We start from the raw sequence: 55806 nt of genomic DNA, 5'->3' as shown, positions 1-55806 counted from the left end.
AGGCTCTACCCTAGCCGACTGTGAGTCTATCACAAATTGGTACTTTTGATTGATAGGCACGCTCACATTGTAGAATTAGTTGCTTCTTCTTCTTTGTCTCTTAACAAGTGTTGCTTAGCATGCCTGAAGTTTCAGTGCATCCATTTGCATAATACAATGGGGCAGAGCGAGAGGACAATGAAAAGCACCAAGTAGCCTGGAGTGATTCTAATGGGATAGTTCCTTGGCTCTCCCACTGTGCAACAAATTAATTATCCCCTCTCCAGGAAATCAACACACACACACACACACAAAATCAACAAGGAAGATTTTCCCAGTCTGGGTAGCACCTTGAATGAAAAATGTCCCACAACAATAACCCACAGCAATATTGTGTTAGCCACAGTGTGAAATTGATGAGCATGTTTCCTTTCATTGAGTGCTACATTACAGTGTCTGGCTGCAGCGAATCATCCATTAGTGATTGTCACCGTTCAATTTGATTGTGCACTGCCGAACATCCCAGGGCAGTTAGAGAAAGGCCTTGGTGTTAATTCAGACTGAGAGCAGGAGCGAGAATAAGACTCTCGGGGCGTTGATGGCTGTTGGAGTGATGAAGATTGGTGTGCGATATGAAGCCGTTGAAGTGGCAAACAAAATGCAAAACACAGAAACAAGGTCCTGGTTGCTGCAGCTTTGTGTGTGAAGACATATTTCAGCCAATCAACCACAGTGTTTTATGCTCCAATCTCACTGTCTTTCACATTTCTTTTGTAAATCAGAGAAGAAATCATACTAATACCCCCGTACTAACATCTGCTTTTCATCACTTGACCACAGCCGTAGTAATTGTTCCCATTAAAAAGAAACCAGCTATAACTGGCAACTTGAATGATAGAGTGTTAGAGGTAAAATGAAGCTCAGTCTAAATGTCAGATGGGAATCTTCACATGGGTGTTATCACACTTCTGCCCATTAAATCTGACTTCAGAGCCTCTGTGGGATCATTAAAAGTGCTGTGGTGAGCCTGATACACTGGCTGCTACATGGCACCTGTGTTTCAGATAAGGCTGTGGTAGTGCTGTTAAAGAGAAGCTTCTCGAACCCTTTGGTTTTTAGGTTTGTGTCATGACAACCCCAACATTTTTTGTAAGCACTGCGAGCCATTTCTTAATCTTACATGTTCCACTGTTAGGCTTACTGTGGGTGTATGCATAATACAAAACATAATTCCATATAAAAATACATTTATTTTGAACAATTTCAAAATGGCAATTTGTTCACAGTAAGAAATGTGATTCCAAACAAGACGATTATATATAATCGACAAAAAGGAACAATATCATAGAAGTTTCATGTTTCATGCACAACTCTGGGCAAATGCACAACTAGACTATAAGACAAGGTGTTTAATAGTTTGTTTAATGTGTCAAGTAAAGTTTAAAATCACAATGATATATATTTATATATATATATTTATATATACAGTACTGGCTCACCCCAATAAAAGTCTTTTATAGTCTTTTATCACAGATAATTAGGGCATGCTACTGTAAAAAAAAAAAAAAAACGAACAAAAAAAACAAAACAATGAAATTAAAAAAGTGGACATACATCTTGCTGTGAGACTTAAAATCAAGGAAAGACACAACTGCCTGCTCAGTGGGCTGCCTTAACGACAATGTATGAAGATGCTAGTGTACAGATTTAAATTCCATCTTATTCTATGTACATGTTGTCGATATTCCCCCTTGTAAGGCCAGACTTTCATGATGTTGTATACCATATTCTGAGAAACAGTCATTGAAAGCACCATGTTATCTAACAGAGCAGAAACATACATCCCTGTCTTATACTCTTTACCAACAGTCACATATGTATGCATAAGCATTATATCTACAACTCAAAGACCTCTAGTTTTAGGATGGTAACGTTTAGCTTGAGCATAAAGTTTAAGAGGTTAATAGAATAAATTATATGATTTAAAAAAAAATCAAACAATCTATTATATTTTTGTCTTATATTATAGTCACACTCAGGAAACAGTGACGTGAGCCAAAATTACTGAGACTGTGTACAATGATGATCTTGTCACCTGAAATGATTGTTTCAAAGACAGGGACCAGGTTTGCAACCACTCGCAGTCAGTTGCCTTTGGTGGATGAAGACAGCAATAAAACGGTCAGTCTGCTTTCAGTTTGAATGTAGCTGGCTCTACATACACAGAAATTCACATTAAACGGAAATTCACACAAACTATTTACAGAGTTCAGCCAGAACCTCATAGATCTGAAACAGAATTTCCTCCACAAATAATGACATCATTGCTGCAAAATGACAGAGATGGTCAGCAACCTTGCTTTCATATAGAGATATAACCAGAATACAACTTGTTGGCAACCAGTTGAGTCATGTCTCCTATTTCAAAGAGATGCGCCGCAGATGAGTTGTGCTCATTGGTGCAGACTGACTCAGATTGATTGCATTGTGTTGCAATCTGTGTTTATAAATTAGACTGCAGTTTTATGCAAACCTTTGCTAACCTGTCTGAAGGTGACTGCACTCAGTCTGAGTCAGGCCATGATTGTTTAGAGACAAAGGTTGAAGGTGTTGCATGCTCAACTTCTGCTTCTTATTTGCAATTGGTCGCCAAATGCAAAAAAAATCTGATGCAATCACAAGGCCACCACCCATTTTTCATAGTCATAATGGGGTTGCAGTGCTAGTTTTATACTAGTGCAACTGAGCTATTATGAAGGAAGAGCAGAATGTAATCTGCCCCATCATGCAAGTCTTTGTTGGATGGGTTGACTATCCATTAAAGCTGTGTCCACACAACAAGTGATTCTCAGCAGTGCTGTGACCAGAGACCACAAAGTCAACCTCAAGTGACTATAGATCAAAAAAACTGCTAACAAAGCAAAGTGGACAAGTCCAAGATAAACTTTTCTCAAAATTGAGGCAATCGATTGAAGTGACTACCAGAGAGATGCTGGTGATTGACTTACAACCTGGTAATCAATACAGAGCATAACCGAGGCAACCAGAGCCTGGAATGATCGCTAGCAACCAACTGTTGGTTTCAGATGCATGAATTGCTCCCTGTGTGGACACGGCTCTTCAGGATGTAACAAAGAGGAAAAAGTAAACAAAAAGTATGAATAAAATAAAATATTGTAATTGACAGAGTTCATCAATTTTAGTCAAATTAGTATGATAGAGATAAATATGAATGCAGCAGAACCTTTTTATTAGATGGAATCAGTATTTTCCAGCCTTGTTTAGTAGTATTCTAATATTCCCACAGGGCTGTCCTTATGACAACTACTGAGAAATCAATGTCGAGTTTACAAACTATAGTAAAGCCTATCCATCCTCTCTCTAGTACTAACCTCTCCATTAATAATATCCTCCTTCTTATTAACATTATACCCATATATTCCTAACACTGTTTTCTCTAGAAGGGCACCTACCAAAGCATCCGGGGTATTTGTTTTCTAGTGCCCGGCCATGTATTTCCCAAATACTATACAAAAGGAGTAAAACAATATTTAAAGCAGCACAACATCATCTGAGTATTCATAATATTAATAATGTTCATATTAGCAATGTAGGATCCATGGCATGTGGTAAAGAGCGAGGGAGTCTTGACGCCACTTACTTTTTGCTCGTTGCTGCACTTATTAACACATTTCAGCATTAACTGTCCCCAAACTAGAGGCCCTGTTGTCTGGCTCAGTGGATTCATCTTTATCATCTGGTATTGTAAACTAGATGCTTATTCTATCCACACGAATAAAAAAAAAAACATGTCTCGGAACGATAGCAGCTATTGGCATGAAAACAAAGAAGAAGAAAAAAGACCAGTAAATAAAACTATTTCAGCACAATTGAAACACAACAATCAGTACTTACTCTGTAACAGAGCTCATGTCTTAGACATTAGTACAGTTTGGAAATTCCCTTGTAACAATTCTCTCCATATTTCTGCCAATTCCACCTGAAAAAAAGAAGAAGAGGTGAACAAATTATTAAACTGAGTAAATAAAATAGCAGGGGACCGCTGTGGCATGATTTGGGTTTTTTGTGTTTTTTAATTAAATGGCTTGTAGAGGCTTTTATATTTAATTGCATCATTCATGCATTTTGCCTGAAACACACTAAAAGAACATGGCTTATCCGAGCAGGGCTGAGCTGGTGATGACGGTGGGCTGATAAGATACAATCGCCGTGACAAGTGGGGTCATTCAGATCGTGCAGACACTGGCTTATTCGAAAGTTGAACTTCAGCGTCTCAAACATCTCAGTTCAATAAATTCAGCCATTTGTATAGAGCAGGCTGAACCTAATTTCATGTTCATTCTCATAAGTAATAACCTGCAATAAATTCATTAAGGTGGAGACCTGGCTGTCAGTTCAGATTTAAAAAAGACATACTGATTTTTTTAGCTTTAAATTAATCTTATAAGAGGGATGTTTTAAGAGTAAAACTTGTGTAGCCTGCAGCAAATTGAGTATTTAATATAAAAGATAAAATGAGCTTTAAAATTGAGATCGGAATTCTAGTGCTTTTTAAAATGAACCAGAAACAGTAACTGTATATTAACTAAAGTGAGCTCTTTCACCTCTATAAAGCTAAAAGCACAGCTCAAAGAAATGAGCAGAACACTTGATTGTCACACAGTCGGTTAAACATCAAGTTTATCAGTCTGTTCAGTTAGGAAGCATAAACTATTGTAAATCCATTTCACCTGCTTTGGTAACAGTGAAAGTGACAACAGGTTCACTGGAGAGGCAACAACAAGACAGCTGCTAAAAAAGGAATGTTTCTGCAGGAGGTGGTCACAGACAGTTGCTCTCTCCTTATCCCTCCCAACTGAGTTTTCTCTTATTTTGCTTTTTATTAGTGTCCTTGTCACTACTGGTAGCATGAAACAATACCTGCAGCCCATTCAGGCTGCACAGGTAGCTGCCGCCCAGGATGGCGCATCCATACATGCCATCACAAAAACTTTGGTGTATGTCTAAGGACAGTCTCAAGATTGTGGACATGATACCAAAAGACTGGCTAATAAATGCAGAGAGGTGGACAAGACCGAAGAAGGGCATCAACCAAGAAGCAGGATCAGCCTCTGCTCCTGTGTGTGCGGAGAAACAGGGGGAGCACTGCCAGAGCCTTACAGAATGACCTCTAGTGGGCTCATTGTGCATATTTCTGACCAAACTGTCAGGAACAGACTACGGGAGACTGGGATGAAGGACTGAAGTCCTTTAGTGGGAAGTGTGCTCACAGCCCACCACCGTGCAGCTTGGCTGGCATACGCCAAAGAATGCAAAAATTGGCAGTATCCACCTCTGATCCCCTGTTGGCTTCACAGATGAAAGCAGGTTCGCTCTGACAATGAGTCAAAGAGTCTGGAGACACCATGGGAAACTTTATGATGTCTGAAACATCATCTGGCATTACAAGTTTTGGTGTGGGTCAGTGATGATCTTATCCTTATCCTTGCAAGGTCATACAGACCTGCATACACAGACTGCTGTTTGGTACCAGGAGGGAATCCTCAGAACTTTTGTCAGACCTTATGCAGGTCTGCATTGCTCTCATGTGTCCAGAGGGCATTTAAGGCAGTGATACACTGACTGGCTCTCATATTCACCAGGCCAGGGCTGATGATCTTGGTTACAATTGATGTCGTTACATCATTTTGTTTGCAACAAATTATACATTATACATCAGTAAATAGTTACAACTTAGATATGTCATATGTCTGGATGGCTGCTGTAAAGAGACAGAAATTAGTTAAATATGTTTTCAGACATGTTAACTTCCATTTCTATATCAAATGATTCTTATTCTAGTTAGGTTTTGTTTCAAATTTAGATGGTTCTGTTTTATTTCAGACCAATACATAACAAACATTACCAATGAAGCTGCAATAAACCATTTTTGTGGCTGCTTTGGAATGCAAAAACAATTAATAAACAGATCTGTTCAGATTTATGTGGCCAATTGTTTTGCAGCAAACATGTTACTTTGCACAACCAGTTGTTACAGAATAACATGATCCCCTCTTTCAGCTCTGTGTTTGGTCTCCTATAAAGTTTTTATAGCTGAAAAATGTCTCAGTATTTTTGCCATCTAACTTTTAATCTTGACTACTTGCTGTTTGGTGCTGAGCTGCTGGTGTTTTTAGAGCTTTTTCACAATAAGAATGGACTCAACATGCTAGTTGCAGATTGCATAGCTAAGGTTAAGTCCACTGTAAAGCCCTGCAAAGCTGAGGGGAGCTGCAGAGTCAGAGGTTAATTCTCTGTAGGTTCATCAATAAGAACACCTTTCAAACTGTCCTGTCACATTGCCTTTTGACACACTATTATTAGAAAACAACTCAGAATCAATTTAAGGATGTCACTTAAGAGTAACCATCAATGGAGCACATGCAGGATACACCCGAGACTGATAGCTGTGACCAATTATGTAGCCGAATGAGAGGTGCTCTTCAAAAGTTACTGCTTCAGTGTTTTGTCTCTTTGACCAAGAGATGACATTTGATACTCCTACACTGAGTCTAGTGAATTCAGGTGTAATTTTTGGAGGTTACATGCAGTACAAGCCTCATCCTCCTTTCAAAAACAGTTTCCTTTTTCCTCATACAGCATCAATTTTGTACGTACAAATGCTAATCAGAGAATTCTAACTTGTCTTCCTTAGTTGATTGCTAGGTAGACTGGTCCTGACAACTTCCTGTCTTGTATAATGTATCATACATGAATCCCCTTTCCAGCATAATTAATCCCCATTTCAACTCAACTGTAATTTTCTACAGAGCCCATATGAGCTGTCATTTTAATCATTTAGTATTAACATATATCAAATGAAAGTCCTTAACTAAGCTGCCAAAAAAATGTTCATTTAAGTCTGTCAGATACTGCTTGAAACATTCAAATCTTCCTTTTAACCTTCATGAATTCTGACTGTAATTTTACTTAATAGCTTCAGCGGCATTGTGACAGCTACCAGTGATAAGAGATTCTTCTTCTTTTTAAAGCATGTAAGGATATTTGGACTAAAGTGAGGACACATAAAATCACTGAACCCACACATTAATTAAATTAAACTCTCTAGGGAAATATTTCCCACTGGCTGGTGGAACACCTGCCTTACAAGACATGGAAGGTTCAGTACCGTATAACAAATGTGCTCTATTTATTCCACATTTTTAAAAAGAGTTCACAAAATTGTGTAGGTAAATCATCGATGGCAATACTCAAAACAGATGAACAATCATATTAATCCTGCAGTAAGCTGAACAGCGACTTGGACTAACAGATGGTAGACTTTATAACGTTCCTGTAAAATAGTGAAAACCGAATACAGCAGACTCAGCTTTCTGGGAACATTTATATCTCAGCCAGAATTGGAATACATGAAAATCAAACCAAGCTGATGAGTACTAATGAAATCTTTAAGCAGCAGGTTGTAAATTCATTTAGCATAGCGAGCCACAGATTAAAAGCCCCATGCTGCTCTGCCCTTTTCTAAATAAACACTCTCGAAAGCAACTAAAAAGGAGTCAATTTGTTTCAGATCAGCAAGGACTTGGTTGAAACAGCTGAGAAATGAAGAACAGCCAAAGTGCTGAGTGACCAGAAAAAAGGCCTGCAGCCCACATGTCTGTGTCAGGAGCACTGCAATGCTAGTTTTGTCAAACAGTCCACACCGTCTGCAGGGACTGAATAGTTCTCATCTAAAAGACATCACAGCGGATGTCAAGCATAGCAATCAAAAAGTTAACTTGTCATGGCGATATCTGGTTTCTGTGCAGATGCTGCGGTTGTGCTCAGGCTGTGCAAATTGCAAAAATATGACACACAGCATTGATAAAGACGTCGCAGCACCTCAGACACGCACTGAATTCTAATGTATTTTTGAGTAGTTTCACTAAAAAAATAAAAGACATGCCATTTTAAATAAGAGCAAAAGGAACATCATCGTATTTTCAGTCTACGCTAAATTAAATTTCAGATTTATTCAAATGCTCAGTGATGTTTTTTAGGGCAATAAAAAGTTAATCAGCATCTGTCTTTTACAATAACATTCAGCCTTTAAACCCCGTATTAATAAAATACATATTAATACATTAAAAAATAATCACAGTAGGTTCTCATATACTCTTAATGTGGGCCTGAAATAAAAGCTTGCATCATGATACACTGTCTCTTCATTGATTGAAAGCAACAAAGTACATTCGTGGGGAACTTATACTGTACTTGACTATTTGACATTTATACTATATGTTTACACACTATGTTTTAACATAAAGTAGGTCCAGCATTTTATTGAAATATATGATCTAACATGTTAATACAGTATGTAAGGCAGAAACAGAGCTTGCACAATTGGAACAAGCTTGAAAGTGAATATTTGATCTGATCATCTTTAACTCTCTTAGCAGCATTCTTGTAATTTCTTTAAGTAGTCTTCAGGAATAGTTCTCCAGGGTTCTTGAAGGACTTTCAAAGCTCTTATTTGGATGTTGGCTGCCTTTTGTTCCTGTTCTCTATCAAGATGATCCCAAAATGCTTCAATAATGTTGAGATCTGGACTCTGAGGAGGCCAATCTGTGACTGATACTATTTCAATTTGTGCTTTTTCTATCCTGTAGACACTCACTGTTGTACCTCACTTCTGACCTCCTCCATTCATATTGATTATGATTTGAACAAAAAACTTCAAATGTGGACTGATTACTCCATGAGACCTGTTGCCACTAATTTTCAGTCCCGTCCTTCTGTAATTCTGCAGACATGAGCTTTTGCTTCATGTTTCCCTACCTTAATAATGGTTTCTCGACAGCCATCATTCCACTGAGACCACAAAGGGCCAGATGTGTCTCTCAGGCTCTGTGTCAAGTTGTTTTTCATTTGTAAAAGACATGACTTTTAGATATGGCTCATACTTCATCATCATGCGGATACTTTTTAGGCCTGCCACTTCTTCTTTTGTCCTCCATTTGTCCAGTTTCCTCAACTTTTTTTAAGGATACACTGCACAGCTCACTGCGATCTGCCAGGTTTTTAGCTAATAGCACCGTAAGAATCACCTTGTTGTTGCAAAAAGTAATATTTTGTGTATTTCAATCTTTATTGTTAACATTTTTCATACAAATTACATTTTTTGACAGGCTAACAAAGTGCCAAACAATACAATTTAAAATTGGTTCTTTGTTAGGTTTTCTGTGATGTGTAGATACAACACTGTTAATCCTGTAAGCCAAGAGCCTGTTTAAGCTTAAATGATTTATACCTCAGTGTTAAGTGGTTCATAAAAATACTCTGAAAATGGTCAGGTACAAGAGCTGCACTGAAAATAAGTAAAAAAGCAACCAATGTCAAAAGAAAAACTTTGAAAGACCTTTAGAAAGCCTGGAGAATTATTGCTCCTGACCATTAAAAAAAATTAGACATAGCCTGGGTACTTGGAAGCAACATATATAGAAAAGAGGGATGCCTCACAACCTTTGCACAGTAGTGCAGCCTCACTACTCCATTAGTAATAATTACGGCACATTTTTCAACAACACAGTCACAGTTTGCCTGCAGTAAAGGCATTTTGAAAGGATTACCTATGTTCCTCGCCTCCAGCTCTTTTTCCATGAGTTCTTTCTGGGAGGGAAACTCACTGAGCTTGACCTTGGACATGGTGTCATTCTGACCAACTGTGCTTATCACTTCTGGCTCCTTCTCATGGCTGTCCTCAGTCTGGACGTGGACCCAAGGGATTTTCCTAAGAGACAGCAGAGCAATAAAGATGATTAGCTTTTGATTATCAAGTGAGTTCAACAGTATTTACTTCGTTATCTCAATAAACATACCTTTTGAACTTGTAGATGAAGAATGCAGCTAAACCAACAAACACCACAATGAGCAGCATCAGCATGGCTGACCCACTGGGAAGTGAGTTTGAGTCCACAAGTGGTGCTGAAAGCCAAACACCATAAATGAGCACCAAACCTTTTACATAATACGTGTTAAACCCATTCCTTTTTCCTAAACCATGTCCTATTCCAAGGATATTACTTCATTACCCAATGTCATGAAGAGCATATCCCTACATGTTATCCCCTCAGGGCATAAAAAGCACCTTTAGGAGGTCCACTGCTTCTCTCCAGGGTTCATACTGCATGCAGCAGTAGCTTATGCATAATCATGGCTTTATAAATGCTGAGATGCAATATTCAAAGTATTTCCTCTCACTGCCCATCTTTCTCGCCGTCACAGAGAAGCCTATGAAGTCTTTGACCTTTCCGGATCATTTTAAAGGCAACCCAGACCTTTGTATGCAGACACAAATGAAGACAGATCCATTGGTGGATGAAAAGGGTAAAGACACGCGAGGTGATCGACACGTTTTTACGATATGCTAATGACCCGGTGACCCTGTGAATTTCCCGTGCATATCAAACACCTGCTTTGTCAATCATGTGATTGATTGGCTGACTTCAAAGAGAGCTACTGTCTCATAGCCTCAGGTGCAAAACTGGCACTCTGTGAAGGATATTTAAATCCTGTGATATACAGCATCGTCCGTCTCTCAGGAAACACTTTGTCTTTGCCTTGCTTTATTTTTTCAGAGCGTCGTTAAAATTCAATGTCAAACCAGTCTAACGAAGACACATCTTATCTAATGCTCTGTGGATCTGTAGACATGCTGTATTAATCTGCCGTAAAATAAGCCTAGGGCCTGTTTGAGTGTTTTGTTTTCACATATCTCTAAAAGGGTTTCAATGTAACGACTGCTGAAAACTTACCCAGAGTTTGCTGAGTCATGTACACAATAATGCGAATGTCAGCTTTCAGTTCAAACTGGATCAGGCCTTGGTTCAGTGCAGTGACAAAAATATTTGATATCTGTCACAGGATTTTAACAAAAACACACAGAAAACACAAAGGTGTACATTAAAATTTCACGAACAAGCAAGACATTTTTGGAAAAGAAAAGATTGATACAATAATTAGCTCAGCTTAGCATAATGACCGGTGGCGCCATTGACTGGCTCTCTCCATCTCTCCATCTCTTCAAAGATTTGCCCGATAATTAACACATTACAGTGCATTTCTCTCGCGTTTTGCACTTACTTTGTTTGAGTCCTAGCAAAATAAGCAGTCTGCAGATCTTTTGTGAGCTCAAAAGCTTTTGCTCAAGATCATTTAACAAAAATAAATAAAAATCAACTATTCTGACAACAAGACAGGAGCCTGAGATGGAAGTGCCAGAACTGAAGATGTTAAGAGTTTTACTGAGGATGTAGTGAAGGAGGACGTGCAAGTGCTTTTGTGACAGAGGAGGATGCTAGGGATACGCTAAAAGAAGAAGAAGGAAAAAAGAAGAAATAAATACCAACTATGGAAACATGCATACCAACCATATGAACAAACAGTCTTATTATCCTATTAACAGCCTTTAGGTCCTCTTAAATATCTAGCATAAATATAAATACAATGTATCTTTAATGTCCAGGAAACAGCAGCTCTACATAAAAGCTGACATGATCTACATTATTGTGGCTCTTACCATCTCAAGAGCCGCTTCGCTCCCACTCTTGTGCTCAGTAGATGTCTGCTCATCAGGCAGAATAAAGAGCTCTGCTGTAGTTGGAAGCCCTGGATACAGAGATACCAGCAGCTGATCTTCATGAATCCCAGACACCTGCAGTGACGCGAAAACACGACAGCCAGGTATGGCTTTACTCTGAAGGCTAAATTCACACTAAATAATGTGTCTCCTAAACAAAATAAAAGAAGAACACATGGGTTACAAAACATCATGACTGCTGTGTCATTTTAGCGCACCCGTATAAAATAGTAATGACCCTGAAAGCCATTGGTGTTCGCTGTCAACTGCAGGAAAGATCTCTTAGGAACTGATGTACCTGTGATAGAGCTGTCCGCACCACACGGCCTATGTCCTCCCTCCATTCGGGGATGTCAGGATTGTGCTCATCAAGCGCTGGCGAAAACGACAACAGCAGTGACCTGAAGAACTCTGGAAAAAAGGTGAAGTGATGTCTGTTAGAATATTAACGCTACTTCTAGTTTAGGTTTTGATTAATCTGATGTGCAGTTTTGTCCTTTTTCATTTGGCAACATCTGCCTTGAAGTTAATTGCTCCTCGAGATTTCGTGTTCGCATACCGTGACATTTTATTCATTAGATAAGTCCACGTTGACATCAACGTGGCGAAGCTTGCAGCGCTGACCGAGAGGCATCACACTTTCCCTGAGATAGCATATTGCATATTCATGTAACAGGCATCTCTCCAATTAAAGTGCTTTGAAGACTGTCTCCCCCACTCACCTTTAACAGTTATAACTTTTGAATCCTGCATTACAGTGCTCCCAGAAGCAACCTGGACCGTGACCTTGCTTTTTCCTTCGCTCTGAAATGTGTGTGAGATGCTTCCCTCCAAGGTTATAATGGGCTGGATTTCAAAAGGAAAAACACAGAGAAATGCACAGAAAAAGCTGCATCCTCATGGCTGAATATAGAACACTACGTATATCTACTGTATAATGAGGGGATGCTGCGCTGAACACAATCAATCTCAGGCAAATATAATCAACCATCCAAGCTGGATCCTCCAGAATGGCACAGGGCAGTCACATACTGTCACTTTTTCCATGATTTGTGGGGAGATCTGTGTAGATTTACACTTTCAGATTACAAACAAGAGCACAAAGACATCAAGGGAGGAGTGGGAAGATGGGGGAAAAAAAGCAGCAGTAAAAAGGATAAATGCCTTGTGTGTATAGAAGAATGGTGGGAGGAGGTGGAGGAGGAGAAGCGTCTCACCTCAGAGCTGTTGTCAAACCACCAGAAGAAGGTCAATGTTCTGGTGTGGCTCGGCCAAACCACTGCAGTCAGATTAGCCTCCTTCCCTCTGACGGCTACAATGGGAGCGGAGAGATACACCCGCTCTAGTGGACCTGCGGCGATGACAAATACGCCATCATATATCCATACATGCATCGAATGAATGCAGCCAGCAAGAAAAGTATTATTGTGATCGCAGTTGATGTACATTTAGCTTCAGGTGTGTGCTTTTGCATTTTCCAAGGTTAAAATGCATAAAAGTAGTAAAACCATGACTGAAATGTAATTCAGCGGGAACGTGACTATCCATGAAAGAAAAGAGGTTTATGCTATCTGCACAGCCTCAGGAATCAGTAATGATGTTTCTTATTCACATACTGGTGATGTGTAAAAACAGTGTGCTGCTGTCAGATCCTTGGCTGTTTTCTGCAGTAGCTGTCACGCGGTAAATCCCAGTCGTTCTGTAGATGTGCTTGATGCCATCATCCGCCCTGCTCAGGTTAGAGTACGTGATCTTGATGCCATCTCCAAAGTCTAGCTGGATGCTGGTCCTCAGCGAGTCTCCCTGTGGACAGATGGTATTACATAGCATCTGTCATCATGGCTTAGGTCAGGATACTTTCACTTGGACCACATGCAAGGGAAGAACGATCAGTCTGCCGCTGAAGTGCTGGAGCTGAGATGTCATATAGGCTGTGTCATAAACACTTTGAAGGTGAATATGAATGGAAAAAGACAGAAATTCAGCAGAGAAAAAAAGTGGAAATGTGACAAGAGAGATGCAGAGGCAAAAAAGGTCATGAAAGAGTCCCAAAGTAAGATGGAGGAGTTTATAATCTGGTGTCATTTTTCCAGCTGATCACTCAAAAACAGACACATTGCCATCACCAAAGTGTTTTTCATACAAATTACAGAAACTTTAACAACAAACTTTTGGTTTTATTACTCAGGCTTTGAGCTATCTGTAGTGAGATGCCACGCTGAAACAAAAGATCAAATAAACTTCATTTGTGGTGATCAAAGCTATGAAAAATTGCACTTTAAAAACATTCAGCAACACCCTGTCAGGCATTTCAGAAGAATCTAGTTCCAATTAAATTAGTTAACAATAAGATCTCAGGACTAACTTCTTCCTTAACTAACCTCAAGTTGTTTCATTTTCTTACATTTAATGAACTTACAAAAAGGTGCAAATCTATGTTATGTTAAAAGAGGTAAATTTGAGTGGAACAGGGAACAAGGAAAAACAATGTTTGAGGTGATATTTCATAAATACATCCATTTTTCAGGCTAAAGGTTTGTTTTTTTTTGATAACCTTCGAGTTAAAGCCGTTCAAGTTTTTGGGCAATCTATGTAAATCCTACAAGGTACACACATTGCATTCAGATCTGGTTTTTGGTGCAGTAATGTGCTGCTGTGAATATATTAGTCATAAATAGATCAACATTGTATATATTAGTATTTTGAATATCACACTTTTCTCTTTTCTGCATTTGTCTTTTGAAAAAATCAATACATATTTCCCAGAAGAGAAGTCTTACAAAATATTCCTGAGAATAATTTGAGATTTCAGATTACTTTTAAATGAGGTTGGTAACTGGCATCATCATTTCCAGTTCCATCCATTTTTGTAACTGCTTATCCAATTCTGGGTAGTGGAGGAGGGGGCTTAAATCGACGTTCTTTTCTTTGGGTTAGGGTTAGGAAAATGAAACAATGAACACCTCGGAAGAAATTAAGAAACCGTCTTCCTTTCTTTTATGTGGTCTTTTCTATCACTGGCTATTATATTCTTTTTTTCTCTCTCCTCCAAAATGAATCTCAGTCGTGCCTCATGGAGAACTGGATGATGATTCCTCGTAGGCTCCCAGTTCCCGCCGAGCGAGCCAGACCGATGGACGACATCTGGAATCCGATGCTGTTTTCTGGCAGACGATGACGACATCAGCTCAAATAGCTTCTTCAATCTCTTAAACTCATCTGAACTGATGCAGATCCTATTGCCTTTCACATCATGATATTGTAACATGCAGCTTTTCCAGCCCCTCCGTTTTTTGCTTTGTTTATCTTTTTAAACAAGCTTATATACGTTTCCTTTCTGGAATCAACTGTACATCAGTCGTTCTATTTGCTGTCCTCTCTGTTGCATACTTTACTATTAATTATGTTTTGTAAGGTGACCTTGATTGTCAGCGCCATTTAGTAAAGTTTTTTATTATTACAATCAACTCTGAAACCAGTTTTCACATTTTTCTTTTACATCTTTTACGTCCCTAATTATTTCAGATCATTTATGCTAGCCTGTAGGCCATCATTAATTGAGAATAACATCCTTTGTAAATGTGTCCATCTCCAGCAAGGCACATTGTTTCTTACAGGTTTTAATAGGAGGTTCAGTTTGTCACCATAAATTATATTTAAACAACAAAATATAGTAGCTGAAAAAGAGGACATAGCATGTCTGATTTAATGGGCACTTGAGCAGATCTTTTCTTTAAAATTTGCTCCTACCACCTCCTACCACACACAAATGGAAAAGTATTCAACATAACATCCTCACTTCTATATAACAGCAAGACAAAAGTAAATGAGTCATTCATTTAGCTTGGGAATTAGGAAAAAAAGCAGGAGAGCACTAGCCTGGGTTTGGTTCATTATGCAAAATCTGCTTCTTCTTACACTGCAGTGACTTTTAGGTGTAATAACTCACCTCATTGAGGGAGACCATAAAAGTAACGTTGCTTCCAACAGGGGAACTGAGCTCTCCCTGACTGGTAGACAGCTGGAGGCCCCGGGGTGCTCTGGGACGACACGGCTGCCTCCTGGGCGAGTACACATTCCTCCCTGCCTCCTTACAATTATTGGACAAAACCTTCCGATACCTTTTGAGCATAGAGTAAGTAAAGAGCATTGTCACATCGCATAACAGAACCCAGCATTAGATACATGTTTTACCAGTTTTCAAAAAACATAAAGACTTAACTGTTAAGTGCCAGTAAATTTTCATACAGCTCACAGCTATTTACCAAAAGAGGGAAAAAAAATGTTTTTCCCAAAAGATTTTTTTTCTTTGTTCACCACTATCACATTTATTTTTTATTTATTTCCGCTTGGAAGATGCTCCTCAGTTTTATTTCTGCAATTTAGTGCAGGAAAATAGCACCCAGCAACAGCACATACTGTGCATTTGGCAGGCTGAAATACAGACCTCTATGAGCACACTTAATTTTGTCAGTTTCCTGAATGTAAAAAAGCTTCATAACCAAAAACCTGTTTTGAATTATTATACATTATGAATTATTATATATTTTAGAATTGGGAAATAATGCAGATTGGGCCCTCCGAGCCCTATTTCTCAACCAATAGGAAGTAAACTATTATTTTCTGTTTATGTACTACACAACATGACAAAAAAGGTGTAATGGGATATTGTTTTGTGATGGACTGAACATTGGGGGCCACTTACCCTGTGCTGTTTAGGAAGCTTTGGCTGGTGCTGCAGCTTTTAGCCGCACCGTTTGGATTAAACCAAAAAGCAGGGGAGCAATTCCCATCTGCCTGGCGCTCCCATCCATAATCACTGCCAAAGCAAAGCAAAACAAAACAAAAAAAAAAAAAACTTCATGAAATGATAAACACTGCTACTCAGAGTAATCTAGCTATGCACGCTTTTGTAGTGGGGCAAATGCTTTGCATTTGGAGCTTCATGGCATATTTTAAGACCATAACTAGAGACATGATTGTCAGACATGTGGGATCAAACAGAATTTCAGACAGATGGATAAAAGATATTTAAAATTCATTTAACGATCCATTATTAATTGAATTCTAATAAGTCACTTGCCATTATGCAAATCACAGCAGCGCGATGAAAAGTTCTTAACTCCGATCCATATTTTTCAAACTATAATTATATCCGATGAACAGAGTCATATTGGTTATTCTGTAAATATGCCGTGTAAGAGGGATATTAAGCCTTATGAAGTTCTGCAAACTGATACTTTTGTTCTTTTATTACAGCCCTAATTACGCACAACTGAATTAGATGTTCAAAGTAGAGAGGCTGTTTGGTAAACATGTGATGAAAGAAATTAAGAGTCACTGGGGATAAAAAAAAGTGAGTTACAATATATTCCCTGCTAGGAACACTGAATATAAGCCATTACCATTCAAAATCATAAGCTGTGCAGGGGCATGGCTCTGAGGAATAGATCCTGGAATAGTCTTGGGCCAGCATGCAACGGTTGCCTGGCCTGCGCTTCATATAGATCTGCTTCTCACCCATCACACAGAGCTCTCCCTATATCACAAAGAAGGAAAGAAAAAAAGCTTGTCTTCTTTTTCACAAGTCTGAAAGAAACAAATGTGCAAACACGCGCTCGAATCGTTAATAAATCAGAAGTGATTAATAATCCTGTTACCTTGTTGTGCAGGTACCATGTCTGATAATCTCCATCCATGCATCTCCTGCTAAAGAGGCCTTTGTAGTCAATCTTAATCAGTTGCCACTCTGACCGATGGCTGAAGTGCCCAAAGAAACTGAAAGATGATGCATAAGAAAAGCAAGATTATCTTGAGACATAGACACGCAGTTTTCTGATATCATATTCAGCACCTGCAATCTGAAGTCTGTCATTAATGTTAACAGGGAACATAAAATTCCTCTTGATTAGTAGAAGTCTAAGTTAATCGGTTGAACCTTTCCTTGTTTATATCAACACAAGAGTTAATTCTTCAGATTTGATATTGTTCTATTCCTCTTGGACGCTACCCATGTGTCTCCTTACGTGATAATATGATTGTCAGACTCTGGCTCCATTAAAACTCCATCCACATACAGAGGAGCCAAGGAGAAGCTGTGGCGGTCCCATTTCTTTCCTTCATCTAGACTGATCCTGCGTAAAGGAAGACAACAACTGTCAGTGGACGAATATCTACCTACCGTTGTTTATCTAGCTGTAGTAGATAAAATTATTGTTTTCTCTGTGCGTGTAACATTAAACATCACGAGCACACAGGTTACAGAAAGAAAAAGCAAGAACAAAGAAATATGATAAAAGATTTGAGTTCATTTAGCTTTTGCCGCGGGTGAAAAATGAAGCACCTTGAATTCTCTTCAATGTGAAAAATTATCTTGACAACAGACTGAACAATAGAACAAATGTTCCTTGGCCCAGGTAGATTTTTGAAGGTGACAACAGAAAAGAGAGATATGACTCAGGTTGTAACATTAGAAATAGATTTGGGGGGTTTCAAATCACCTCTCTCGGAGCTTAATCACATTTGACAGGGCTGTAGTGTGCAGGGACATCAAAGTAGATAGTGTTACAGAGCTCCCACAATATGAGGGACTTATGAGGGCATTCTGAGTCTCATATTTCCACCCTGCTCTACTCCTCATTTACATAAAAGCACTCAAACCATCATATCCAACCACGAGTACAAAGCTGTAACAGACTCTCTTCCGCTGGAAATGACTCTGACGGTTCTGAAGCTGCAGCACCGATACAATAATCATGCAAACTTGGCCCATCAGCATTTTAAAACATTAAATATAATCATATGCTGCAACCCCCCCCCCCAAACAAAATTGCACTCGTGTAATTTCCCACTACAACCCCAACACCTACAGTTTCTATCTACAGTATTTATGGGATTAGAGATTACTGAAGGAGCTTATACCTACCATAAGTGTCGAATTGGCGCCGCTGCTTGCAATACCGCCAACAAAGCTCCTCCATTGTCAAGAAACCAAACGTTGTACTCTTCATCAAAAATCTGAATCGGTAAATTTGAAAAAGAGACACATTTGCTCATTTTATTAGGCAGCACCATTCTTTAAGGTAACCATGCAAAGCGTGTCATGGATGTCACCTGTCTCCAGCTATTTCCTGCGTCAGATGTTATAAACATCCCAAGGTTGGCAGAGGACAGCTGTGTTCCAATATTCCCTGAGTCCAAAAACATGCATAATTTCAGTCAGCATTTACATAGCAAAGACTCACTATAGCTCATAACTCACCTATGTGCACAATCAGCTGATAGAAATCACTCAGAAGCTATGTATGTTCTCATTTTCCACTGCAGGAAAATGACAGTTTAGGACTTAGCCTGATCTAATCATCTCACCTGAAATATCAGATTTAGTCTGAGAAGTTTTCATATTTGACTTCAATGACATAAAGAGGGCACTGTGTGATTAATTGTGTGTTAGCTGAACTGCTACAATGTATTTACCTGAAAAACAATGAATAGCTACAATACTGTGCAAAAGTCTTGAGCCATGGCTCATTGCTTTATATTTGGCTGCAGAGGATACGGGACTGTCTTGCAATTTTTATAGGGGTCTTCAGAGATAGTTCTCCAGGCTGTCTGAAGGTATTTCATAGATTTCCTTTGGACATTGGCTGCAATCGTTCTCCTTTTCAGTCCAGTTTTTGTGCCTGACCATTTTCAGCAATAAAACAAGTACCTTACCCAAAACATGAACCACTGTTGTGTCTCCACATCAGTGGAAGCAAGGAACCAATTTTAAACTATTATCGTTAGCAATTTTGTCACAATATCATGCAATTTATTCTGAGTTCTTTAGTTGAATCTACAAAAAATGTCAAAGATAACACATTTTGACAGGTATAAAGTAGTAAATGAAAAAGGGAGAAAAGCCTGAGGTTTGTCAAATTACACGACACCTGAATGGGTCTGGATAGCAATGACACTTACCAGTGAAATTGAGTGATATGAAGTTTTTGTTTCAAATTCCTCTCATCTCCTCAAATTCTCAATATTATCAACATGTATGGAGGAGGTCAGGAGAGAGGTACTACACTGAGTGTCTTATACTTATGTAAAACATGGTGGAGACTCTGTAATGGTTTACCACAGCATTGAGGATCTTCTCAAAACTGATGAAATTATGAACACAGAAAAGTACACATTTCAATTCACCATGCAACACCGTCTGCAAAGTGTCTGGAAAACAACGGCTTCATTTTTCAGCATGACAGTGATCCCAAACACACTGTCAATATTAAAAAAAACATGGAATACCATCAGCCATGGATTGGCCTCCCTAAATCCCAGACCTCAACATTAGTGAAGCCATGTGGGATCATCTTCACAAAGAATGGAACAAAAGGCAGCCAACATCCAAAGAAGAAACCTGGAGAAGTATTCCTCTGTACTACTTAAGGAAATGATAAGGAAGCTTGCCTAACAGAGCTCAGACTTTGTTGAAGTTCAAATCAACTACTGACTTTCAAGCTCAAACGAACTGTACGAACTCTGTGCTTCTATATTTAATTTCCATATAAATGTGCACATGTTTCAGTTCTCCAGTGCATCTATCTCCTATTTTTCTATCAAATTATTTTAAAAAATGAGAGGAGACTCAAGACTTTTGCACAGCACCTTAAATTCATGTCCTAATGTAACTCTACCTGTAGCCACAATGATTCCTGGAACAGACTTTTTGCTGGTGATTGGTCCGGATGTGTAAGGATTCTCTGACATCTCCAGTTGAAGATGCAGTGAGCAAAATGGCTGTCAACAAAACGGATTCAAATACAGCACAAGTTGAAACAATATATATCTCAGATCTTAACAGCAGCAATTATAATTAGCTCGGCTTTCAAACTATTCTTCCCGTTGAGCGAAAAGTGCTAACATTTTCAGACACCATTTATAAAACAAAGATACTTTGTTCCTCTCATCTCCTCTGCTAGGAGAAAAAAAAAAGAAATGGCTGAGGGGACACAGAGGGCATTTGAATTGTTTCATTCTAAAGCAAACAAGGCATGTAATTAAAATTCCCCAAGATGCACTGATAAAAATGGCAAAATTGATTCAAATCATTTCACTCATCTCCCCGAATAAAGCGTACCGAAAAACATCAATAAGGCTTTTCATACGGCTGAAGTTGGAGGAGGGGGTCAGGAAACAGAAGAGAGCATAGTGGTCATTTGTAAGACACACAGAAAGACTATAGCCTGCTATTAATTGAGGAATGTACATGATTTTAAATGGTCTCTGAAGAACATATTGACTGGATTAGGTGAACATCATACCTGCTAAAAAACAACACAGCCACATAATGTAATTCAGTGCAATCTAACTTTCATTAGTCCTGTTTGACTACAGTTTCAGAGGTTAATGGAAAGTCTAGACCCCTAAAATGTAATGCAATGACACTCTATGACTTAAACTGATAATAAGAATATTCCAACAAAGCATCTTTTCAGTCATTTAGGGGACTAAAAAGACAAGTCGATGCTGAGGCTGGCACCTGGCCTGGTGCAAAAATGGCTTCGTCTCCAAGAACATCCAAAACACAGCTGATGAGGCTGAAACATTTGAGGAATGTTTCATGTCATAGGCTTAATTTTGCATGAATAAGAGCATTCATTCACTCCTGCCCAAAGGCTCAAGCTCACCAGAATGCAGTGAAGGTTATTTCCAGCCACATCAGTGGCAGGAGCTGGCAGCAGGGACCATGTTTGCCCCTTGTTGTATGTGATGAAAGTCTTTATGTAATTATCCACCAGTTTGTTGGCAAGATACATGCCATTTATCCCCTCAACCTGAGAAGGAAAACAACAAAAATGCATTCATTACTGTCTAAGCCCTTTTCACTTCTAGTTTAGAAAATCAATCTATAATTATTGACTCGTCTTTTGAGCCTCAGTGGAAGCAGGCTGAAAATACATGGCACTGTAAAAAAAAAAACTCTATGAAAGGATATTTCATGTTTTGAAAAATATTCTTTAAAAGTACAGCATTATGAGCAAAATATGTAAAGTTTTATTGTTAATAAATCAAAACAGCTTTAAATAGTTTACTGTGTAACGATGCACCATATTTTAGTAGCTGTTCAGACAAAATATACTGCCAACAAAATTCTGATTTTTAATTATAAAAATGTATTATTAGGATGTTAATGGATTAAAACCTACTATATAATGACAGCTTCATAAATTAACAGTTCTCCAGCACAGTAACAGGAAAGGGAGTAAGTGGTGGAGTGCCAACATCAGTCCATAAACAAGGCTAACTACACACCTTATAAAAGTCCACTAGTAGATTACCCGCAGGTCCTCTGCTGGTTCTCAGGTTCTCTAATGAAAGGATAAAGTAGACCCCGGGAGAGTCTGAGATATACAGGCTGTAAGTGTTGTTCTGATTCCACTCTTGGACAGCAGCAAATACCTGCTTCTCATCTGTGCTGATAATATGCATGTCCTGTAGTAGGATGTGTGCGAGAGAAAAATGGACAGATGGAAAGACAGAATGGGTGAGAATGAGAGATGCAGGCAAACAAACACAAAATAGTCTCAGAAGAGATGGCATTAAAAGGCTTAAATGTGACATTTCTTCATAAAAGTCATGTGACCTAACTCTTAAAACAAAAAGCAACAAAGGTGATTTGAAACAATAACAATATCTTTTCTTTTTCTTAAATATCAAACACTTTTAGGATGTAGTTGTTATTTCTGTTGCTCACCTTTGGCAGACAATATTTAGGTAATTTCATCCGCTTGAATGATTCTCTCATGTAGGAGACAAAGTAGCTGGCTCGTCCTGACTTGGTTACCTTTGCAATGAAGGCAGAAAAGCTTTGTCACTCTGTAATCAGATCACATGCACTGTATATACCCCTGTGTCAAGAAGATACATCATATTTGAAAGTTATTTTTTTCACAGTAATACAAAAAGAAAAGAAATTTAGTTCAGTGGAATTTATTTGGACATTCCCATTATAGCCGTTGCTGTTGGTATGATTTTCTCCTACATAGAAAAGCCTATGTAGACCATCAGACAAATGAAAACCAAACTGAGATGGGAGGTGTTTACAAGACATACAGTACAGTGAAAAAGGTGCAGAAAGTAAAGTGAAAGTTGTTTTCATCAGTAGCTAAAATGCCGTAAAAAAAAGGGAAAAAATCCCTTTACTGTGGCCATCGTTTTCTTTTAAAACAGCACTCTCCTAGGCTTGCAAACACTTTTTCAAGGTACTAGGTTATTCAAAGCATGTTGCCGAACATGCCAAACATTGCTCCTATGGATTCTCTTTCATTGGGGATTATATCTCTTTGTATAATCCTGGACCAAACCATCTCCTAGTGGAAATTGTGAAAAAATGCAATGGTACACTTACTTGTTTGTTTTTTTGCTGTTTTTTCAGTAGGCAGCATATGTACTATGTACTCAGCAGGGTTGTCAAAAAAAATGGCACGTGCATGCTAATTGATACTAATAATTACTATCAGGTTACATACTCCTTTAATGCAGTATTGATATCAATAGTGTCACCTATGCCTCCTTCAGGTGACATAGAGCTTCACACTGCACTGTTGCAGAGAGGCACACAGCCCCTCCCCTCACTAGCAGCTAAACACATGAATAGCATAACAAACTTGGCAAAGCATCTGAAAGACTGATGTCCCACTCTTCAGGAGGTCAGTAAAGCTCCTGTTCCAACAGCACTTTATTATTGAACAGTTATCATAAATTTGAACTTGTTAACAGATCTTAACATACTGTATGCTGTTTAGCTAACACTAGTTACCCACATCAATAAGCTAGCAGCTAGCAGCTATGGTCAACAGTAAAACAATGCTTAAAACCTTATCTTTAGCAAACCTCATCAGTTCTGCCTATCTGTAACAGGATAGCAATTATTTGTGTCTGAAAAACTTGTGTTTCTGTAAAAGTCCCAGACTGAAGCTGGGAAACAGACAGAAAGAGTAGCAGTCTAGCTCTGACTGACAATAAAAACATGATTCTAAATCACCTGAAAGACGTAAAATAAACAGGTTTGAAGCTGAATACATCTGCATGAACCACTATTTTTAAAAATAAAAATAGTAACATCTGCATATGTAAAAAATATAAATATATAATAAAAATATTTTTCTGGGTATCGAATTTTAAATTCAACCTCTCTCTGATTATATGTTTAAGTTTGCCATAATGCTACAAATTGAATCTGGAGCCAATTACAAGCCTCCTTGACTGTACTATACGACACACAGATATCAAACAAATTATAGTACCTAATATTTTGTACAGCAATGCATGAGAGTTGGACAGCACCCCACTCTGTTGTGAAAAGAGGGCATGCATAGACTTCTATCGAAGGTGGTATATGAACACTGCTTTCCAGAGTGTTGAAAGCAGACAAAAATTAAGCACAACAGAAATTACTGTCATTATCTCAATTAGTCTAAAGCTAAGAGGCACTGAAAATTTTGCTGGCTTTATCTACAGTGTTTCTTGGAGATCTTAATGCACTACCACTTTCCCTTCCACTTACAGGCAGGGCAACACTACTTGATTGCTTATTTTCTAATCAACTAGAAGGATGGTGTTTGTCCCCCAACACACTACATTAGGACCCTAATGGAATAATCTATCGAAAATCAATGAGCTGCATTTTCCCAGGCCACATTTTTGAGGATGTTGCACTTGGCTGTTCCTTCCCTCCCAAGAGACTTTGGAGGTGTTGAAGACTGCTTATTTCGTTGTAGCCCAATCGATAACCTCATTACTCTTTGTCAAGTTAAATCCAACTGCCCCAAGCAATGAAAGTCACAAGAAAGTCATCTGTGCCACCAGATCTCCGTGTAGACACTCCCTGTATGTCCAGTTATTTTCACCAGCATCTTCCTCGTGTCTGCCTCAGCCTTGACGGTCAATCTCATCTCAGCTAAATGCAATTTGGGCTTTTTATTGAATCACCATTTCTGAATCACACTGTGATTTTTTTTTTTCATACAGTTTCATTCTTACACTGTAGCCATTCCAATCAAGTCAGTGGATTAAATGTGTTGAAAGTGAAACTAGGTCACTGCTAGCATTGCTGCTGCAACGTCATATCATATCAAAAGATTAAATCTGTAAATAAATAAATTAAAATGAACAGAAAATATTTAGGGGTGTTTATTTAAAATGAAAGCAGCCACAGAAAAGTAGTATAATTTGATTTTTTTATTTTCCCCAAATTTAGTTAGTACAGTCAAGGATGACCAAAATGCATCAAGCCTGACCAGCAAGAGAAAATTGCATAGCTGTGGATGGAAATCAATGACAGTGGAGGGCATTTGAAAATTAAATTTTCTAATAATGACCCTGACTGTGGCTGTCTAATTGGAGTCAAAGTCAGAGTGAATGATAATAAGGACACCAACCTGTCTATTCACAGTTCCTTTTTCAGGCATGGAGTATGTCTGTGTGGAAACTCAAAGACTGAGCGTGCCTTGACATGAACGAGACAAAACATAATCAAAACACACATCGGGCCAGTGGGGAACAGGTGTGTTGGAGAAAGCTATTACATGGGTTTTGATGGAAAAGGATGAATTGGGTGCACATGAGAGCAAAATAAAAACAAACGACAATGAAAAAAAGAAAAAGAAAATCAAAAAATCCCACAGACAGCAACCTTTGCATGAAAAGATGCCGACGACTGGCTTAGTTTAATCGATGAAAGTAATCTATTACTATGCAAACCTGTGTGAAAACGTATTCATCCTGTACGACGAGTGAGTTGGTGTCTACGTGTCCAGGGAAGAGGTACTGTCTGTTGCCTTCTGTGCATCGCTGGGCTCTGCACTTCACATACTGAGCACCTGGAAAGAGACAAAAGGAAATCAATCAGAAGTTGATTACAACCATTTATCTTCAAACAGTACTTTGTATGCAGTGGAGCTGCTATACTGTATGTAAATCCAAAATCCACTCCAAGTTCATCGCTCTGGAGCAATTTTCAGCTTGTGTAACAGTCAAACACTGACACTAGTCACCAAATACTTTTTAAATCCAAATTAGATTCAAGACTATTAGAGTCAAAGCTCTGGCAGCGTTACACGACAAAGTAAATTTCAAGATGTTATTGTGCCAGACAAGGAGAGGTTGTATGGTAATTCTTATACACATTTTCTCACCACAGGAGGAATATGAGCATCATTTCTAATGCAGGAGATTCCTTTAATTGGTTTGACAGAATAGACCACGCTGTTTAGAAAGGGGAAGCTGAGGTTTGTCTATGAAACTCAGGGGGGAGATTAACGAGAAGAAACATCCATCAGCCCACTAAAATTCTCCGTTTTTGTCAGGAGACACCTATTCTGCTTTACTAGACTTCAGGGACCAATCTGAACAGAAGAACAGGTCTCATCTTGCCCGTGACCTCGCTCTAAATGAGAGGCAAGGGGTCCTGTGGGTCTTGCTACTGCAGCAAACTGGAGTGCAGTACTCACGGCCTTTTCCGATGCGCGTCTCAATGTGGACCACATCTGATTCTCTGTCTAGCCCCATTACCGCCCTTGAAAGAAGAAGAGGAGGAGAAAATAAAGAGGAGCGGAAAAAGGTTGGTGGGTAAGAAAAGGAAAAAAATGCTCAGATGGACATCACTATTCTGTGAAACCCATAACAATATGTTTTTATTTCCTGTACATCAGTCAATGTACGATCTGTGCCACCAGCGGCAATTAATCTCAATTCACCAACAACAAAGGAAACGGCAAAAGAAGAGTAGTATGGCATGAGGGGGCTTGGCAAAACATCCCCCATTCCCATAAACACATACCATGGCAAATGTGTGTTTTTACAAAATTGTAGGAGGCTCCAGCCTTATTTTGAAAAATAACTATTTGGCATAATGTGCATGAAGAAATAGTATTCAAGTGGACAAATAATGCAGTGTTTCGGGTGCTGCTTCACCCGCTGCGCTCTTCTTATTTATCAAACATCTAACTGTTCATGCATGTGGAGAGGATGTCCTCCAACCAATGTCCTTTCTTTCCCAGCAAAAAACCCACTGGGTTTGACACATACCATGACAAACAGGGATAAACGGCCTCACATCAATATTCACTGCCTTGTGCCCGCACAGTCAAGATTACTAAATGACAGCGACAACAAAAACAGCATGTCATGTTTGTGCTATGGACAAAGAAACATATTCCTTCAGGTCTACGTGACGTGGATATAATCAGTTTCGAGCTCGACTGCTGTGAGTGAGATCTGCTTTTGACTAGAGGTCACAGGATCCCTCTAAGACTATAGAGTCGTGAACACTCTGATGATGCAAATTGCAATCACTGTACAGAAGGAGTTAAAAAGAAAGACGGGGGTCGACATAATCATACCAGTAGAATCTGCCTGGCATTACGTTGTCATGAACAAGCTGCCATTTCCTCCCAAAGTCCATCGAACTGTACAGCTGCAAGACAAAAACAGGCTGATCTTCATCACGCATAAAATTTTCAGGAATAAGATGTTACTGAGCATCGTACATTATTTTATTCCCACTTTAAGTTTCATTGTGGATTCACTCAGAAGATACCTTGCTGTCATGACTATAGGCGAGTATCCAGTTCTCCTGCGCGGGATGGAAGAGCAGGCTCAGGATGTTGAAGTTAATGGGATGCTTTTCAAAGCTCGCCCCTTCATCTGAACTGATGAGAACAGCACTCTCTACTTCTGGATCACTAAGCACCATTATCTAAAGTACAAAGGGCCAGATGATGTGTATTTATATACACACACATATACATGTATGTGTAGGTGAGAGAGAGAGAGAGCACCATTTAAAAAAATAATAATAATAAATTTCACGCCAGGAAGATGTAATAAGCAACAGGTAAATGCTAACCTTCTGTTTGTTGGTAGGGCAGACGTAGAGGTAACTTAAAACTGTCCTTGAACCCACTTTGTCGTTGAGTTTGGTGTAGGTGCTCCCATAATCAGTGGATCTGGACACAAACAAAAAAACATTTCATGTCTGATGAAAAAAATCCATTAGAGACAAATTTGAAAGCCCCATAGCAGAGTGTTGGGATGTTTTAGCCCATTAACTGCAAATCACTTATTCTTTAGAAGACTCCAGAGTATACCATACTTTTTTCGATTGATTTTCTACCATTCGGGCAGCCTTTTGCTTTAAGGGATGAAAATCTACTTGCACAGTCTACATTCATGCTAATGTAGGTTTTGTTGCTCCTGTAAAGTGCTGCGTTAAAAAACACTGCTACACTAAAAACTGCCATTCATTGCAGCTCAGATTATAAAAGGACTAAATGTGTAATGTAATCAGAGGGTGGTGTTTGGCTGAAAAGCAGGGCTTTCAAGTAGTAACTGTAGAGCTAATTTTTACAGAAATATGCTGGATAAAAAGATAAAATTAATCACTGCTAAAAGTAACCCCACGGTGCTTTTAGCAAGTAGTGAGCGGGCGTCTGTTTTGTTTGTTTGTATCTTAGGCTTCAGGCAGCCACGCCAAGTATTTTGAGTGGTAAGTAGCAAAACCCAGCTTTGAAAGCAAGATGCTGAGTCACATACAAATTTGCACAGCAGTGTACATGCATATAAATAAATATTAATAAAAGTTAAAGCTTTGAAGTCAGCTTTAATTTAATTTGCTCTAACTAGCTGCAACATCTGCCTATTATTTTTGAAAATACAATTTCAGTATTTATATAAATATTTCCAAAACTTTAATATGCTCTCCAGACTGTGGAGCCTAAATTGCAGATAACTTGGCAACTCATCACTTGTGTTCCAAGGGGGAAGCTACGTTTTAATTACTCTACAATTGCGCTCACTAGCCACTTCATTAGTTACACCTGTTCAGCTGCTCGTTAAAGCAAATATCTAATCAGCCGATCAAGTCAGTGCATTTAGGTGTGAAGAGATGTTCACACTGAGCATCAGAATTGGGGAGAAATTTGATTTAAGTAACTTTGAATGGAGCATGGCTGTTGGTGCCAGACGGGCTGGTCTGAATATTTAAAAAATTGAGAGTACTTGGGTATTCCCATGGTATGGTCAGAATTTGGGGTAAACAACATGAAAGCATGGATTCATCCTACCTTGTATCAATGCTTCAAGCTTCTGGTGGTGTAATGGTGTCGGGGATACTTTCTTGGCACACTTTGGGCCCCCTAGTACCAATTGGCAATCATTTAAACACCACAGTCTACCTGAGTATTGTCGCTGACCAGCAGAGTGGCAGAACTCAAATTATTTCAAACTGGTTTCCTGAACATAAAAAAATGGCTTCCATAGTCTCCAGATCTTAATCCAGTACAGCACCTTTGGGATGTGGCAGAAATCTGCATCAAATGTGTGAGCTTATCATGTCAGTATGGACCACAATCTCTGAGGAGTATTTCCAGTAGAATTAAGGCAGGAAAAGTCTGTTTTTTCTTTGGCCCTTTGTTAAGATCAACTTTTGTTTAAGCATCAAAACTTATCAAAGGTTTTTAACAGCATTTAGGACAGGTGAAGAATAGAGCCAAGTCATTTTTGAGGCCTCCCTGGCTAGCAGTTGAAGGATTTGTATGCATGTGATAGAGGATTTTCCTGATTTTCCTTCTTAAATACTGCCAACTTCTTCCCGTATCACAATGTGAAGAAAGAATCTTAGAAAAGCTTCCTTGTAACTTTGGAATTTTCACTCCACCTTCAACCCTAAAAGGTCCAAATAGCTCATCCTTAATTATAGCAGCTCTTACCAGTACCCCTTTTCCACCTCCACCTCCGCCCGGTGCACTTTGTGTTTAGTAATCCAGCCACGGACACATCCGTCTGCTCCAAAAACAGTCACTGTCATTTCATCTTGCTCTTGTTCAGCCAGAACTGGAGGGGTTACCCACATTCTTCTGCATTTAATTTGTGCCATTTTTAACAAAAAACTTCATTATTTATTAGTCACTCAAAGAGGTTTTGCAAACATCTAAAAGTCACTGCATGGTTTTTGATATTTCCCTGTTATTTAAATCTCGTCGTGGGCTACCTGAGATAATTAATTTGTCCAGTAATTATGAACACCTTAATAAACAGTGTGAATCAATTTAGCCTGCTCCCTCTCATATTACAGAAACATCACCTGAAAATGATAAACAGCAACAAGCTTTTAGGCTTATATGTTTTGGAGTTGAATAGTGTGCATAGAAATTATTATATGATAAATACTAACCTGCCAAGTGATTGTGCATGCAGTGTAGTTATATGAAGAATGATATGTAATTTAGCAACAATCGTGTAGCTTGAGGACTCACATGCACAGAAACAAGTATGCAAGAGACAGGATATGTATTATTTGGCTTATTGGCTTATTCGCTTTAGTGCTGATTTTATCTGTTGTCACGCTCTGTTTTGTAATTTTAACTTATTTTATGTATTTTATGACTATTGTTCCTTTTATTAATTGTGTTTTTGTAAGGTGACCTTGGGTTTCTGAAAGGCGCCCTCAAATAAAATGTATTATTATTATTATTATTATTATCACTGCTGACAAACATGCTATTAGTAGGCAATACAAATGCATGCTGCATGAAAGCTGTACAAACAAGAAGGAACAGCTGAAATACAAAAAAGGTGCAGTGAAGGATGACATCAGCTAGTGAAGGTGAAGCCACTGTCGAAGCAAATTAATACATTTGGCTCAATGATTACCGGTAGTTTGCCAATAAAGTGAAAGCAAGGCTAGTGTATGACATCACACTGCTGATTCTATTGATCAGCTACTGGTTCCAATAAAGCCAAAGGAAAGAGCAGACAACACTATTCACATAGGATTTGTATTGTCAGGGGAGCTTTATGTGACTTAGACATTTACCCAAAACACGGCATGTAAACTGTTGATTTGCTTGAATTTAATAACATGTCTGCTAGCCAGCTACAAAACTAATGTTACTATAGACTGCCAAATAACTACATTTGAGCTTGCATTTTGTATGAGTGGGTGTCCATGCTGTGTGGCAGAATTGATACCTGAATTTGCATGCAAAAAGCAGCGAAACATAAAGAGGCAAAACACAGGTGCACAGAAAAAAGACAGACATCACTGTGATGTCTCCATGCATTCGATTATCATGCCATGGCACTTCTGTATGAGGTAGATAATTTGCTGTGGACTATTTACGTTTAAATTACAGACATGTTACATCTAAAAAGGATTAAGATTATAGATTACTAGGAAATATTGCTATAGTAAAGAAACACAAGATTGCTAACTAAAGTCACTGCAACATATTTTTTAAAAGCTAGTTGTGCAAATATTTAAAAGAAATACCCATACCTTATAGGACATTTCTTGAACAAAGTTGTTTGGCCTCAGGAATACACATAATGTACAATATTGTGCAAAAGACTTTAGCACAGCCTAATTCCTTTACATTTTTCCCAGACTATCTTGTATTTGTTAAAGTGTTCTTGAGCAATAGTTCTCAAAGCTTTCTGAATTTATTTTAAAGTTAATTTAAACTGGACATTGGCTGCTTTTTCACTGATTCTCGTCTTTGTAACTGACAGTTTACAGTGTAGCTTTTGTTTTGTTTTTTTGTTTGTTAAGCCTCTTAATACTGATCTATCAATCATTCAAATAAAAAAAAAAGGTGTTGCATCAGACAGCTTCGCAGAAAAAACTGTTTTAAATTGTATCTTTAGGCACTTTGTTACAAGCAGCCTGTTCCATAAACACATGATTTGTTCCCATTTCTTTAGCTGAATCTACAAATAATGCCAAAGATAACACAGTTTGACAGGCGTAAAATAGTATTTTTGCACCAACAAGGTGATTTGCAAAGAGCTCTTAGCTGAAAATCTCGACATGCTGTGCAGTGTTTCCTCAAGAAAATTGAGGGAACTGGAGAAATGGAGGACAAAGGAAAAGTGCCAGGTCTACAAAACTATCTACAGCAGAGAAAGAGTATCTAAAAGCAAAAATCCAACAAAGACCTGACACAGGACATGAAGATGCATCTGCTCCTTCATTCTATCTACTGTTTCAAAAATATCATGAGAAATGGCCTCAATTTGAAAATTTTGGTTCAGATCCTTGTCAGTATGCAGAGAGACAGAGGTACTAATATGAGTGTTTTATAGTAGTCTTTAAACATGGTGGACACTGTCACGGTTTAGGTCTGCATTTCAGCCACTGTTTGTTCGAGATCTGTTCAAAATTAATGTTATAATTAACATATAGTATTCTATATAGTATTGCTGGCAAACAAACACACTGCCAATGCAGTAAAGGCATACCTGGATAGAAGAACACACAATGGAACACTATCAGTTATGGATTATCCTACCGAGATAGCGGACCTCAACATTGTTCAAGCAGTGTGGGTTAAAGAGCAAACTTCAGGCAACATTCAAAGAAGAGCTTTGAATGACTTTCAGAAAGTCTGGAAAACTATTCCTGAGGAATACTTGAAGAAATAACAAGAAAACTCGCCTAAGGGATTTTTTTTTTGAAAATGTGTGTTGAAGAATGAAGATAGTCATACTGAAATATGAACTTTTACAAACTTTGTAGATTGGTGCAAACTCTGCTTCTTCCTAATACTGCATTTCTATATATGCATGTGCACATTTCAATAAACCGCTGAACCTATTTTTCCATTTTCCTAGCAAAATAGAAAGAAATGAGGTGTGACTCAAGACTGCTAGCCAAGACTGTACTTTGGTGAATAATATCAAATGTTATAAAATTATTTTTATGAGAAAATTCCACAAGATACATTTAGCGTTTTGGCAATTTTATCAGGAAATTTGTCATCGCTGTAAGACGGTGTATATCTCACACTGGGGCTAATTTGAAGACTCGCGCGTTCGAAATCATTAAGGAAAGCTCACACTTTAAAGCTTTTTGACAACCAACAAGATAACATGAACGTCAAAAGAAGGAATATGATTTATGAGAGCCAAGTCTGGCAGATTTCTGCAGTGAAAAGTTGGGATAATAATCAGGCAGTTCTCACAGAAATCTGCAACAGAAATAATTTAACTCTGACAAAGACATCATGCAGACTAAACATCAATTCCCTGCATGTCAAACAAGTCTCTGCAAGCTGATTTAAACGATACACTGACATGTTATAAAACCAGGTACGGAATCAATTAATGAAGTCCAGGTATGTAATGGAAAATGTTAATCAGTAAATATAGAATATGCTCTTTGTTGTTGAAGGGCTAAATCATCCAGCATGACTACAGTCCTTGAATACAACATTATTCTGCGTAATGGACACATTGCAAGCTTACAGTATAAGAGTAATAACTCTCCTTTCATACTGTTTGTACATTGAGGGCTGTGAGGAAGGAATTTTGAAGACTTCCTTTCAAGTGCTGTGATGAAATCCCCTTTCATATAGCTTTTAATCTTAAATTAGAGCCAGAATTGCCTTTTATTCTCTGTGCTTTCAACTGATTTAGATATTTAGTTTCATCCTCTTTCATTAGGTTTTGTTTTCAGTAGGGAAAACTTAAAGTGCTCACATTATGCTTTTTGAGTTTCTCCTCTAACCCTTTAGTCTGTTACATGGCATTTTTTTGTAAATGTAAAAGGTTTTCAAAGTAAGAGAGGACAAATGTAGTTATTCCCTCCCATGGAAAATAGTGCTTCTGAACGGTTTGAAACACTTGTAGTTCAGGATTTTCTTCTCTTACTTATCTGTGCCACTACATAGCAGACTGTTATACTGCCCACATGGAGGCAAGTTTGGCACACCCTCAAACAAAATGGACAAAACACTCTGAATTATCTGTTGCTGCTGAACACATGCATACCCAACAATGCAAGAAATAAAAAGTCACTGGATTACTTTTATTTTGGTGGCAATCTCCCCGCAACAATAAGAAAATCCTTATAAGTGCTAGCACTGTGCACAGCTAGTGTGGTTAACATTATTGTTTTATGCATTTGTTTCTCTGCAAATCTCTTTGCACTTGCATGTTGTACTTTGCTGAATTCCCAATAAAGCTACAGAATGCACATAAAACAGTGACACGAACACAGCCAATTTAGACCAATGCACAACATTACTTTTAAGCAATTTTTTAACCTGCTACTCGGTGCATCTAAAAGAATTGTAGCAGCAAGCTACAAACAGCAGTGATGCTGTGTTTTTTTTTTAATTTACATGTAAATTTATTGGTTAATACCAGTCAAATAAAGCTTAAGCTAAACCTTTTTGTTAACAGGCAACAGTTTTACATGTAACCCAGTGTTACCTTGCTTTGGACTAGCTAACTGACCAATCAGACCAATCCTTCCTGAAAGGTAGTTTAAAAGGAACAGGAGCTAAAGCAGAGTGTATAAAAATAATCTATGTTTAATTGATCCTCGTGGGGAAATTCCTCTCTGTATTTAACCCATTCACGCAGTAAAGTGGTGGGCAGCCATTGGGCTGTAGAATAGGGAGTAGTGTGTAGGGACAGTACCTTGCTCAGGGGTACCACAGGGTAGCCGTTCAGTGGATTCAAACCCCCGACCTTCCGATCATGGGGCCACCACTCTACCTACTGAGCTATCCCCGCTCTATGAGTATGAGTATCCCAGTACAGCCTGAGAAAAGCAGTGTTTTCTTTTAATATTAAAAATTTAATGAGACAGATTTTAAAATAAATGTAAATAACAACCAGCTGTATTTAAACACAATCAGAAATTTAGATCTGTTGCATGTAAAGACACTTGCACAAAACTGCTATCCACAAAAAGGGGCAGATGTGTTCATCATCTTGGTTCTCATATTTCTCCTCAGCACAAACAGCCAAACCAAGCTTCAGTTTTACCTGAGTGCCTCCAAATGTAATTTCACTGTATAATTGGATAGACACCCAGTGTCTGCTATCATTGTCTGTGCATTAACTTGAATCGTTCCGTTTGCTGTTGACATTGTTTTCAAAGCCTTACCCTAAACGCATTTGTATTTGTGCTTAAGTACTGCTTTCAGCTGGCATATCGCTCTTTGATTGCAGTGGTGGAAGTAAGCCTCTTAAACGATGTTACTATATTGTGATGTTTCTTGGGCAGGAGCGGCAGGCGTCTCAAAACACAAAAGGCACTTGATGCGTGTTTAGATGGCTTCTGTAAGTCACCCGTTGATCCGAACACTGCGTCTTGCCACCAACAGAGGCCTGCAGCTGTAGTCATAAATCATTTATTGTGTTATCACAGAAATCATTTACTCCCTTTTCTTTTCATAACATTCAAATCTCTGCTTTTCTAATACTCATACTAAGAACCTTTGTGCATCCCCGGAGGAACACTCTAATTTACTCGTGGTGCCATTGTTAAGCAGACACCTTGATGATGGAAGACCTCCTGTACACAATATGGGATTTCAAAATGTGTCAAGTCGGGTGTAAATCTTAGTGCCGCCTCTGGTGAAACAGATATTAATTTGAAACTCTATGCTTGGCGGACTGATGGTCTCTTTTTCACGTGTATTTCAGAATGAAATGAGTTCTCTGCAGGCTATGGCAGAGGTGAGAGAAAAGGCATATCAGAGGCTGGATTGGGCTCTATGGTATAATCCTTAATGAATTCCATTCTTATTTATGACCTGACAGGGCACTGTAACTCACCTCTCAATACATACTGAATGAAATTACTACGGCTATATAGCAGCAATTGCATGTCAATTGCTTCTGAAACAAAAGGTTACAGATGACAATCAATCAAAAACTCCATCACAAAGTTTCTAGGTCAGAGGAAAAGCACCACAGATCCAAACAGAGAATCCCTCAGATCATTCTTAAGGTTTATCTTTCAGAAATAGTCCTGCTGATGATGGACAGAAAATAGGTTGGGCCTTCTTTAAAAGGTTGTTGTGGTGCTAGTTGTGTTATTTATGGAACTCCAGCAAGCAAAAAGAGGATGGTACTTCAAGATGCTTTATTAAAACATACTTCATATTGGCTTCGAGTGAAACTTGATTGTTCGTATCCTAGCAAGGGAGAACACTATAAATCATGCTTACAGTATCCAGCACTCGATGAATATATTATTGTTGTTGTTCTTGGCTTGTGATTTTGCATTTTTATAAAATTCCTGCAGTGATACCGCAACCTTAATATTGGTATGCAAAGGAAAAAATAGCAGAGATTAAAAAAGGAAAACTTACCTCCAGAGTGAGCTCTCGGTAACACCCCCCAGATTGAAGTCATAGAGCTTAGTCAAGATCAGGATCACCTGCAACGTAACCACAACAGACATATTTAATTACAAGTCAAGATCTGCATTAAAAACCTTTGGCTCGGCAGCGCACATTATCTGTCTCCACCTAATGACTTGGAATAAATACAGCATGTCCGCTACTTTTCTTTGCTAATAAATATCAGGCTCATACAGTATGTTATCCCAATGACAAGTGATCCTCATGTTGTCAGGAAATGTCAGTCGACTAGTGGCAGGATCTGAAAAAAGAAATCCATGAAGGCTGTCAAGAGTTGTGTCTGTATCTCATGTGGAATGATACCTACATGACAGAAAACTCTGAACATAATTGTTCAGTGAACAATGAAAAGAAATGCAGTCAGTGGCTGCAATGCACCATCCTCTCTCATTTCCTTTTTTTTTAAACTTCAGCTTTGCTTTTACCTTCAAAACATTTAAGTACCTTGGCTGCAAAAGCACCAACAGATCTCAAATGCTGATGTTACATGTTGTTATTTTACTCTTTTTACTCATTGGAAGACATCCAGTTCCAGTTTAGGTGGAACATTTGTTCTCTGGGGATGGTTGGACAATGTGTTTCTGGGGAAACAAAAATGCGGCCCATAAAAGCCTGTCAAGGCACAGAGGGCAGAGTGAAATGGTGTGCAAACGCATTATTGTCACTCCAATGGCATTATAAATGACTTCCCGTGGGGATGCTCATAACTCAGGATAGAAAGAGGGGTAGGGTAGAGAGCTTGGGGTGCTGTATGAATTGTGGGAGAAGGAATGGTAGATAATTACAATCAAAGACTAGAAAGATGACATAATATTGTGATTTTATTAAAAAAAAAAAGCCATGAAAGATAGGTCAAAAGCTCAATTACAGTGAGTTTAAACGTATTAACCTTATGGGACCCATGGAACGACTCATTAAACCGTAAAAAGCCACACAAGACTCAGAGGAACAATGACACGTATCTAAGTCTGCTTTGAAAATGTTAAAACCCAATTGACCCACAATTTAGCCATCAAATGGCCACTGTGCATGGCTGGGACTATCTGCATTGCAGGTTAATTAACCAATCACACAGTGAGATAAGCATTTGCATAACTAAATGCACCATGTCTGCAAGGTCCAACGCTGGAGTCAGAATCAATTTGGAGCGCAGACTTAGTTAAATGGCTGTGATGTTAGTCCTAATTGCCTGCTTTGAAAAATAGATACAAGAGGAAAAACTGAGCCAAACTGTTGATCGTTTGTCTCTTCAGTTCTCTTTTGCTAACAACAATGAATCTGTGTCACGGGATATTATAAATACTACGAGGTAAATTGAATCTGGATTTGATTTTATCAGTGTCAGAACTAGAGCAGTTCATTCTTAACCACCGGCATTCAAACATCCAGCACAGCAAACGAATCGAGTGAACAACGATTAGATGTTCACAGTTTCGTGGGTTTCAATCATTTCTGCTGTCTTGCACGTGAATTCCAAATGAACCAAATGTACATAAATGTAGCTGGTGATGTAAAATAACCTTGGAAAAAAATAGCCCCAAATGGCAAAACTTGATAACGAAAAGCCTCTCTGCACCCAAGCTGTAATTGCCATTAGGGGCTCTCCCTTAACTGTTGTCAACGTGTTTGTGTGGTTGGCTCATTAACAAAAGCTGACCCACTGAAATGGGTCAGTGAAGATCTACCTCAGGGACCAACAGACTAGTGAGGCAGCTGACTGTTTGGATGATTTGTCCCTAAGTGGATAGATCAAGAGTATATCACTGTAGACTGCACGTTCCCACATCTTCAGCGTTATTGATAGGCTGTGCATCTGTGACTCAAGTCAATAGGGAGCAACTACTATACATGCAAATGCCGAGACCAGTAGGGACAGCACATGACTTGCACACCAGATGTGTGACTTAAAGTATGAGAATGAAGGTGCATTAAAACACGAAACTCTGCGAGTTTGTGGTGCAGCCTTGCATTTATGTAAATACCGGGAACAAACAAACACAAAATGGCTTCCAGAATTATTTTGAGCCTTCTAGGTAAATACAATTCTCCATGCATATCATTGCTCACTTGCATACATGAAATTAAGTAAGGACCCTGGAAGGCCAAAAGCAGTGCATTTATTCATGTTTATGTTTTATTGATGTGAGCAAAGAGAGCTTTGCCCCGGGAAAGTCAACCAATCATTTTTCAGATTGGCTCTCACCCTCCGAGGAGTTGGGTTTAGTCATCCTTTTATCCTAACATTCTATTCTTGTCGCTGTCTTTTCCTTCTTTGCTTCCTCTTTTCTTTCTTTGATTCGTTCAATCTCACCTCATTTGTTTCTTTCTTCCTTATAGAACAGACTCTCCAATTACTTTCTTTATTTTTAATCCAGCATTTTTCATTTGGCGACAGAGGAAAAAGAAAACATTAAAAGGCACACACAGACAGGTCGTTTTTGCCAAAGATTTGAACTCTTAGATGACTGAATAAACAGCCTCCATGGCAACAAGTGCTAAAAGCCATAATTTAATTGTGATTATTTTTTTAGCTTAATTCAAAGGACTTAGCAGCGAACAGATGCACCAGAGTTTTTCCTGCCTAATGGTTTAGTCACTCTAAAATAGAAATAGGTCAGAAACCTCCTTTCAACTTGGAAAAATCAGTGGGTTACTTTGTGATTTCGTTCAGTCCTTTTGCTGTCAGAAGCCGATTGCATGTAGTAGCAGCCAGCTGTTTGCTCAGACGTTGAGCGTGCAACACCGTCAACCTCTGGGTTGGGTGACCGCACTCAACTCAACTAACTACTTGAGTCGATTGTTTAGATATTTTTTGTTTATATTCCTACATAAAAGCAAGGTTGCTGAGTGTCTTTGTAATTTTTGCTGATCCTGCAGCCATCCTGCAGCAACTATGTCACTATTTGTGGAGCGATTTCTGAAGTTTCACAACTATGAGGTTCTTGGTGGAGTCTGAATGTGAGGAGTGTCTGTGAATGTCAATATCTGTGTCTGTAGATGGCAACAGACTTAACGCTCCCAACTTAACCACATTCAATCTCAAACTTAAAGCAGACTGATAGCAGACTGACTCTGTCCTACCACGTTATTGCCTGCATCAGAAAAGGTTCGAAGACAGCAATGTACTGCGAGTGTTCACAGACCTGGTCCTCATCTCATCAGATCAAAAGTTCATTTTCCGCAATTGAAATAATGCATCTTTGGATGCCACCAAAAATTTCTCTGCTCAGGAAAAACCCTGCCTACGCATTCAACTTGCACATCTGTGCAGGCCAGACAGCATATGCAATGACAGCCTGTGGACTGAATCATGTCTCTACAAATTCCATATCAATCCGACTTTTGTTTTAAGCGAAATGGTCAAATTTGAATGTGCTTCAGTGGGACATGAGAGGCATCTGAACATAGTTGGTGGGCAGAATATTTTCTACACAACTCGCAATTTAGGTATGAATCATCTCTTTGTACTGTACTGAAAAATGGCTATTAATAAAATAAAATAGACTGTTGCTGCACATCAACACAGTTATTTTGTGATTTCTAGCACCAAGCTTCAAATGGAACCTGTTGCTTATTCAGCCCCAAGTAAAGCATAATTAGGCTGGCACCCCTCAAATATTGTTTCTGCCTAATTGGGTAGTCAAGGGACGCAAAGGAACCCTTACTCTAAACATCACACCTCCAGACTGTTATTTTTCTGCTCAGGAGTAACACATCGCGGGAAGTAGAAACAATCTTTAGAAATGCGAGAAATGAATCCACTTTCATGTGGATCTGGTGCTGTTTTTGAACATAACCAGAGGGGACAACAAGGAGCTAAATTAATTTCCAAGGGACCCCCAAAGTTGATACCAGTGAGTGATGTAAGGTTCATTGTAATAACTCAGCTAGCGGCTGATGCTCACCGAAGCACTGACATATCTCTATTTTGTTACTTACCTTTAGCCTCTGCAAAGTTCACTGCTACAATGACACACATTTACATTTTCATGAATACACATAAGCTTTGTATATTGTACTGCAGGGTAAACATTCATACAGTGAGCGAGCCATCTCCTGGGAGTGACCCCCGTCTATCTGAGCCACAAACGTCTAACAACTCACTGGAATATTTCAACACTAATGGAATTATTTTCATGCATTAGATATTTTATTTTAAAACCAAAATATGCCACCTCTCTCTGACAGCTGTCTGGAGGTCAGTTTTGTGATCTCCCAAAAGAGTAAAAGTGGTTTTTGAATCCATCAAGTGACTGAGTAAGACATAATCTGACAAGCCTTGCCTTAACTGGCATGCGAGTAGGTACATGTGTACAGTCTTCTCTAAGAGCTTTTCATGTGTCCAGCTGTAATAAGTAATATGACAGTGCAGACTTGAGAAGCGTCAGACTGGGTTTGAGGTCATTTAGGAATGACGTCACCGTTGGAGAGTTTGGTGATTTTTTCCTTTTTTTTTCACTCATTTTTTCACTCTTCTCTTTCGCCTCAGTCCAACCGGTCGAGGCAGATGGCTGCCCTCGCTGAGCTTTGCTCTGCCTGAGGTTTCTTCCTGTTAAAACTGGATTTTTCCCCCCACACTGACACAAAGTGCTTGTCATAGGGAATAATCGGGTTTCTCTCTTTCTATGTAATATTTTACCCTACAATGTCAAGAGCCATGATTTCATTTGACTTGCTGATTTGGCTATTACTCACCATTTTTACCTTATTTTGTTCTCAACAAAGTGTGTGTCATTGAAGATTTTCAACTTAAATATTTCATTCATTAAGTTCCGATATGTGTTTTAGGTGATTTTTTTTGAGCAAGGGAAGAATATTTTCATAGAACAACAACACATAGAGGTTTATAACAAGTTTCAGCTCAGTGTCCAACACCACGCAACTTTTCTGTTTTGTTTCACAGCTCTCAAAGCACCGTTTTTGGCAGCAGTGGGCAGCTGTTTACAGTGAAAAACCTCCAACACACTCCTGCACAGCAGCTCAGCAGCAAGCAACAGATAGAAACAGTTAGTGCTTAGCTTTTTCACAAGCAAATAGATAGATATATGCCTTTATGCTAAAAATGTATTGGTATCGTTTTAGTTTTAAGTCTCATGTTGCAGTTGTTTGAACCAGGTGGTGCTGGTCCCAAAAATTCTGGATCATTCAAGCCATAGCAGAAAGGTTACTCCAGCAAAATAGACGACATGCAAAGAGAGAAATCCAAGAAAGGTGAGAACTGGTGAAAAAAATCACTGGTTGACAACAAATATAGGATAAGCTGTATCATAATGAAAAGCCTGATCTATTGTTGCTGACTGAGAACACCCTCGTCATTCTGATTTTGAACTGATGCCCTCAGGTCGACGTTCTAGGAAGCCTCGAGCTAGTAAAATGCTTTATAAGGGAATCATTTGTGCCAAATACAATTAGTATACTGAACAACAAGATACTGCAGTGTATTTCGGTTATACTGAAGTTTTATGTATGTACTATATATGTATGAAAGTGTGCTGATAATTATCAGTATTTTTCTTAATTAGAAATTGATTTGTGACTGATGTGAACAATAAGGTTACTCTATTGTATTCTATTCTAGTCTGTTCTATTCTATTATTTCTGCAAATGGAGCCTGGGTAAGCTATGCTTAGCTTTTACAAAATCCCATTCAGAATTTACATAATTTCATACCCGTCCCACAGGTACTCTCTATGCTCTTTCAAATAAGAAGCAATGGAAGTGGTTTGAAAGAGGTGAAAAATGTACAACACCTTGGGGTGAGCCATATCTAACCAATATTGCTGATCCACAGAGACCCCCTAATGCATTCAGGCTATTATCAAACACCAAAAACTGGTGAATACAGCAAGCTGGAACTCTCCTCTCTACCTAACTCCACTCCATTCCTGTTCAGGCAAATGCAATCTTGAAGACATAAAAATAAAGCCTGTTTCATTTGTTGTTAAGCTCATTAGATTCTCAACTTCATTAAGGAAATAAAGACAAAAGCCAAGGGCAACAAAGAGTAATTTGAGTAATTTGACAAAGACTGCTTTCTTTAAGTCAACTACCTAATTAATATCCTCGATCTCCTACCTACACTGAGCACATTTCAGGTTTGCTGCAGACTATCGGTTTTAACTTTCATCTCCTGTGCTTTGTGGGGGGGAAAGATCTCCATCAAAGCACAAGAAAAAATATTGCTGTTTTGTGTCTTTTGTTGAGCCAAATGGGACTACCAGTGTAGTTGTAGTAAGTCATCCGTGTATCAAAATGAGCTCATCTCTTTTGTTCCACAACAGATTCAACAAAGTAGTCATAAAACGTTTTCCTTTTTTTTGGCATAAGATTAAAGATTAATATATTCATGCATCCATTAGAAATTATCTGATGCAAACACCTGCAGAGAAAAGAAATACAGTATTGGTTGCAAATTTGCATAAATTTCTTTAAGGCTTGACAGCAATGAGGGCAAAATCAAGATGCACTGCAAGTGGGCGGAGGGAAGAAAAACACAACATCTTGATTGTGGCTCTGGGAGGACGTCTCCAAAGTAGAGCACTTAGTAGAGACAAATGTCTTTTAAGAAAAATTGTGAGGTCCAAGAGAGGCCTTACTCTGTCCTCATCTTAATTGTGCACCAAATTGATTGTTTGTACTTTTGTGGGGGGAAACATACTCCAGGGGATGATGCTTTCATCAAGTAAACCCCCGCAAAATGTCCCTTGTGCATTAGTCTGCTGTTTCTATGTTTGCTTATCCACTAGACTTTTGAGCTTTGGTCATGTAACCCTGATGCTTCGAGCTTGAGAGGTTTCACCAATCAATTCAGTCCATTAAGAAGGGGGAAATGAATGAAATGGGCAGAATATAAAAGGGTTTCACTTCAATGCAGCTCTATTGTGAGGAGATTTTGTGAACATGTACTTTTTTTCTTGCTAACAACAATACACAATAAACTGTGCTGTTTGTCCTTAATAAGATAAAAGATTGTGATAGATCTGCTTCAATCTTTTTTTTTAAAGAAAGTTTGGGGTAAGAAGTCATTGAAATACGTTTAATGGACTGGATATGAAAATATAAACTGTCATGGTTTTTTCTTCCTTATGTTTGATGTTGTTATGCCACGATGCACTGTGGTTTCCTCTAAAAAGGTGGAAAACAAGGAACACAGCATTCAAGGACAGATTTGATTGCAATTTTAGAAGTCATTTAAATGTTTCGACACGTTTAACAAAGTTTTAGTCCCATCCCATGCAATCTAAAATTAATTTGATGCATTGTAAGTGGTGTAGAGAGCCAAAAAAAAAAAAAAAAAAAACCCTGATATTTGCATTTTTCTCTTACAGGGTTTTGGCAATGTGCTTCTCTTGATTGCTCAGATTTAGAGTTCATAGGTTGAAGGTACAGTTGCATGTTGTCTGTGCATTATCATCTTATTCATTAAGCCACAGAAAACAACCAAGTCTGACGATTAATATGATTATTAGATGAAATATGGTAATATAAAATGTAATACTAAATGAAAAGTTCCCCCAAAATCAAAACTACTATTTTCATTTTGGAGAACTTTGTACAGTCTAATGCCATCTAGGCATTTCTTCCAGTGTCTTCTGTTCTCTCACAGCTTTGGCTCCTAATGGCTCAGCTTCTGCCTGGAGGGGTCTGAGCTAGAGCCAAAGGCGGTAGTTAGTCCAAATTGAGATTTTGGAAGAGAGAAGCCCTCCACCTAAAATGACCCCCTTCACTGCCAAAAGTGCTGAGACTCAGCTCGTGAGCTAAATGTGTCCCACATATAATTTTGTCTTTCTTCCCCTCTTGCTTATTTGCATTTTTCATAATGCAAAGAGAGTAAACTGGTAAACATTAGTTTTAATAAAAATTAAATGCATACACTACGCGTTTTCTTTGCCAATGATACTTTTTAAGGAATAAAGTCCTGCCAAGATCATGTTTGATAGGAAAGTTATTTTCCAGAAAGTAATGTGCTATGTTCCTCTTTTTCTTCTTTCCTATTTTTTTTTTTTTTGCCTGTACAAATACTGTACCGAAGTGCTTGTAATACAGTACAGTACAAATATAGTTTGAGCTGTTTAGTTGTAAATATCTTGTGTTAATTTGGGTTATATTTACCCTGACAAAAAGTTGTAAATACAGTCTATCAAATCAGCCCCTTCTCCTCATTATTATGATAAAGACTGACAGGGGGATGAGCTCGGTGGGTTTCAGCGCCAAATGTTGTTTCCAGTTCATTTGAGAACTGTTTTATTATGTTAATAAAACAAAAGATCAACCCGTTGCTCTTTTTTAAAAATTGCATCCATATTCAGCCGTGGAGTGTAACACTCGAGGTAAGCCAAAACAGTTTCTTCCGTAGAGAAAACTTTGGGTGTTTTACAATAATTTCTTTTTAGTATTGGCTCGTGAATCTGGATGTTCAAAGCGCAGGACTTTGACACCAGAGACTGGGCTTTTCTGATAGACAATACAAACAGTTTGAAACCCCCTAATCATAGCCATAGTCTCTGATAACTGTTAACAGAGTAAACAAGTGAGATATTCAAATCACTGGTGATTTGACTGGTGGTTTTTCTAAAACTGAAATCCAAGGACAGCATTTTTCCTAACATCAAAACTAACAAGGAGCTGCCTGTTTATCACCACGCAAAGGTTTTAGCATGCTTTGATTGCAACATGTAGATATTTTGTACATATTTTGTACATTGTAAGAAAAGAATGAATTGTGTGGTCAATGTATTGTCATTTCAAAGTGTCAACATTTTGTGAGCTGACAGATAGGTTAACAATTCTTCTCATGCTGGTGACTAAAACCATGTGATGTGTATTATTTCTGTTTCAAAGCACACTACCAATTTATAAATAAACATAAGGTTCAACATAGTGGCGGTTTTGCCTATTATGTTGGCCATGTATAAATGCATCCATCCAGTCATTTTCTTCCTCATATGCAGGGTTACAGTGGGTTGTCACAGGAGAGAGTTAGTTTGTTGCAGGAATAATGCTTAATTTATGGTACTGTGATTGTGTCCACATGCTGAGGTATTTGCCTACAGAGAGGCTGTAGAGAAAGGTTTTCAGCCAATGCAAATGTGCTCCCCTTCAGTCCTCCAGAATCCCAAGTGCACTTTGCTGAATGTGGATGCCACTGTGCATTTGTTGAAAGTTTATGATTTGACAGGAAAGAGACCCACGGTGTAGTTCAGCAAGAAGGAGAGAAGTGCCAAAATCCCAATCAAAGATCAAAAAATACAGTATGAAAACTACAGACAGCAGCTGCAGTGAGCAGCTCCTTTTTTTTTTCTTTTTTTTTTTACTGTTTTTAACACACTGCTTCACTTCAGCTCTTTCTATATGATAACTTTGCTCTTCTCTGTGGCTGGCTGATGGACCAAAAAAAAAAACACCACAACCAAGAGTAGCCCACAGGCTTGATTCTGCCTCCATCTGAGTAAAGATGTTCTCTGCAGGTAGATGGGCAGTCCACAGTTACCAGCAGACTGCAAATGTGCTACCAACGGTGAGCCATAATTTCACCACAACACAACAGCCTTCAGCCACACATCTATGGCCAATTTAGAATCTCCAGTTAACCTATAATGCATATCTCTGGACTGTTGTAGACAATGCCACAGGCACAGAGAGAGCATGCAAACTCCACACAGAAAAGCCTGAGCTAGCCAATTCAAACCAAATACCTACTGTTACATTCTCAACTACTTTTCTTGCTGCTGCAGCAAGAGTAGAGCTACATACAACCAATATAATAAAATTTCCATTACTTCTGGGCGGCAAATTAAGCCATTAAAAGAAGCAAAAAAATACAGAAATGGATAGGATTATAAATCAAAGATGGTCATTTAAACATTCTGAACAGCACTGTTTAATTATAAGTGTGTGTCAAAATCATCGTATGAAATCAGGGCTTACAAGTTGTTTGCTTTGGCTTCAGAGGATGTGAAATGATCACCATAGTAAAGCTAGAACATAATTAGATTTTATTTAGCTATTAAAATAATTTAGTCTCATTCACAGACATTTATAATGATGGCAGTTCAAATGTGTTCAAATACAATCATTAACTCACATAAATGATGTGTAGATCCTGTCAAGTCTTGTCACCATTTCTGCCATTATTTTGATCCATATTTATTTGCCCATTTATACAGCTTCCGAATTTGACAATAAGTCCGTTTTTTTTTTTTGTTGGTTTTTTTCTTTGCAAAAGCAAGGCGTCATTTAAAATGATTTGTTTCAGGAAACCAATTGAGAGAGTACTCTGTTTTCTAAATGTGTCATTTTGTGTTTGGAAGTTTTCCATCATCTCCATTGATTGCACAGTGTGTGTGTCGCTCAAGGGTTGGGTCCTTTGCATCTCGCTTGATCGGGAAAAAAACGTTTTCCTCCTGCAACTAATGCATTCCTGTCACTGTAACCAGCCAAGTCAAGCTATTATTTAAGCTGAGTGCCACCTGAGCAATCCCAGTCATCTTTAAACGTGATAGTACCGTCTGTGTTTCTTCTGGTAATATGCTGCTGCAAATCCCAGCAATTCCCAACACACAGTTTGATCAAACTTGTTTTGTGTATCAAGAAGAATAAAACTGAAGACTAAATTAGCCTTGACCTTTAGACATACAAAGTTTTAAAAAGGCACAGTTTGTGTTAGCTCGGTCTCTATGTTAATTAATAAATTTGTCTCCCAATCTGAATATCAATTTTATGATTTTCTCCAATCAGAAAACGCATAAATTTGCTTTTATAACCTAATCACAGTTATATCTACCTCACTGCAGTTATTAAAGCTAATTAATCACATGCAAACCTGTCAAGTATGATTCTGCATCCGCTTTGTCTCTTTGATTAAAGCTGAAAAATAAAACGTGTGCATGTGTTAGTCTTGCACAAATAACGAGAGAGCGAGGTCAAATCAAGTAATGACAGTGTGCTTGAACATACAACTGATGGCAGGCCTTTATTTGCTGCTTAAAATGCACTTTGTGAGGCAAATTTAAATTCTGAGTGCTGAGGAAGTGCTGAGAGGATATGTTGATGTGATGCATTATGGTCCCTGAGCACAAATGATTCATGAAAAAAAAGGGGGCACACATTCATGTCATTTGTGGAGTAAAAACTGGGATTTCAATGAATTATTACTACATCGAGGTAGAGACTTGTAGCCTGTGCGCTATAAAATAAAACTGAGGCAAAAGAAAATAACAATGGGAATGCTGCCTTTTTCTCTAGAAATGTTTAAAAATTGCCCATCCAACCCTGAGAAATTGTGAGGTTTTTTCTTTTTGTTTTGTTTTGTTTTTTTTGGTGTGCCAAATATCAATCTGCCTCTAATAGAGCAGGGCAGAGCTCCAACCACAGCCATAGTCATAGATGTTCTGAAGTATGGGGATGGTTAGGTGCTTAAAAAGGCCTTGATCTTTACTTGAGAGCCATTTTCTATCATTAACATTAGCTAACATACCTGTTTGCAGCTAGAGAACACTTTTGATTGCAAGGCAACTGCACAAGTTACCTGGTAGAAGGCGACCAGTCTCCGAACAGTGGTGGTCTGCAATCACTAAGTAGTGAATGTGAATTTCTGTTTAATGTGAATTTCTGTGTATCCAGACAACGACAAATTTGCAACAGAGGACAATTTAAGAATAATTTTTTGCCTTATTTATCCCAATTAATCACCATATTATCACAAGTGATTGCTGACTGACTCCATTATATTGCTGTTTTTTTTATTGCACCATCTTGACACACCAAAATCACTCTGAAAACAGCAGCCAGCTGCAAGTGATCCGGATCCAATCCTTTGTGTTTAAAGCAACCATTTTAAAGATAATGAGCTTGCACGTTCATTGCACACGCTGGCAATAGTTTTGATCATGCCGTAGTATCCAACCACCGTTTTCCATGGTGTGACTACAGCATAAGTAACATAGCTGTTTTAGCTAACATAGCTTTGTTGGCTAATGTGCCTGTCACAGCAGACCAAGAGTTACATACACACTCATTAAACACCATTAACCTATAATGCATATCTCTGGACAGTTGGAGACAATGCCAAAGGGCACAGAAAGAGCATGCAAACTCCACACAGAACAGTAACAGAAATGTGCTATCCAAAATAACAAATTTTAAAAAGGGAAAAAACAACAACAAAACATTTTTACAGATGATAATACTCCTGAAAATCTTTTCATTGTCACTGCAATTCAATGCTATCTTTCAGTAATTGTTTTGAGTTGTTACTGACATGCTTTGCATTTATAATTACTGTGGATTTATCTCACCCAGCCTAAGTTGTCCATGGAGATTGCTTTTTTGACTAAATTTGGACTAAACGCCTGTCATGATCTTTAAAAAGAGAACCCTTTATGTCTAAAGTTGGTTTAAAGGTAAAAGATCAAAAGTAATTTGTTTCAGTCTATTGCTGGACTTGAATTCATGTTTATCCTCCTGAACATTTTCTGTTGATTAGAGGTCACATTTTAACATTGTTTAGAAATTTGGCAAAGTCATCTTCAGTATGTTTTCAATGGGTTTTTGCTGGGTTGAACAGTAGCACAAGCACTTCTATGCTGATAATTTGATTCAAGCCATCAAAGCAGTCCTCTGCACAGGCTGGCAAAGTGCTTGTATGCAGGTATACTAAGAGAAGCTAAATTAAATATTTTTTACCTTGCAAAATGTCATGATGTCTCTCTGGATTTATACTATCCAGTGTCATTTCAGCTCTCTACCGATCTGGAATGAGTTTTATTCCCTTTGTTAATACAAATTAAACCTAGGGATGTGTAATAAGTCAGCTAGATGACTGCTAAGTGGTTGTGGCCATCACTCAACAGGAAAATAAGATGTGGTTAATGTGATTTTAAAAAAAAGATTCTCAAATGAAAATAATGTAGGGCTTTTTTTCTTGACAATTTTTAACTTGGTGCATTAAATTGTGTTCAATTTCGCCTTTTTTCCCCCCATTTATCTTTTCCTTGTACTCTTTTAAAGTAGTTACTTAGTCTAAGTGTTACTCATATTTAATCACTAGTTCCAGGAACATTCTCACAATATTTTTTTTTACAACACAGCAGCACATTTTCTATGCAATAATGCAGAGGATGGCATCAGAGGAAAATGGAATATGGTCAATAGCTCATAAATGTGGCATTATTAACCGGTCTTAATACCATGGGAAATAGCTGGACTTGGATCTAATTACCTTTTATTTATAGCTCCACAACAACAATCTCCAATAAACTAGAAGCTCTGTGCCATCAGTATGAGTAAACCATAAACCATAGTAACCAGGTAACTGCGTCACACGCTCTGGTCACAACCAGTGGCTCGGTATTTCAGTGGGAACTAGACGGGTCTCTTTTTACACAGCCAACAAGACTGGTGCAGTTTCTATCACCATCTTACAATCACATCAGTGGACAGCACACCCCTAAAGACTTGAGACGGGCTGGATTAATGAACAGCCGTGTGGTGTTGACACCTCAAGGGACAAGCAGGTAAAGGACAAAAACGGCTGTTCGAAAAACTCTTTTATGTTGAATTTTATTCTCTCTTTTTTGTGCATTTTAAAACTCTAAATATACCATCTATGTTAAAATCAATTAGTAGGAAAAAAATGAAAAAAGAGACATAATTGAAAGAAAATATTAAGTACAAATTAAAGATTGAAGTGCTGCCAATATTATAATACAAAGTGTACCACAGGAGGGAAATAATTTGTACTTTAATGTAAGAACAACAACCAACTTTGATTTTCATCAAACGTTCAATGGATCAGAATCCCCTTAGCTAGCAATCGGGGGCAGGATGATGAAAAGTTCATGAAAAACAGGCCTTTTATCTGTCTCTTTGACTGAGTATCGTAATGTTTTTTTTAATAGAGGAATTTTGCATGAAACTAGAACTGCAAAAGCAGAAAAGTTCTCTTGTTTGTGTACAATAGGAAAGTGAAATGTTGCAAGTTATGAGAAAATTTTAAAAGACACATTATAACTTTCCTCTTTATTTTATCTGAGAACCTCACCAGTGGCGGCTTTTTAATACACTTTTCATCATACTATAACAGCACCAAACTCCAGTCAAACTCCCCTGTGAATTGGGAACCCATTACATTTGATTTTATGGATCAAGGAGCTCCCGTGCAACCAGCTTTGGCATGTTAAATGGAATGGCTGTCTATCTAATGAACCAGTTTTAAACACAGGTGTCCCCGAGGGCCATGCCATTTCCTCCTTTTTATTGTCTATTTATACTGATAAGATTATGTGCAACAATAACGGCCTTTCTCTGGTTAGGCATGCGTACAGCATGACTCAGGAGGCCAGTCTGATTCCCAATCAGCCGCTGCAATGGACGATGACGTTACAGAGCTGACAGATTGACTTGAGTCTTGCCACCTTACAAGAACCCCCCCCCAAAAAAAAAAAATCATCAATAAATAATGAGCTTAAAAAGTCCAAAGGTGCCCAGTGGGATTTATAAAGGGCATGGCCCGTCCTAAAGCAAGTTTTTAACAGTAGCTTCATAGAGATGACCAGCTCCTTATTGTCATGGTATATATTTACATTATTTACAATGACACACAGTATAATTTCTGAAGCAAATGCTCAGACAAAGTGAAGTCAATAAAGATACTCATTACTGTCTGCAGCTTCAACACAGTGTCCTAGTTTGGTCAGCTATCTGTGAGGAGCTTGGTCAATCAGGAGACTAAAATCATTTGGCTGCCAATAACTCCATGATCACCAGCTGGCTTGCACACTAAGACTTTTGCCTTCAGTGGGGTAGAGAGGGGGCTCTCTGCATCCCTTGAGTGTAGGATGTGGTGCAATGGCTGTTTAGAAAGATTACCAATAGCTTGAACACCCATGTGAGGAGAAGACTGAAATATTGATTTGCCATATAGGACCATCAACAGCCAAGTGTATTTATTAGTGTTTTTAATTAGTTTATTTTCTGTTTTTATGGCACACATCATTACAAATCATGAATCTTTTTATCACCATCCCCATTCACATTCAGCACAGACTTAAGGAGTAAGAAACATGCACAGCCAATCGATACATGTAGCTAAGAACCATTCATTTCAAAGGGAATTAGTACATGTTTTATTCCCATGGTCGACTCCAATCAATGTTATCTCTCCTAAAATCAGAGACCAGAGAGCTATGACTTAGGCTTTGATGTCTCAGACAATCACTGAAATCTAATAATAGTTGAGAGACTGATTTGTGGACAGATTTTGGGGTTTTATGCAATAAAATTCTTTATCAAATCTGAACTCTGAGGACACCCCGCTGGCGTTTTCACCATCACCTTCTACATCTTTTTCATTTTACTCCCTGTGGAATTTTACATCTTGGTCAGATCACAGGCAAAGTCTTGAGGTGAATATTTGATAGAACTACCCCACACCACAGAAATGAAGTAATTTTCCTTCAAATGTCCCTGTAAGATTGGATTTATTATCAGTCATTTACATCTAATATAGCCTGAGCTATAACATCTAGTCATAAAATGCCATCAATCTAAACTCTACTGTTTCAGTCGTACTTTTGGGACCATAGAAAGGAGTTCAGACTGTATAAATCTCAAATGTTGACAGCTGCAGTGACAACCCCATCAGCGATAATCCAGTGAACAGTGTCCTGCAGTAGCAAAGGCCATCGTTGGTGAAGACATCTCAGACCAGAAGCATATTTCACATAGCAATCCATGAATCAACGTTATTATTAGTTATATTTCAGGACCTTCTTCAATGACCAACGTCTGTGATGCCTCTTATGTTATGACATACACCACAAAAGAAATTGCACCAGATAAGAACACGCTTATGAGGAACATGCAAAATGATATAATACACCAAGTGAAATATGTCTGCATTTCGGGATAACACATGAATATTTGCATTTTTTCTGGGACACAGGGATCTTTAGATGTGGTCTCAGACTAATGTTTCAGCCGCACACCCGTTTGCCCAGCAGACTAAGGTGACTCAAATTACCTGAAGTAAAAAATGCAGAGCAGCTCATTTCTTTTGAACAAGCCCGTTTGTAGTTTAAAGATCTTTGTTCCTGATAAATGCTGCCAGTTGAAAACATTTTTGCATGGTGGATATGTAAAGAGAGATAAAATCTCCATGGCTTTGTCTTTGTTATGGTAAAAAAAAAAAGTGCATGTGCATTTAGCTGTGGTGTAGGTGTGTGTGTGCGTTTGTGCATCTATGTGCACGTTTGTGAGGATGTGGATGTGTGTGTTTGTAAGGGTGTGTGACTGTGATGCGGGCAATCTGGATGTTTACTGCAATGTCTTGTCATCCATTTAAATTGTGCATAGTCCCATCAAGACGTGTTGAAGTGTATCATACTGCAATACAGTATTTAGATGGGCAATTGAACAAGTTTCAGCTAAGTGTGAGTAAATGTCAGTGACAAAAGCATGTTCAATTTGCCAAAAATGTCAGATAGTGTCTCATCAGCATCACATAAAGGGCCAGGTTCGACACAATCCTTTTTAATTGTAGCTACTACACCTTCCTGGAAGGCATTACTTGATTATTTCATAAATTATTAATGTGTTTTGTTTGCTGCCAAACAGCCTGCACCTTCCCACGGCACTGTCACATCAAATTTACCTAAGGGGTTAACTGTTATTTTAAAGTTCAGGTGGCGAACAGTTTGTTGAGATAACCGATTTCATTACTGTTTGAAAAAACACGAGGGAATCCTCCAAGTGCACACTTATATCCATCTGGCGTCCAAGCAAACAGGCGCGCAATGCGCAAACACTAATAATCTCTTTATAGGTAATAAAAGAAAACACAATTATGGTTAAAAAAAATTGCAAATGCTCCAAGTTAAATGCTTTGTTAGAGTGAAATTTATTTGCAGGAACGAATTCGTTTTGTGCGCACGGAATCAGCTGTGCGTAAAAATGTGACAGATTGATGCGCATCGACTGAATAATAAAAATGTCTATATCAGGTAGAAATAAAGTTAAATATCACCAGCGTGTGGGGCATTTTTATGTTCTTTACACCTTTAAAAATATGATGAAGTGTATTTTTGTAAAACTGAAACTTACGCTGCTGTTGTGCCCGGACCAGTGCACCATAGCCTGGTTGTGTGCCGAATCTCCCGACAGAGCAAAAGTAGAAGTGTCCAGGTGAGGTTCGTTCTGTCTCGGGTTTGACACTCTTGCTTCCTCTCCGCTGCGCCGATACTCGGGTCTTGCGCTGGAAACACCTTGGACAGTTTGCACGAATCTCTCTCTTGAATACGCTTCTCCACTTATACTCCTATCCACGTTTTCGTTGTATGTTGCGCCCACACTCCTCTTTGCCTTCTTTCTTCCGGCAGAAAATGTATTTTCTAACATTATATTCGCTTTGAATCGTCCTTCTTTGTCCTCGGAAATGTTATCATACTTTTTATCGGGAATGTTGAGACCGCTGCTATAGTTTGTTTTGATGTCGATCGGTGCCTCATTTCCACTCTGTGTTTCATTCCACACTTGCTGGCCATGGTTTCGTTTCAAAGCCCCGGCTGTATTTGTTTCATACGCGCTAAAAACTTTCGTGTTATTGTCGATTTTCAGTGAGACTTTGATTTCCGCCGATTTTCTGGCCACACGTGCGTCCAGTGGCGTTACATCCAGTCGATAAAATCTGTCGAGTTTTGTGGAAAAACTTATTTCCGCGCGAGCCACAAACTTGGGGTGAAAGGGGCAGAGCAACACCAAAGCCAAAAGAGAAAACCCCCAAAATGACCAAAGTCCCATTGTGGTCTTCCAAACTGACAGTCCACCAGTGGGGGGAAAATACAGAGAGCGGCAGAGCTGTTCAACTTCTAAAATATTCAAGGCATCATCTTTATGAGCAAGAAGCCATTCAGGAGACCCGCTCACGTCCAAGAATTTGTCAAAGTGAGGGACCAGTTTGGGAGGCGCTGCGCATCAGACAAACGCACGGACGGTGAGTGACTGCGGGAACGGTTGGAGCTCATTGTTCATGAGGACGTTTGAAGAAAGAAAACATTTATAACGCTGTAATCACCCGAAATCATTTTGAAATTATTCCACAATTCTATTGTGTTTTATTCAGTAACATCTTAGACTCTTTATGTTGCCTAAACCTGTGCAATTTGTCCAAAACAGAGCTTGAATGACTCAGAGCTGTTGACAGCAAAAGTAATTTGTGCTTTGCAGTACCCTGTTCATTCTGTGGCAACGTTTTGCCTTTGAAATGGCAGGAAAAAAAACATCATTTGCTTGCATCAATCAACACCGGATTCACTTGTCAAATGTGCACGCGCGCGTGAGTAAGGGTGCGTTTGGGGAAAATTCAGATGGACTTTCTGATAAACATCCATGACTGATATCATTCTAAAATGCATTGCAGCAGAGATTCGGAATTATCTACCTTTCTTTGTCTGTTGACACTGTAACTTTTTTTTCCAATTACGCCACAGACACGGTGTGCCTCAGGCCTTCTACTGCACAACAGCCCAGGATAGAAGAAGAGCTTTGAAGTCATATAATGATATGTTTGGCACAATCTTCATGACTTGTGTTGCCACTGAGGCAAGAAGGATCAAGTAGCTCTTTCAATCTTGGCACTTCGACAGTTTGTATTATTCCGTCATTTTTAGAGTGTACATTTGAAAACTGAGTTTCCTCCAAATCAATATGCAATTTAAAAGGTATTAGTTTCAATTAGTGCAGCTAAATGAATCCCAAAAAGGCAATTCCAACTTCCTGCTGACTGAGCTGTCTGTCAGTTCTTGAAATTGTGTGTCAATATTTTAAAAAGTACTCCTGAAATACTTGTTTGTGCTATTTTGAGTGCATAAGTGCATTCACAGTTGCACAAGCAAGCCTAAAAGTACACACTGTGACGTCACCCTTAGCTTTGATCTCTGCATTTTGAAACCTTAACATTGGGATTTTGGCTGGCACCATATTTGATTTTTAAGCCAGAAGTTACATTATAAGGATGAAAGGATGGAGTGATAAGTTGTGCTATTTAGGAAGGTTTCCTAGTAACCTACATTTGAGTGGTGAAACACACATTGGCTAATTAGTCCTAAAGTAATAGACTAATAAAAGGTGTATCTCCATGTTGGTCTTGTTTCTGCATCATCATAATAATGTTGTTCCATCATCAGCACTGCAATTGACCAATCATGTTGTTGTGATGTCAGAGCTTTGCTATGTGGTAAAGACATGTATGTTTCAACCAAGTTTCATGTTGGTTCCATACATGCCAACCTTCCCGATTTTTCCGGGAGAATCCTGAATTTCAGTGCCCCTCCCGAAAATCTCCTGGAGCCACCATTCTCCCAAATTTCTATTGATTTTTCACCCGGACAACAAAATTGAAAAACCATATCGTAGAATTCATAGCGCGGCCCAGCCAATTCCAGTTTCCAACAATGGCGGCAGCTACTTAGTTTTAATATTATTACTCTTATTACTCTTTCTGGGTCGCAAAATAAACTTTTAACATATTTTCAGGCGAGAAATCGATTTGGCTGAGATTAAAGTTATTAGATCAGGTTAGATTAAATTTAACTTTATTAATCCCTCGGGATCCCATCAAACAGAAAACTGATTAAACAGAAGTGTGAGATGGTCGAGAATTTACGCCAGCGTCCGGTTATATTTTAGACAGCAAGGAGCAGACGGCAGAGTTTCACTCCACCGAGAGAACTTGTGACGTAATTCTGAAGGCTAGACCGTCCAATTTCACAGTCGCTCACTTCCGGCCTACCCGGCTTTCGGAGGACCCAGCCCACAGACCATGAAGGCCGGGTCCTCAGGAGGATGCAGCCTCTGAATTTGGATGCCCCCACTGTTTCTGGCCAGCCAATAATAACGGTGACATTTAACTTATTTTATCCGATAAATAAACACTGTAAAATTCAAGTTTTTTTGTATATATATATATATATATATATATATATATATATA

General features: G+C 38.6%; 1 protein-coding gene across 2 annotated transcripts; it reads right to left on the bottom strand.

Annotated features, from left to right (window-relative positions):
- Positions 1–979: 979 nt before the first annotated feature.
- Positions 980–55187, bottom strand: sorcs3b (sortilin related VPS10 domain containing receptor 3b). Of its 2 annotated transcripts, XM_040001498.1 has the most exons (28): positions 52921–55187; positions 35770–35837; positions 27510–27609; positions 27201–27359; positions 27004–27077; positions 26113–26177; positions 25364–25482; positions 22356–22445; positions 21914–22093; positions 21289–21435; positions 20296–20398; positions 18731–18807; positions 18543–18634; positions 17644–17751; positions 17278–17395; positions 17023–17156; positions 16323–16436; positions 15567–15738; positions 13234–13420; positions 12835–12968; positions 12340–12463; positions 11916–12028; positions 11558–11692; positions 10794–10893; positions 9858–9963; positions 9609–9769; positions 3895–3979; positions 981–2193 (listed from the first exon to the last, which is right to left on the bottom strand). In XM_040001498.1, the coding sequence occupies exons 1-27, from the start codon at positions 53614–53616 to the stop codon at positions 3915–3917; spliced, it is 3741 nt and encodes a 1246-aa protein (XP_039857432.1). In that variant the 5' UTR covers positions 53617–55187; the 3' UTR covers positions 981–2193; positions 3895–3914. The 2 variants fall into 2 exon arrangements, with proteins under 2 accessions (XP_039857431.1, XP_039857432.1); XM_040001497.1 differs by having other exon boundaries at positions 980–3979.
- Between the last annotated feature and the right edge of the window lie 619 nt (positions 55188–55806).

The sequence above is a fragment of the Simochromis diagramma genome, unplaced genomic scaffold, assembly GCF_900408965.1.
Source record: "Simochromis diagramma unplaced genomic scaffold, fSimDia1.1 OVJJ01000421.1, whole genome shotgun sequence".
Classification (NCBI taxonomy): domain Eukaryota; kingdom Metazoa; phylum Chordata; class Actinopteri; order Cichliformes; family Cichlidae; genus Simochromis; species Simochromis diagramma.
Note: the sequence above shows the minus strand (reverse complement) of the source record. Positions and strands in the feature narration are given on the sequence as shown.

Excerpts from the sequence above, each read along its gene's own strand:
- sorcs3b (XM_040001497.1), bottom strand. The coding sequence starts at position 53,616 with ATGGGACTTTGGTCATTTTGGGGGTTTTCTCTTTTGGCTTTGGTGTTG. Across the intron at positions 22,094-22,355 it reads CTAAATATTGTCTGCCAAAG|GACATGCATATTATCAGCAC; the intron begins GTGAGCAACAGA and ends ATCCTACTACAG. Across the intron at positions 12,969-13,233 it reads ACTGTTTTTACACATCACCA|GTCCACTAGAGCGGGTGTAT; the intron begins GTATGTGAATAA and ends TCATCGCCGCAG.